General features: G+C 34.9%; 3 protein-coding genes across 4 annotated transcripts; 2 read left to right on the forward strand and 1 right to left on the reverse strand.

Annotated features, from left to right (window-relative positions):
• Positions 1-14,077: 14,077 nt before the first annotated feature.
• Positions 14,078-20,656, forward strand: LOC110709284 (carbonyl reductase [NADPH] 1). Its single transcript, XM_021887500.1, has 4 exons — positions 14,078-14,172; positions 17,115-17,373; positions 18,744-18,938; positions 20,164-20,656. Exons 1-4 carry the CDS (start codon positions 14,078-14,080, stop codon positions 20,557-20,559), a joined length of 945 nt encoding a protein of 314 aa, XP_021743192.1. The 3' UTR covers positions 20,560-20,656.
• Positions 20,657-23,381: 2,725 nt separating this feature from the next.
• LOC110709272 (E3 ubiquitin-protein ligase UPL7-like) lies at positions 23,382-41,186 on the forward strand. 2 transcript variants are annotated; one of them, XR_002508896.1, is made up of 15 exons: positions 23,382-23,537; positions 23,725-23,847; positions 25,123-25,363; positions 27,288-27,877; positions 28,689-29,675; positions 30,013-30,344; positions 30,974-31,252; positions 31,342-31,594; positions 35,731-35,901; positions 36,004-36,096; positions 36,753-36,850; positions 38,614-38,730; positions 38,878-38,967; positions 39,114-39,226; positions 40,682-41,186. XR_002508896.1 is itself a non-coding variant. In XM_021887487.1 (15 exons), the coding sequence occupies exons 1-14, from the start codon at positions 23,514-23,516 to the stop codon at positions 39,195-39,197; spliced, it is 3,492 nt and encodes a 1,163-aa protein (XP_021743179.1). In that variant the 5' UTR covers positions 23,382-23,513; the 3' UTR covers positions 39,198-39,226; positions 40,682-41,186. The 2 variants fall into 2 exon arrangements, 1 of the variants encoding a protein (XP_021743179.1); XM_021887487.1 differs by having other exon boundaries at positions 36,743-36,850.
• Positions 39,603-42,647, reverse strand: LOC110709273 (GDSL esterase/lipase At5g03820-like). The gene is made up of 5 exons (XM_021887488.1): positions 42,003-42,647; positions 41,761-41,891; positions 41,340-41,573; positions 40,703-40,958; positions 39,603-40,050 (listed from the first exon to the last, which is right to left on the reverse strand). Exons 1-5 carry the CDS (start codon positions 42,250-42,252, stop codon positions 39,857-39,859), a joined length of 1,065 nt encoding a protein of 354 aa, XP_021743180.1. The 5' UTR covers positions 42,253-42,647; the 3' UTR covers positions 39,603-39,856.
• Positions 42,648-65,617: the final 22,970 nt, after the last annotated feature.

A 65,617-nucleotide genomic window follows, 5' to 3' on the forward strand; every position in this document is an offset into this window, starting at 1 on the left:
AAGAACGCTTAGGTGCAAGAATTGAATTCAAAACACCTACAATGCCTAGGAAGAAAAATACTACCAAAGACAAAGGAAAAAGGAAAGCTAACACCATAGACAAAAAAGCTTGGGTGGAAAAGAAGCATGGAGTGTTAGCTGAAGGGGAGACCATTGATATGTCTATTTTATATAGTGTTTTATCCCCGTCCCTTGATCGTTATTAGTAGTGTTTTTGGCTCTTTCGGGCCACTTTTATTACTAATTTGTGTGTTCTAGTGTTTTCGTAGTTTTGGTTGTATTTTACAGGAAATTGCACTCTTGGAGCATTTTCCCGGGCTTTATTGGATCGACTACGGAAGCTAGAAGGACACGACCACTTTTAGAGCCCAAGATTGGTGAGAGCCGGTGATTAAGGGCTTGGTAATTGGGATCACGAGGCATTTGGACCAAGTATTCGAGACCCGAGAGGAAATATGGATTGGGCCGAGAAATCTAGCCCAATCGAAGTTCAAGCCTCGAAGAAGAAGACCAGGCCCGATCGGGCAAGCATACGCCCGATCGGGCGGCTGCGCGCATAAGGGCCCTCAAGGAAGAGGCGCGCTCGATCGGGTGAGCTAAGCTCGATCGGGCGCGACACGTCAGTAGAGGCATTGTAAAAAAGGCGGGCCCGATCGGGCGGCCCTTCGCCCGATCGGGCTTGTGTTTTCCTAGAATCTGATTAGTTTAGTTTTAATTCTTGTTTTAGGAGAGGTTTAAATACGATTTGTACGGAATTATTAGTTACCTTCTTTTCTTAGACTTTCTCTCTCTACTTAGTATTTTTCTCTCCCTTAAATCCTCTCTAAACTTTTGTTCTTAATACTCCCTTTAATTCCAGATTATTTTTGGTACAATTTCTTCCCTTTTTAATTTCAGCTATTTTAATTGTTTTCTTGATTATGCTTTTAATTAATTACTTGATTGGCTTAGTTATGATGATTAGTGAGTAGTTCCATTCTAGGGTTTATGGGGATCCATAATTAATATGAAGGGATAGTTTGTTATTATTGATTTTTGATATTGCATGATAATTTCCTATTGAATTGCTTTAATTCTTTGCAATTAGATTATGAATCGAGCAGATGTAATTTGATTGTGAATGTTTAGCAATATTGAATTGATGAATAGAGCAGATGTTGATTTAATATTAAAGGCTATTTTTAATAGGATCTTAGTTCTAGTAAATTGCGAGAGCTTGTTAGATCTATGTTGATTAATAAATTGCGAGAGCCTATTAATCATGTTATCTGTGCATTGTTAATTATTAATTACTTCGTTCTATCCCGGAATATTAATTATTGGTGAACCTGTGACCCTAGGTTTCCTTATTATTGATTCTTTTCTCCCTAAACTTATTCTTCGTAGTATAGAATTCTTACCTAAAATTATTGGTTACTTAGATAATTTAGATTATAATAATTATTTAGAATAAAAAGACCTGTTTCCCTGTGGAGTTCGACTCTACTTCCCTATCTACTTTAGTTAGAGATTTAGGTAATTATTTTAGATTAGGGGATACGACTTTACCCTGTCAACCATCTACTCCAAAATTGAATGTAGGTACTTTAAAGGATGCCTACTAGCTAAAGTCATGGATGAAGAGGAAGAAGCAGACAAGAATTGGAAAAGAGCTAAAAAGGAAAAGAAAGATTAAGAGCATTGCTTAGCTTTAGATTTATTAGACTTAGATTGTTATTTTCATTTAAACTTAATTTATTTCAGCTTTTATTTAAATTCCATCAATAATGTAATTTTATTTTATTAATGAAATTTCATCTTTCAATTAAATTATTTACTTAAAATTTATTTTATTAAAGCAATGAAATCGAAAAATTAATTTTCTAGAAATTCTTCGAGTACGGAAGTCGAAAATTTTCCGAAAAACACCGAAATTCGCCCAGATTTTATTCCTAAATTGGCGCCAGTCATTGGCATTTGGCGCCAGCTACTGAAGTTTGGCGTCAGGCGCCAATTCCATCGGCTGGCGCTGATGACTTATGGCTGGCGCCAGGCTCTGTTCTGCGACGCCAACAATTCGCCGATTTTCTATTGAATTTTTAATTAATTCTGGAACGCGGAGATGTCGAAAAATAAAGTGGCCGCACCCGTAAAGGGTTGCCTACGTATCCTTTCTTAAGGAATCAGGCCGAACGTAGCTCTCTTGAGTATCCTACTCAAGCAATTATAGGTAGTATTTCTTAAGTTGGTCAAGATTTGTCATGTTTGAGAATTCATTGCCATCCATATCAGTTAGTTTTGCTGCACCTCCTGATAGGATTGTCTTGACAGTGTAGGGTCCAGACCAGTTAGGTCTAAATTTTCCCCTTGGGTCTAAAACATTTTTCCTTAATGCTTTTAATACCAAATCTCCTATTTTGATATTTCTTGTCTTGACCTTCTTATTAAAATGCCTAGCCGTACGAGTTTGGTAACACTGAGTATGATGTAAAGTCGTTTCTCGTCGAGTAGAATCAATTCTTCATATCTTGCCCTAGTCCATTCAACTTCATCGAGTTTACTCTCTAACGCAATGCGTAGAGATGGTATTTCTAGTTAAACAGGTTGTACGGCATCCATTCCATATACTAAGGAAAATGGCGTATTTCCTGTTGATGTACGGATTGACGTGCGATAACCCCACAATGCGAAGTGAAGCTTGTCAGGCCAATCTTTATAATTTTCAGTCATTTTCTCGATGATAGTCTTTAGATTTTTATTATCTGCCTCGACTGCTCCGTTTGCTTGAGGTCTATGAGGGGAATAATGATGGTGTTGAATGCCGTATTTTTGTAGCAATTCTTCACATTCGGCTTGAAAGTGAGTTCCATTGTCACTTATCATCTCATGTGGGACTCCATATCGACATATAACATTTCTTTCGATAAAGAGTGCTACATGTTTTGCAGTGAGTTTAGCGTATGATTGCGCTTCGACCCACTTTGTAAAGTAATCGATTGCTACTAGAATAAATTCGTGGCCTCCCGTTCCTGGGGGAGTGATTTTGCCAATTATGTCAATTCCCCATGTAGAGAATGGCCATGGCGATGTGTAGGTGTAGAGCAAAGATGGAGGGACATGTTGTAAGTTGGCGTAAATTTGGCACTTAGGGCATCTTTTTACGTATTGATGGCAATCCCTATTCATTGTAGTCCAATAATATCCTTCTCGCATTATTTTTTGGACTAACATTTTTCCATTTACATGAGTGCCACATATTCCTTCGTGAACTATTCTCATTACTCTTTGTGCATCCACCTTTCCTACACATAGGAGAGCTCGACCTTTAGGTACCCTTTTATGTAGCTCGTCGTCTATGAGTACATATTGAGAAGCCAAAAGTCTCAACGCTCGCTTTGCTCTTTTGTCAGCATGAGGAGGGTATTCTCCATTGGTGACATAATTGAGTATCTCCGTGTACCATGGTTCTTCTTCTTCTTCTTCTTCTTCTTCTTGGACTAAGTCGTCGTCTTCTATAGCTTGGATGTATGCTGGTTTGTGCCTTTTTTCGATAGTTAGAGGCATTTGCTCGATTTCCATGGGAATCCTAACCATTGAAGCTAATATTGCCAAGGCATCAGCAAATTGGTTTTCCTCTCTAGGTAGATATGTGTATTCTACCTTCTGCAACTGATCGGTAAGAGTTTCCAGATAGGATTGGTAAGGGGCCAAGCTTTCGCTCCTTACTTTCCACCTTTTAGATATCTGATTTATGATTAAAGAAGAGTCTCCGAATATCCTTAATTTCTTTACTCCCAATGCCAAAGCTGTTTCAAGGCCTACCACGCATGCTTCATATTCAACAGCATTGTTGGTAACGTCAAAATCAAGCTTTATTGAGATTGGAACGTGCTCTTCTTTAGGTGATACTAGTAGCACTCCGACGCCACATCCCTTTTGGTTTGAGGCTCCGTCGAAATACAAGGTCCAAGTATCATCTTCAGTGACCATTAGATCTTCATTTGGAAATTCATTGTCTTGTATTGGCGTCGAGTTTTCTATTGGAAAATCTGCTAGGAAGTCTGACACCACGGATCCTTTAATAGCGTTTTGTGGCATAAACCGTACATCAAACTGGGCTAGATTGACTATCCATCTTGATATGCGTCCGTTGAGTGTAGATTTCTCGAATAGATATTTGAGTGGATCTAATCGGGAGACTATGAAAACGGTATGCACCAACATGTAATGTGTTAACTTAGTTGTGGCCCACACCAAGGCGAGGCACAATTTCTCGAGCGGTGTATAGTGTGTTTCGTATTCGAGCATCTTTTTACTTAGGTAATAGATTGCGTTCTCTTTGCCTTCTATTTCTTGTGCTAGCATGGCTCCCATTGTCTCTTTGGTAACCGTCAAATATAACCTAAGAGGTATTCCGGGAAGTGCTGGTGCTAATACGGGAGGATTTGCGAGATAGGCTTCGATCTTTTCAAAGGCTTTTTGACACTCGTCATCCCATATTACTGGTACATTCTTCTTGAGCTTCTTGAAGATTGGTTCACATATCGTCGTCAGTTTTGATATGAACCTACTTATGTATTGCAACCGGCCAATAAATCCTCGAATCTGTTTCTCAGTCTTGGGCGGTGGCATTGACATGATTGCTTTAATCTTGGTTGGATCTACCTCTATTCCTCTAGTGCTTATGACGTATCCCAAGAGCTTGCCTAAGGTGACTCCAAAAGCACATTTTGATGGGTTCAACCTCATGTTATACTTTCTTAGCCTTTGGAAAAATTTCCTTAAGGCTACTTGATGGCCTGGACGGTCTTTTTATTTTACAATCATGTCGTCGACATATACTTCGACTTCTTTATGCATCATGTCATGGAGTAAGGCAGTTGTTGCACGTTGGTAAGTAGCACCCGCGTTTTTTAACCCGAATGGCATTACTGTGTAGCAGTAAGTGCCCCATGGTGTTATAAAGGTTTTTTTCTCCATGTCTTCTTCTGCCATGAGAATCTAGTTGTAACCTGCGTACCCATCCATGAACGAGAGAAGCGCGTGATTTGCCGTGTTATCTACCATAATATCGATGTGCGGCAAAGGGAAGTCGTCCTTTGGACTTGCCTTATTTAGATCTCGATAGTCGACACACATCCTTACCCTTCCGTCTTTCTTCGGAACTGGGACGACGTAGGCAACCCATTCGGGGTATTTGGATACCTTGATGAAACCTGCAGTTATTTGTTTTTGACCTTCTTCTTTTATTTTAAGTGCTACGTCGGGTTTCATTCGACGCAATTTTGTTTTACAGGTTTCATTCCTGGAATAAGTGGTATAGTGTGTTGAGCTATTTCCCTATTAATGCCTGGCATATCTTCATATGACCAGGCGAATACATCGATGAATTCTTTAAGTAAGTTAATTAAATCGGTTCTTTCTTGCTTATTCAATGTTAATCCGATTTTAACTTCTCTTTTATGGGTTGAATCATTCGAGATATCAACCGTTTCAGCTTCTTCAATTACCGGTGTTTTCTTTTCGAGTATTTCCATTGCTTTAATAATTTCTTTGTGTTTTTCATCGTTAGCTAAGCAATGCTCGTCATCTTGGGTTAGGGAGGAACACAAGAAGTAAGGAGAATGAGAAATATTATTATACTCTGAGATTATTACATCAAAGAGTGATATGTCCTCATGGAATGGATCCCTAACTATCCTAGGAGAAGAAGCAGGAGGAGGAGGTGCTACTACTAAAGACATAGTAGACTCTAAAGGGAAAGACTCTGACTCAGACTCAGACTCTGACTCAGACGACTCTTCAAACATCGGTCCTTTCCCTGTCGTGATTGATATCTTCCTTCCGCTTGGAGTAGTCACTTTAATAGTCTTGCGCCATCCATGTAGTGATCCTTTTGCTGGAGTAATTAGCTTCGAGGGGTCGAAGCTTTCACTTTGTAGGACCGTTTGAATGAGCGAGGAGTTATCTTCTTCATAAGTTGGCTCATTCTTTTCTCGCCCAAACAGTAATCCCATGACGTTAAAGTCAAAGCATGGGGGTGCTTTCTCCTTATGGACGGGAGTTGGGATTTCATCAGTGAAGTAGAAATCCAAGAAAATCTCAAATCCCGGTTGTCTTATGCCGTTTACAACAAATGGTTCGGGAAATTCATGGCATGGATAGTCCTCTCCTTCTTTTATGAACTGACCATTAAGTGTAAGAGGGTACTGATCCATTGGAATTGCTTTCCTTTGAATGCAAGCGTCCCTACGCGCCTTCAACTTTTCTTGGGCTCGCTTGAGGTCTTTCCGAGTCGGTTCGAAACCAAGTCCGAAAGTATCTAACTTAGGGAGGCCAGGTAACTCCAGTGATCTTGCTATCCCTTTCTTCTTTCCTAGGGTCATCCCAGGGAAGTGCCCTTGTTTCTTCAACATGGTGTTGACAATCATGTTGGAATGGGGGTCATAGCAAAGAGATGTCCTTTCATCCTCCTAGATTAAGGAGACTTCTTCGTTAAAGCCCCATAGGTCTTCATCATCCTCGTCGTGCTCCACATTAATAATTGGATTTTCTATGGATTTGATTCTCATTGGCGAAGCATCGATAGTGATTGGAATTCCCCCAACTATGGCTTTTACTTGTTGGTGGAGAGATGAAGGGACGACCTTTAGGTCATGAAGCCAAGGGCGTCCCAACAATAAGTTGAATGAAGCTTTGATGTCCACTACTTGGAAATTAGTAGCATGTTCTATTTCTCCTGCCGTTACATTTAGAGTAATTTTATCGAGAGCTTGACAACGAGTATTATCGTAAGCTCTTATTCCTTGTGTGGACGGATTTAAGTCTTCATCCTTGATGCCAAGCATCCTCGCAGTTCTAAGTGGACAGACATTGATAGCCGATCCGTTGTCTACAAGAGTTATAGGAACATTCATCCTTTTGCAGACTATCGTGAGGTTTAATGCCTTGTAATGTTTGTCGCCTTCTGGGGGTAAATCTTTGTCAGAAAAGGTGATTAAATTAATCGGACTAGGAAGGTCACTTGTGAGGAAGTTGGCTAGTCCCTCAGGAGTAGTGTCAGAATCTATCCCGATTTTGTCCAAGGCATTCATTACATCCAACCTACGCTCTCGAGATGTTGCCAGAAGTTTCCACACATTCATCTCAACTTTTGTCTTCTTAAACTGTTTAACAATGTCATTGTCTTCGATGATAGTTATGGGAACTTGATGCATGGTGGGCATAGGTTGTGTTGAAACGGGAGGTTGCATTCTCCCGGATCTTGTGAGGACATCTATTGATGAATCTTCTTCAGCCCAAATGTCATCTGTGGTGTATGACACAGAAGGTGAAGTTCCTACTATGTCCTTTAGATAGACATCTTCTTCATCACTGTCCCAAACTCCATTAATGGATATATCCTCTTCTTGTTGAACTTGGACCAGTTTCTTTTCATCAATCATTTTCTGTACCAAATCCTTGAATTTGAAACAGTTTTCTATAGTGTGACCCCCTGATTGATGATACTGACAGTAATACCTATCTGTCCTTTTTAATGACTCGAATGGTCTCGGTTCGAGAGGTTTGACCTCGCCACTCTCGGAGAGCATTTCGAACATTTGCGCATATGGGATCCCAATTGGAGTGTAGATTCTATTGCTCTTCTTGGGTTTATCAGTGACTTGTAAGGGAAAGTGCTTTGCCTCATAAGTCGTTCTCATTGGCGTGAATTCTCTTTTAGGTTCTTCTTTTGGAAGTGGAAGCTCATCATATTTCTTGTGGAGTTCGGTCATAACTTTGAGAGCTTCACGTAGTAATTGCGATGCCTCCTTCATAGACAGTGTGAGCATTGTATATCTTCTTTATTTGCTGGTTCTGGAAGACTATCCTTGACATCGAAAAAGATCTCCTCTTCTTTTTCTATGGCATTGATTTCTTTGACAGGTTTAATGAGAGAGGAGGGGTCAACCTCGTTTTCCTCATCGGAGATAGCTAGAGTATGAGCTAGTGGTGCATTGTCGATGCTTGGCTTCTTACTGGCAGGGGGCAATGGCAATTTGTTATTGTCGATTAGGTCTTGGATATCCTCTTTAAGCTTCCAACAGCTTTCAGTGGAAGGCCCCTACCTTGGTGATACTTGCAGTGTGCATTGGGGTTCCAGTTAACCGACCTCTTCTCAACTAGTGGGTTTCCAAATGGTCCAATGGGAGTTATAAGACCTTTTACATTTAATCGATCAAATGCGGTGTCATAACTCATGCCAATAGGAGTGAAGTTCCTCCTAAATGGTTTCTTCTGTCCTTGGTTGTTCATGGCAAGAACTTCTCCTAAATTAAAGGTGCTAACATTATTTGAGTGGGCGGTTTTGGAAGAAGAAGGATTGTCGTTCTTCTTTCCTTTCCAGCCACTGTTGGAGTTATTGTTGGCAACTTTTGACTTAGCCAAGTCATCTTCAATATTGATCCCAATGTCATAAACGGCCTTGAAAGTATGGTGATTATTTTGATATTTGAGATGCTTGGAATATTTTTCTTGGAGATTCTTGATAAACAGTCTCACAGACTCTTTTTCACTTGGCACCTTAATCATCTTAGCTGAGGTTTCTCTCCACTTGTTAAAGAAAGAGGTGAAGCCTTCATTCTCTTTCTGCTTGAGGATTTTAATTTCTCTATGGTTAGTCTCGACTTGAATGTTGCATTTGTACCTATCTACAAAAGTGTTTGCTATAGACTCCCAGGTAGAGGTCTTTTCTTTCTCGAGAGAAAAGAACCATTGTTGGCAAACGGTCTCGAGATATAGTGAGAAAAGAGAAGGAAAGACCTTCTTATCAATACCCTTGATACTCATTATTGTTTCAAATTCTCTTAAGTGGAAGTAAGGGTTGTTAATTGCTATGAATTTTGGGATGTCGTTGGCGTTGAATTTCTGCGGAAGAAGATCCTTGTCCAGCGATACCCCTTGTGATGTAAGCTCTTGAAACTTGTAGTCGATGGAAAACTTTCTTAGGCTCTCTTGCATGAGGTCCATTTGTTGTTGCTTCACGAGATCGTCGATCCTAAGTGCGAGAAGCTTCAGTGTCTCAGTCACAGTAGCCAGTTGGTTCTTAAGATCATTGACTTCTTCTTGAGTTGCCATTATAACCCTAGCTTTTCTCTTGCGAGCTATAGGTTTGTCGAAAAGTTGGACTTGTACGAAGAGGTTATCTTTGATTAATCGTCCTTCCTTTCTTGACCACGCGCTGTAAATTAAACCATTTTGCGTTTTAATTACTTGACTCGAATCATCTTGACTTTATGGTTTATTTTAAGGGAAAAAAGAAAAAGAAAAAGGGGCAAAAATAATGTACATATTTTTAGGGAATTAAGTATTATTATTTTTATTGGAGGATTAATATCTGACTTACCCCCCTAAAAAAATGACGGAAAAACGCGCACACAAGACTCTCTTAATCATGGTCAAAGTATGTGTATTGGTGTGTGCATTGAGTGTAAGTGACATGTTTGGACTCTTGTGTAAGATCATGGGACTTAGTGCCTAAACTCGATCATTGATTCAATTAAATATTATTGACAGCAAAATTAACCGAATTAAAAAGAAAACTGATTAATTAGACCTTAGGTGATGACTCGACAAATAATCCGAACTGTCGGCCAAGCGACAGGATTGGCGTCACACTGTGGAGCTTGGCGCCAGACAACATAGCTGTCGTCAGGCGCTACACTCCATAGTGTGCGCTACAGCTCAAACCTTGGCGCCAATATTGGAGCTTCGGTCTGGGACTGTTTTCGGTGTTATTAGTCAACTGGGGTATGCCTAAAGTCGTACTGGGTCAATTCCGATTAAAATATTAGACTTTATTGACTCAAATTAAATAATTAATTAATTAATTAGGCAAAGTTCTTTAAGTCATTAATTTATTTAGTCTCAACACAAGTCAACAAACGGTTAAGAGAAAATCACATAGAGTATGCACAACAAAAAATGCACAATTAGTCAAGTAGGCACAATATGATGCAATGAGTTCGCAACCTAACCATGGCTCTAGTTCTCTAAAGTTCGGGATATGGTTTAGTCAAAGAGGGTCCATGGTTAATTGTCCGGATGCACCGCGCGGAAGCCTAACCGTGAAGGGTTGGCGCGAGTGGATGGGACACCGCAGGCTTTAGAAAAAACTCGCTTCCATGGTTTGGTGAATTCAACATCTCGGATGTACCCTTTGTTGCACGGAGCGTTCAATCAAGTAGATGGAGCATGAATTCCCAGAGGGTTATGTCCATATGTAGAACACATATGGGTTTCAGAAAAGTGAGAAAAAATTCAATCAGGAAGTAGGATCGAGCAAACAATACGAAAAACCGGTCGAAATTAGAACTCATATTTCTAGCTCGATATTGGGGGAAATTGGCGCCAGCAATCAGAGACTGGCGCCAGTTTTTAACTGTAGCGCCTGGCGCCAAAACTGGCGTCTGGCGCTACGGCTAAAAGTCTGGCGTCAAGCTCTGGCCCCTGACGCTACTTCCCACATGCCTCAGCAGCTTTCTGTGCTCGATAAAATTTTCCAATTTCGTGCGGTGTTATTTCAGTCCTAGTTGTGAAAGACGTTACTCAAATTTCCTACGTGTAAAATCCTATGTTTTTAACTCATTACAGATGGTCTTTCCAATGAGATCTTTTTTATGCATATGACAATAATGTTAATCAAAATTACGCACATGAAATACTTAGAACTTTTCGAGTCTCATCCACTCATTCTAAATCATTGCCGAAACAAATTCAGGAATTAAAATAGAAATCCTCCCCAGTGGAGTCGCCAAAAACTGTAGGGAATAAATTTCAAGCCTTAAAAATCCCATTAGCTTGAACCCCACTGTGATCATACACTAAAGTACGGTGGCGTCCTAAAGGGAAGAAGATAGAGCAAAAGTGTCGCCAACAAGTTTTTTAGGAACTTGTAAACCGTTCACGAGGTGAAGGTTACACCCCTTAACGATCCAAGAGATCGTCAACTCCATAAGGTCTAGAACCAAATAAGGGTTCGGGGATGAAGGTACAAATCCAACCTAAAAGAGATTGAACGTGCCCTAATAATAGGCCTCTACTTTATTCTGATCGTATTCATGTGCGCTTTCTGATTAACATGCAATCAATAGGATTAACCCTAAACCTGTTTATCTATATTGGTTGAATATTAATGCACAAATAAACTATTATTGGCGATCACTTGAATTATAATCACAATTAACCCTAAACAAGATTATTAAATATCTTATTAAGCGTGATTACAAGTACAAATTCCCTTTAAACATGCATAAAAGGTGTGATCAAGCAATAACAATAAATCAAGCAACATAATAAATAATCATGAACAAAATAATAATAATAATCATCATAATTATAACAATTATAATAATAATCATGTTCATGTTAATATTAAAGCATAATAATAATAGCAAGATCCTAGGCATGATACTAACAAGATTAATAACAAACCCTAGCATGTCACTAAGCAATAAAAATCAAATCTTTAGCCCTAACATGATACTAACAATCATAAATATTAGGAAGAACATAGGAAGCATCGTAACAATCATATTTAATATTAAAATTACCCTAGACATGATACTAGGAATATCATAATAACAATATAAACATGATTTCTATATCATATTATCAATTAAAACCATTAAAGTACTTACTTTAATGCCTCGTACCTCTTTCTAATAACAAAATACACACGTTAGTAACTTCAAGGAAAATAATAAACAACAATTAAATTAAATAATTGAAAGAGAGATTTGGGACCAAACCCTCAAAAATTAAAACCTTTCACGTCTAGGGCGAAGGCAACTTCGAATATGGCTAGGTGTTTCTAGATCTAATGAATGCAGAATTTTGTATGAAAAGCAAAGGAATAAAGAATTGAGATGAATGATTTAGAGAATGCTAAAGAATAATGATTGTTGATGAATGATGGATGTAGATGATTAATGGTTCATGAATGTAGATGATGATAATTGGTGAGAATAGGTGAGAATTCGTGAATGAAAACGAAGTTTTTAATACGATATTTATAGAGAAAATCAGCCAAAAAAGATAAATTAACAAAACAGAGTCTGACGCTCAGGAAACAGAGCTGGCGCCAACCCTGGCTAGCTGGCGCCAGGCACCAGCCTTAGCGCCAGGCGCCAATGGCTAGCGCTAGGCGCCAGGCCTGGTTCCAGGCACCAAGGCCTGGGGTTAGGCGCCAAGCCTGATACCAACGCGTTTTCTAAAATCCAATAAGTTTACCGTACTGGAGGATAAAATAATATAATTTCCTCGAAAATGCTATTTGATTTTGATTAAAACTCTGAAAAGTCAACAAAAGTCAATTTATCAATGCTAATTGAATTAGGAATGAAAAGAACCTTCTAGAAGAATCTAGAAGACTAAAACCATTCCTAATTGCATTAGGAATGATAAATCATATTAGGCCCTCCCCAAGATCATTGGGCCGTACATAAAGCTCCAACCGGGCCCAGTTTAGTAAATTGGCCATAACTTCCTCAATATTCATCGGAATTGGGCTTATAATATATCGTTGGAAAGTTCTTTGAAAGCCTCATCCAACTACACTACTATTGAACCCATATCATGGACCAACCAAACTGGATTGGATATTTTCTTAAAATAAGTTTTCAGAAATAGAGAGAAGAGAAAAGAAATTAAAACTTTCCGCAACACTAGACCTTTCCACACTTTCGTTTCATTCGATTATGATTCGACTGAAAGGTACTCATCACCGGGTTTGGTTTGGGGAGACACAAATGGATGTCTACAGGTGTCAACTAAAAAAAAAACAAAGGAAGTATTTGTTTTCAATTTGAAGAATATCGCCTTAAGTTTTTATTATATAATTCCTCAAATACCTTCAATGACTCATGGTTGCCGTTAGCTCAATTAGTCATTAATCCCTAACTAACCTATTAACCCTTAATTAAACAATGAAAAGTAACTCACTTTACATGTTATAGTTTCTGAGACGCGAAAAGCCAAAAACTGCTAGGTTAAGTTTTAGGGGTTATTTGGGTTCTTAAGAGACAAATTTAAGATCAAAATTGGCAAAAAAAAATAAAAGATTATATATGCCTCGTTCTTCATGCAAGGAAATGCGTTGTTTTACTTGCTCATCACTTTTCGAGAAATTAAAAATTGCTCAAATAAAAGTTTTAATAGTCATTTTGGTTCCTTAGAGCCAAATATGAGATCGAAATTGACTAAAAAGTACCAAACATGCCTCGTTTTGTGTGCAAGAACCCTTAAATCCTCAATTGAGTAATTTTTCCAACACACAAACCAAAACATTTTTGGTCTTTTTTTTATTTTTATTTTTTTACCGATTTTGACCTCAAATTTTAATCTTGAGAGCCAAAATGACTGCTAAAACCTTAACACAATAAGCGGCTTAGAAAGTAGAGCACGTGAAATGATGCATTTTCTTGCACGCAAAATCAGGCATTTCTAGTCTTTTTTTGTCAACTTTAACCTTAAATTTGACCCTAAAGAGCTAAAGTGACCCCTAAAACCTTGACGGAAGAATTCTCGTCGCTCGAAAAATAGTGCATGCATGCAAACCGACGCATTTTCCTCTTTAATTATGGATTAATGGGTTAGCTAGGGATTAATGACTAACGCAGCTAACGTTCGAGGGTATTGGATGATCATGTTAAAACAATAAGAGCTAATATTTGATGAATTTGTCAAAAACTCAAGGGTAATGGGTCAATAAAATTATTAAAATTAGACATTCATGACTTTTGTACAATAGCTAATACCTATTATACATGAATTTATTTTAAGATTAAATAAAATTATTTAAACACTAGCTATTAATAAAGTTAAATATTTTAGAAGAATAATGAAAAATAAAAAATATAATAAATTGACACCTTAAATAATGGAATTATCGCTAATATTTTAAAGAGGAACATAAGATCCTACAACCTCGCACATACACTCGTCTTATTATTTATCTTGTCAATTTGTCTTTTTTCCTTATTTTTACCTTTTATCTCCCTTCTAGTTTCCTCAATTTCTAATAAACATAATCTTAAATTATTAAGAAGAAAAAATATTAATGCGGGGAGGGAAAGAACGATCAAAAGAGCGTCGTGAAAAGAGGCTCCAAGAAATTTCGTTGCTTCGTACCATTCCCTATTCAGATCATCGACGGTATTTATCAGTGTTTGACACCCTTTTTTTAATATATAAATGTAACGAACATGAATATATGAAATAAATTTATATAATTTTTTCATATTATGTATAATTACCAACTATTGTGGATTAGGAGTAAGATCTTCCCCTTCCTCTTCCATGGGATATAGATGGTTTGATATTGTGATAAATGTTAATTTTGGTGGAGGTGAAGATGTTATTGTTGCGTATGTGCTTAAATAGGTATACAACCACCTAACTCTAACAAATAAATAAATAAAAAATTTATTAAAAAAAGGGAAGGTATATATGAAATTATGCTACATTTATCTTTTTCCTGACAAATGATCATGCATGTCTCCCTTTTCTTAAGATGATGACCAAATTCCATTCATCAAATTTAATTAAAAAAAAATAAAAAATTAGTACCTTGATATTATTGGTATAAGTATTGTATTAAAATCTAAAGGAAATATTTTTATTTTCATAAAATATACATATTCATCATTATGTTATAATTTTTTTATTTTAGAGGATCAACTATTTTGTGGCTTTCACATTTTTCTCAACAGGGTCCAAATCTTCTATCCCACTATTGTGTCTCATTCCATGTCCCATTCAATTTAATTGGTCCACGTCATTTTAAATATCAAAATTCTTTATTTAATTTTCAATATCAAATTAGATTAAATAATTTTTTTTTACATAATTTATATTCTAGTCCTTATCTAATTTTTTTTTCTCCTTTATACAATTACGTTTAATTTTTTTTCTCTTTATACTACCTCCATAGTTGTACTCATCTTCTTCAAAGTTATTTTTAGAGTTATTGACCACATCATTATTATCATTCAATTGCTCATGCTCCTCAAAAGAGTTTGCAACTAGTTTGTAATGATCCATTTTCTTTATCAAAATAATAATTCTGTACCACCAAAAAATCACATATAAAAATCAATAAAAATACATTTATCCAAAACCTAAGCAACTATGTAGGATCATTTTGACAATGTTATAGCTTATAATAAAAGTAATTGTCAATATATACTCTAATACCTTCCCTAATGACCAGAAACAAAACATATGCATAAAATATTTTTTTTTTGAATGATAGCACATATAGTATAGTATTTCATAGATAGGTGATTCAATAAGAATTAAACTCAACCCCAATAAAATTCATACCTGGTATGGTAAATTGTTGAAATTGCTCATCAATACTTCTCGTGGAGTATCCATTATAGTGAATTGTAATGCTTTCATATTTATGAATAGATGTAATTGGAGAAAGAATAAATTGAGGTAACTTAAAAAAAATTAGGGTTCTTCATACAGTTATAAAGGTAGTATAGAAAAAAAAATGAGATTGAATTAAACGAAATTGAATAAAGGAGAAAAAAAATTAGATAAGGACTAGAATATAAATTAGGTAAAAATTTATTTAATTTAATTTGCTATTGAAAATTAAATAAAGAATATTGATATTTAAAATGATGCATGTGGATCAATCAAATTAAATGGGACATGGAATGAGACACAATAGTGGGATAGAGATTCGGACCCGTCTCGTTGATAGCAAAATCGGTCTTAGATTACAAAATATATTATTCTACTACGCGATGATGTAAGAAACTTTGTCAATCACCTAATGAAATTTTTAAATAAATTGTGTATTTTTATTTTATTTATAGATTTTTAGTAATTCTGATTTTATGGATCAATTATAATTTTTTTTTATCATAAGGGATTAACTTTTTGTGGTAAATTAGCCATAGATTTTAAAATTGTATTGTTTTAATTAATATCATAACAAAAAAAATTTGTATTATTTTAAGAAGTATCACATTTTCCCTCTTCAATTGATTTATTTCTCTTTTTTTCCTTAAATTGAATAGACCTACTCATTTTATAGCATTTCATTCACATCACTTTAGACCTATTATTCACTATCTATAATAAAAATAAAAAATAAAAACCTTCTATCCATTTCTACGATAAATAAATAAATAGATAGATAAAAATCCAACTACCCATTAATTTAAAGGAAAAAAAAACCTAATATCAATTATCACACAATTAAACAAGAAGTCAATTAAATTTGATTAAAAATATATGTATCAAAGTGTGTCGACTAAACAGTTAGAGATTGAAAGAGTATATATGTTACCATGTAAACGAAAACAAAATATTGAAAATACTTAAACTCATAGCTTGAGTTTTCAAATCAAAGAATAAAAATCATCATTCATCTTATTCAATATTTATAATTTTGTAACTCAGCAATATTTATTGAATTTAATTAAATGCATCATTGTATATTTTGATAGATTGAAATTAAATAATATATATCGAACATTGAAAATATTTTTAGTGAGAAAATAAGGAAATCAAATAAGGAGAGATATTGAAATTTTTTTTATAAAAGGGTATTGGAAGTTTATTTTTATCAATGAAAAAATATAAGTTATTGTGAATTTTGGGATGTCAACCAATTGAATTTTTTTCTTGTTATTTAGCACCTTCTTCATCATTTGTTTATTGAGTTATTTACTTTCCATATATAAAGGGAGGGAGGCAAACTCAATTTGTATGTAAAGAGGAGACATGTGCTATCTATTTTGGTTGTTATTTTTTATCAAGCGTATAATAGTCACCAGAAAACTAGGTAATATTTTATTTTTTTTGACAGAAACTAGGGAAATTATCTGGTAAATAATAACCCATGCTAATGTAGAAGTACACCCTAAGCCCTTAATAAATGAATATTTATGTAATATTATTTGATTATTAACTCTCATGTTTCTTAGTAATTTTTTAGAATAATTAATAATGAATTCATTGATTGTGAAAATTGTGTAGATTCGACCCACTCATTAATCTAATTTAGTTTTTACGATAAAAATTAAATATTATTGTAGAGAATCTAATATTAATTTTGTCTTTAAACATTATCATAGATGGTGGACCGCTGAAACTATTGCAGTAGTAACGGGAGGTAATAGAGGTATTGGTTTTGAGATTACTAGACAACTTGCCGGTCACGGGTTGACAGTCGTACTTACCTCAAGAGATACTGAAGTTGGTATTGAGGCTGTGAAAGTATTGCAAGAAGCTGGATTGTTAGTAGAGTTCCACCAATTAGATATTGTTGATCCTCAATCCATTAAGGATTTTGCTGAATGGATCCAAGAAACTCATGGTGGCCTAGATATATTGGTAATTCACTTCTTCATCTAACTTATTTTTTAATACGATAAATTGAAGATAAGTTTCTCTTTCCATTAATACTATTTGGCTATAGAAATTAATTTGCCTTTGATTTCATTTGGTGTGCACAAAACCTTTTAACATTTATTGCATTTTAATAGTTTTTAACAAACAAAATAAATATTCGTATTGTTACAAAAGAAAGGAGCAATTTTTCTTTTGTGATTTTAAATGTAGAAAATGAAGTAAAATTGCCTCATAAAAATATAATATTAAAAATGATACATATATCTTATCCACAAATGTATAACGAATTTCCAATAATATCATTAAGGAAAAATCTCAACAATAAGATGAATTAATTTGCAAAATATATTTACATAAGATACTTTTCATTCTATCTTGTATATACAATTGTAATACATATAATTAAAGTAAAAAAATAATCTTCTTAATGTTGATTTTTTTTTTTTATATTCGATTCTATTACTTTGGCGACATAAAGTTGAAAAGTTCATTTAAGAATACTTAGGGTTACCAAAAATTATTCTCTAGTTGAATGTTAAGTTGAACAACACAAATACACAATAAAAATACTCTATATATGCTACTTGTATTAAAATAAAATGTAATTTAACATATGGTATAAGCCATCCCAAAATTTATATTGTAATTACAAACTAAATATAAATTTTATTATGTTAATTAACTGGGAAGTTATGTATATACTTTTTAAAATTTTATTATTTTGCTTATATCATTCTATAAAGATGCTCGCTCATAGGTCCTTTTTATTCCTTTAAGCTATGACATTAAAAAAAAAAAAAAAAAAAAAAAAAACCCTCTCATTCACCCTCCATTATAGCAATACTCCATTAAATGGGTCAACTTTTTATTCCTGATCACTTTTTTCTTTTCTATGAGAAGTCAAAAAAGAGGAATATTTATATTTGTTTACGGAAGTATAAGCTTTAAAAGAAAAGGGTGGGAAAGAGTGTTTTATTAGTCAATTATCTCTCAACCTTTCGCCATCTTAATTTGCATGTGTTTCTATTTTAAGTGTGTTAATTAATAAGTAATAGAGGAAGTGTGCGTATGCACGCATGCATGTGTATGCTAAATGTTTGTTTAGATAAAAGCATAAAGAGTTTGTATGATTGTTATAAGTACAATGATGAACTCATTTGGATCTAATATATACTTCCTTCGTTTTATTTTAATCTAAACTTGTATATAAGATTTTTTATTTTTTATTTTTTTATTGTAGTGTATGTAGGATTTTGATGATAAAAATAAGACATGTAAATAAATTTATATAGGTATAATCGTATCGTTACTTGATAATTGTGTTCTCAAATTAAATTTGGTGTATAATACAGGTAAACAATGCAGGCATCAATTTCAATGTTGGATCAGAGAACTCTGTTGAACATGCAGAGCAAGTTATTAGAACAAATTATTATGGAACTAAAAATGTTATTAATGCTATGATACCCTTGATGAGGCCTTCTTCTTCCGGTGCTCGCATTGTGAATATTAGCTCAAGGCTAGGAAGATTGAATGGCAAAAAAAATGTAAGTTAAAACCTAATTCTATTTTATATATATATATATATATATTCCTTCTTTCTCAAAAGACAATTGTCTTGATATATGATTTATTTTAAAATTAATGTCAACTTTCTACTATTTTATAAATAGTTAGAGAAATTAATTTCAAAGTTCTACATTGACCAATTTAAGAATAAAACTTAGTGAATAATATAAAACCAGGGTATTATAAAAAACAAAAAAAAAAAAAACCCAAGGAAAATACAGATGTGAGCTAATGGAAATAAAATATATGTTGTTTAGAGGCATATATATTACTCTCGTCCTATATCTTAATAAGTGCATCATTTTAATTAGCACGCATGTTAATGCAAAACTTTAATCACTAATATTTTTTTTTTAATTTTTTATACTTTAAATTATAAACATATGATGTTATGAAAATACACGACTAAAAGGTTACATAATAATAACATTTAATTTTTGTATATTTGTAAAAACTCAAGTTAACGTTAGTATGTAAATAGTGCAAAAGTCAAAGTGATGCACTTATTTAGATATAAGGGAGTACTAAGAGCTACTGAACTGAGCTGAACTGAACTAAACTGAAATGAATATTTTATAAGAGAAGGAAATTAGGAGTTGAATTGAACTGAAATGAATTGAAATGATTGGAGCTGAACTGAACTGAATTGATTGGAGCTGAACTGAACCAAACTGAACTGAATTGAAATTAAGCTGAAGTGAACATGCCCTAAATAGTGTATAATTGGACTCATATATATAGTGAGTGTCAAAAGTCTAAAATTTTCATTGCCAAAATAAGTATGAACTAAGGGTGTGTTCTATTCACCTGATATTCATTGATCTGAACTTATCTTAACTTATCCGAACTTATTACCTGATCTTACCTAAACTTACGTGAACTTATTAGACATTATTAGAATTTATTTTAGTTGTAATTTGTACTTGGGTAACCCTTATCAAAACTAATCAGACCGGATCTAGACTTATATGAACTTAGCTGAACTTATCTGAACTTATTACACTTGAAATAAGTGAAAATAAGGTGAATAGAACATACCCTAAATGTATAGGAAATAAAAAACAAGAAGACTATTGACATATAGGAAACTAAAGATATGATCAATAAATTGCTAAGATAAATAAGTCAAATTTTTTTCTTATCTTATATTTTCTCAAAACTTAGAAAGTATTGTATTCCTAATTGCTCTACATTTTTTTCTAGAGGATTGAGGATGATACATTGAGAGAACAACTATCTAATGAAGAATTATTGTCGGAGGAATTAATTGATGATACTTTGAATAAATTTCTAGAACAAACGAAAGACGGTAGCTGGATCACCGGAGGGTGGCCTCAAACATTTACCGATTACTCAATATCAAAACTCGCTACCAATTGTTATACAAGATATTTGGCAAGAAAGCTATGTGATAAACCTGAAGGTGAAAAAATATGTGTTAACTGCTTTTGTCCTGGTTGGGTTAAAACAGCATTAACAGGGTGGAATGGAAATATATGTGTTGAAGATGCAGCTGATACTGGTGTGTGGCTTGCGTTACTTCCTGGACAACCAACTAGTGGGAAATTTTATGCTGAAAGACGTGAAATCAATTTCTAAAAACATTAATTAATTAACGTCACCAATCCTATGTTGGTCTTTTGTTAATATTAGATATAATGATGAGCTTATCGGATCACATTACTAAAATATTTGATGTTTAAGCTTTGTAATTGTATCGAGAAGTACTTGTAGTTTGTTTAAAAAAAAAAGTACTTGTAGCTCATTCCGCTGATAAATTTGTTAGTTAAATGTATAAAGATAATTTGAGTAGCTCTACCAAAAACATCATTTACCACTCACAATTATTAGAAGTCTCTTCACTTTTTTATATGTAGAAGATTAGTGGTTCATTTACACTGTATCAAAAAATACTCCCATTGTTTTCTTATAATTTACTTGCTTTTTTTTTTTGGATTTTTTTTAAGATGACTTACAACTTACTATATTCCACCACTTATATGTAGAATTAAAAGTAATTGTATACAAGAAAAAAAAAAAAAGAGAAAGAGAGATAAGGACTAGAATTTTAATTATGTAAATTCTATTTAATTTTATGTGCCATATATTAACATAAAATTTGAATCAAGAAAATAGATGGTTAAAATGATGTGGACCAATAAAATTGAATGGTACATGGAATGGGACACAAAAATGGGGGGATTCGGACCTAGAACAATTTTTATTGTTTTATTTATTTGTATTTTTCCCGAAAAATTGACAATTTCGTGCAACATGACTGATATTGGAATTGCCATTTCATACAATTTGAAGAAAATAGTTTGCACAATTTTCATAAAACTAATTAAACAAAATAGAATTCATTGATTCACACAGATTATATGTAATAATGCACACTATATCATCCCAATTATATGAAACCGTATGATTAAATAAATCGATTCCTAATTTTTGTGCAATTTTTTCCCTATATATTATATTCTGTAAATTTAATTTTATTGATGTTTGATTAAAATATATAAATCGATCAATCTAATATATAATTGTAGAGTCATTTTTGCAACACTTAATCACATCACTCCAAAACCCCAATCCTACAATTTGGTGCAATCTTCTTCTTCTTTTTTTTTTTTTTTTTTTTTTTTTTGTCAATAACTTCCACTTCTCTAAATTTTAGATAAAAAAAAAAATCACTTTCACTTTTACTATAATACAATACAATATATATCTCCATATATAATTGCATATTTTTTTAACAACATTCAACTACAAGCATATTTATTATTTTTTTTCATCGTATACAAAAGTTAATATATAAACTACCCACTTTACTATTTAATTTTTGGGAAAAATCCCACTTTACTTAGTATTACAAATATACAAACTAATTTTTTATAACACAATATTGGAAGAAATTTATATTATAATTACATGTTTCATTTTTTAATTTTGTATTATCCCAACTCTTGAAAACTTCAATCTTAAAATTATAGGCATTTTTATTTATTTTTGAAAATAATATAGCCCCCCATAAGTTCACTAACTTTTAGCTGACCACTTTATGAAATTACTCGGTTAGTGTTATAATGGTTAACCTGTTACGGATATAGAGCTTACTTAGTTAATAATATAGGGGTTATGCTGTCAGCGTTTTAGGAGTTACTTTGTTATTTCAGGGTTACTCAAAAGTATAATAAGGATTTACTATTTCAATATAATACAAGTTAATCCATTTTTTCTACCAGTAGCCCTACGGTGTTGCAGCGCACACAAAACAGACTAACATAAGTTCCACAATTTTCCTTTTAAAAAAACCTTATACATTGTATTTATTTAATATCTTACTATGTGATATATATCCCGTGTATTTTGCACGGGTACACTCTACTTAATAACAATGAAAGAGAGAAACATGAAAAGGGAAAGGGAAACAAAAAAAATAAGGGGTAAAATTGGATTTTCAAGAGGGTATATTAAGCGAAGAGAGGTACGTTCAGCAAGTGGATTGCTAAATACCGCCTACATTTTTTATCAAACCGCCAACAAAAGTGATGAAGAGACAAAACTACCCTTACTCATCCATACTTTGCTTTCTCTCTCCTAAGTCCATTAAGTCTCAACCGCAATCGTCAACCACCACAGACACCACCACCACCCACTGCACCACCACTGCCACAACCACCACCACTCACTAATGCACCATCACCGCCCATAACCACCACCACCCACGTCACTGCATCATCGCTGCCCACAACAACCAAAAGGACTAGAGGTACCAATTTTTTTTTTAAGTTACAATTTATATTTCCGGCAACCACAACAGCGAGTCAGTTAATCACCATCGGAATAATGACGGCCCACCACCTTCCTTGTCGTGCGGGAAGGTGGTTTTTTAAACCCTGGCGACCAGCACAACCGGCAACCCACTACTGCAATCGGTTTCAAGTGTCGGTTGACTACGGTAATCGACATCCAAAACCGGTTACCGTACCGGGTTATCGGTTTTTCATGCCGATTGACCGGCATCCAAAACCAATTAGCGTGGTGTTTAATTAGTTTTGCATGCCGATTGTGAGCGCATAAAGATTAAAAAAATCAGAGGTACTGCCCTTTCACCTCCGATCGCTCCCCCTGCGCTAGCTCCACCTCCGATGTACTTCCGTCGGACCACTGCTTCCCTTCATCTGTTGTTGTTGCGGTTGATGGTGGTTGGGGAGTGGTGGTTATGGTGGTTACCGGTGATGAGAGAGAAAAAAAAAAAAAGAAAAAAGGAAGATGTGTGGAGGTATAGTAAGGGTATTGGTGTCCATTTATCTTAAATGTCGGCGATTTTGATAAAATTTGTTGGCGGTATTTAACACCCCTTTAGCAATCATGTTTAAAACTGTTGTTATTATTGTAGAGTAGACTAGTAGAGTAGAGAGACTAGAGATAGACCGAGTTAAAAGGAAAGTACTCCGTAACTTAGTTTTGGTGAGTTTGGTGCTCCTTTGGCAAATCAATCAAAAGTTCAAAACAGAAGCGTTTGAACGCAAGATGATCGCATAATTTTCATGGATGATCTCAACAAACATCTGGTAAATTAATATTTTCTTCTTTCTCTCTCCTATCTCCTGCTGAAATTCTTCTCAATTTTGAACATTATTTGCCTCTAATTTCCATAATTTCCCCCATTTTTTCACAAATATGCTTTCAAAATCAAATTCTGTAAATTTTGGTCAAAATTTGATCTCAAATTTGTTAAATTTGGACGCAATTTCTTAGGTTTCACTACGAGGAGCAAGTTCGAAGGAAATTACAAGGGTTGCCCTTCTTGAGAAGGTTTCCCATGAAAGAGAGCTCCGGAATTATGCTCGGCGAGCTAGTTCCGCTGCTCTATTTATCCAGGTACTCCATTTTTCGTTGTTTACGCTTTATTCGTATTTGTCGGTCGGATTGATCTAAGTAATCTGCTATTTTGATTATCAATGTCACATAGTTTGCAATCTGAATGTCAAATTTGATTGTACTAGTAGGCAAAATGTTGTGCTTATGATTATAGATTGGAAAAATGGAAAGTAGCAATTCCTTTTTAGTTTTTTTTAGAAGGTTTGTTATGTTTTCGACACGATTATTGCCGCCTGTATGATTGTGTTTACAGCGCGAACAATTTGTTAGTGCTAAATGTTGGTAACTATGGCTAGTAGTTTAAGGTCGGCTAGAGTTCTTAAACAACTTGGCACTGCATTATTTGCCTTGTAACGAGCTCGCTTGTATGGTATATTCCTAGTCTATGATGACATTGATCTTCGTATTTATGTAAGTTCCGGAGTTAGCTATTCTTACATGTCATCTTTTTGAGGTCCTTCAGAGAGTAATGCAAGCTTTATAGCCCTTTTGACCATAGAAAATAATAAGTGTCAAGATGTGATGTAAGAGTTTCGTAAGATACTTGACAAATTCTATTTAGTTTTTCTACATCTCATCTGGTACTTGGGCATTAAAGGTTACTGCCGCTCAAGGTCACTAGATTAATACCTTGGAATGTAGTGGGTCAAACCGTAACTTTTGGAATTGTCCCTTTTCATTTAGTATTTTCAGGAGTTTCAGCACCTTGTGATCCAAGATTTATGGTCTATAATTATAATCTTAGCTTAGATCTGTTTCTTAAATTGAGTTTTGCACCTTAACTAGCTAATACTAGCACAAACTCTCCTTGGAGACCCTTGACCATTATTGACGAGGGGAGGCATTTCGTGATATTACATGCATATTGGCTACATGATAATCAAGAAAAAGCATTATGGTGGAAAATATTGTTTAAGAATGATTTAGGATATAGTGATAGTTGCTTTTGCAATGCATGGCCTACCGTTTTGCAGGAAAAACTTATTGCAGTGCAGTCCCAAACATGTAAATAACAAGATTGTTGCTGAGGAAGATTTATATTCTAAATCGATTGAATCTACCCTCATGGTTTTAAAAATTGATTCATACACGACATGTTGGTTAATTGGTTGGTATGCAAATCTTTCTTGTATTTGTTATTGAATTGCCGCCTTGTTTTTCATATGCTGTTGTACTGTATCTGCTTGTGTGTCTGGTGAAAGGTCACTACAAGGAGCATTTAAGAGTTTTCCAGGTTCCTTTTAATTGAGCTAACTTTCTTGTAAATGTTATCAGAGGGTTTGGCGGCGCTACAGTGTGACAATGAGAGTGGCATTAGAGTTTCAAAAAGAATGGGATCTCTCCATACGTGATGCTTCTAGGCCAATGAGTAAAACATGGATTTCTTGCTATTTATTGAGGCCCTTCCTATATTTTATCACCCATTTATCTCTCAGACGGCGCACTGTCCAAAGCCAGGCTGTGAACTCTATGCGTAGTTGTTTTGTGATATTATTGGAAAATTTAAATTCGACAGGTAACTTTATTTGTTTGTGTACTTATTTTGATTGGCTAGATGTTGTTAATTCTTATTTTAATTTTGATTTGGTGTGCTAGAGTTCTTTATTATTTGAACTTTCTTGGTTATGATAATATGTGTCTGAATTTGACATTGCTATATTTTATCTTAGTGAGATGACAGTCTGATACTTTGCCATCATAGTGAACTGCCTTATCTGAGTTTTTGCTCTTTACTTGAGTGTTATACGAGATCTGCATCATGTGAGAAACTTTTTGAAAGGAAAAATTTATAAACTTTGACATACGGATATCTTTCTTCCATGAATAAACATGGGAGTTAAAGAGTACTTCCTGGAATGATTATAAAAAAAAAAAAAAAAAAGATTCAAAGTTCCCATCGTTCCACAATTGTCCAAACTATGCATCTTTGCAGCTCCTGTGCATCCAATTTGACTTGGATACCAAGTCTTTGACGAATTGTGTAATTCTTTTCTTTTCTGAATCACACCTATGACATATCTTCTAGCATGAAATTTTCTCTATCTTGCTTCTCCTCCCTCTCATATCCAGTTTCCCTAACATATAGTTCTTGGTCAATCTTCTCTCTACTGCATCCCTACATCCAAATCTGGGTATTAACCTGCATTGATTTTTAAACTTCCCAAACCCTTTACCACATCTTGCAAATTTGTTGTTATGAAAGGCCTTCACGTATGCAAATTATCTGGCCCAAACTACTTTTCAATTTTAATCCATTTGATTAAATACCCTCAATCTGTAGCAGATTGAGAAAATCCTTGAAATTGATGAAGTTTACTTGCACTTAGTGCAGTTTGGGGCACCCTTATATAAAACCATTAAGATGTAGTATTAGTAATTTATGTTGTGCGTGCGTGTGTGCATGCACACATTGATACAAACATGTGTATTTGATACATTGTGATACTTCTAACCCATCTTCTTACCTGAAATTATATGGTGCTTGAGAAGAGTCCACATTGACTCCATTCTCTTTATTCCAAAGAAACCTGTCATATTGTGGAAACTCGAATCTTGCGACCTCTATGTTTATGCTTTTGTATTAGGAAATGAAGCTTTGTTAAATAAAAAAAAAAAAAAAAAAAATAAAAAAAAAAAAAAAAAAAAAAAAAAAAAAAAAAAAAAAAAGTCAAGAGCAGATTTGCCCTTAGTTGTTACCCAAATTCCCATTTGCATCCCCATGCCTATTTGAAAAGGTGTTTTGAATAAGGGCCAAAAAATTGAGGTGAAGTGAAACACTTTGTATCATGGTGATATAGCATGTAGTTCAAGGAGTTAATAGAAATGAAATAATGGGTTCTTGTTTGTCAAGAAAACAAATATTAGAAGTGTAGTTATATGATTACCATTTGTAACTATTTAATAGGACATCGTATGTTGGAAATCATTGGGCATTGTTAGTGAAAGTGGAATAAGCTCTTAAACAAAATATCTCAAGAACGTAGCATTCATTAAGGGTTGTACGAATAATTAATCTAAATTTGAATTCTTAGATTGCAGTATATGGGGATACTTGCGACTTTGAATTTTCTAATTTTTGCCAAAATATGTCAATGCTTTTCCCAAAGCTCTGATGATGGCCTTCTACCTAGGGTGTATAACATGAATGCTAATGTGCCTCTACTTCCTGTGGAGGTTCATGTTTTGATGTGCCAAGAATCTTCTTGATCACTTTTCTGAAATTTAGTTGCCTATAACTACCTCTTTTCTTTTTAGGATGAACAAGAAAAAGGAAAAAAAAAAAAAAGATTGAATTTAAAATTCATCTTTTCTGGTTATAGAAGTATTGTACAGTGGACAACCTCTATGATAAATAACTTATTTATCCTCTGTAGTTTTTATCATGTACATATAACAAGTTATTACTGTATTTGTCTTCTTATCAATTTTTCTTTTGGTAGACTTAAATATAAATTTCTGCGCTTTGGCAATTGGTACAAATGAGGAGCAACACATGTGGAATTATCAAGGAAAGAAGCTAGTCTCTTTGTGCTCATTCATACTTGTGGATTATGATAATTACTCACTAGGGAGTAGTGAAGTTGTTGCTGTTACAGCATTATTGATGCGTTTGGTTATCACCCTTGCTGATTCAAGGGGCTGGAAGTGCATATCTGATGAAAAACATGAGGATGCAGACAGTGCAGTAAAGGGTTTGGTTAGATTTATTGGCAGTGACAAAAGTGGCCTGTATAGATCTGTTGGGAGGTACTTGACTAAGTTGAGTGCTTCTTCTAATTCTTCACAAAGTGTTGTTAAGAAGGATGATAAGTTCTTGATCACTGCCAGTGCAATAACTTTAGTATTGCGACCATTTCTGGTATTCAACACCGATGAAAAGGATTTTTTACCAGTAGATGTGCAATGTGCTGCAGAACAGTATTGTTTATTCATACTTACAGTACCCTGGCTGGTTCAATGTATCCCAGCTGTGATTCTTCGTGCTTTGAGTCATAAATCTACTTTACTGCCCTGCTTTCAGACTCTCCTGGTGAGTAATAAGGCCTGCTAATAATATTACTTTGATGTTGTTGAATTGTTATTCATCAATACTAGTGGTGGACTGGTGGATCATTCTGAATAATTTAACTCCCACCATTTTGTTTGTTTGTTTTGTTCTACACTATTATTGGTGGCTCTTTATTCCAAAAATGTTAGTAAAAGATGAGTGGGTGTAAAAAAAAGGTGGATTTAGTAAGATAGATGGAGTAATAATGTTGATGGATGTAAGAAAGAGGTGGAGAATGGTGGGGAAGATTATAAATGGTGCTTGCAATATAAAAAAAAAGTATAAAATGAATAAGGTGGGTAGAACACACACACACACACACACAGAGTAGAGAGAGTTTGATAAAGAAGGTTACAATTGATAGTGGTGTAGAGGGGGGTTTAAAGTATGATAAAGATGTTCTTTTTTATTTCAGTCTCTTTCCTTTTTCTCTTTGGCAGTAGAGATGCAAGTGAGGAAGGTATTTACACATGGCACAAAGGGACTTTTTCTTTCAAACCATAGAAAGAGAGAATCTCTTTGTTTCTGGAGTCTTCTTCAGAATTCTTATTGGATTATGTTTATCTTCTCTGGGCTCATGCTCATGGGATCTTACTTAGTGTGTTTTCTTTCTGATGGTGTGTGTGATTGAAATTTTTAAAATTGTTTTCTTGAATTTATCTGCTCATTGTAATGCTTCTCTGCTCAATGGAATTTCTGTTGTTGTGATAAGAGGTTTTACTGAAATAACTATGTAAGGACCTTGCAGTATAAAACTTCAGAGGGCTGATCATTTTATGGCAGGTGATGGCAGATCTTAAATAAAAAAATCTTGATGGAATATTCAAGGATGGATCTCTCTGGAGCTTTGCATCCCAATGATATACCCTGTGTTGGTTGGGCTCTTTCAAACATTATAAGCCTGGTAACAGGGAGAGAAAATGGCTCCTCTGAATCAAGCAGCTTTACTGATGGTGTAGACATTGCAGGATATGTTCAAGTTCTCAATATCCTTGCTGAAAGATTCCTTACCGAGATTGAGAAAAATCGATTTGCAGAAAAGGAAAGGCAAGAACTGTTGGAGGATGGAAATTCTTCTAGGATGTATAAATATATGGCGGAAATGACCTTTGGATCCTTAAATTACATGGACCTTTTGAGACCTGTTTGTCAGCAGTGGCATCTTTCAAAGCTCATGGTCGCAGCAAAGAGCAGTGCTTTCACAAATGAAAATGACTCCCTTACTTCAAAGTCAGATCTAAAACAGATTAAAGTTTTGGATCTGCTTGATATTGCTCATTATTACTCTTACATGATCAGAATATATTCAGCCTTGAATTTGATGCTCGGCCCATTACCAGTTCTTAATATGCTATCTTTTACTCCTGGATTTTTGGTCAGCATCTGGGGAGCAATGGAGCATGCTCTATTTCCTAAAGCCATTCAAGCTTCTGGAGATGACTTGTACCATGCTACTGAAATGGATGGGAACAAGTCTGCTGGGAATTCAAAGAGAAAACAAAAACAGCCTAGTAAAGATGGAGCTGCTAAATGGGTTAATGTATTTTATAAAATTAGTGGAAAATCCCAGACAGATGCAGATAATAGCTCTGTTGGGATTGACAGTCAAACTGAAGACAGCCAGATAAAGACCAATCTGGATGATATGTGGGATGTAGAATCTTTAAAATGCGGTCTTGAAAGCATTTCAAAGGAAAAACTATGTCTAATTCATCTGTTTTGTGCCACATATGCACACCTGCTCTTGGTTCTTGATGATATTGAATTTTATGAGAAACAGGTATCTGCTGCTCCCTCCATTCCTTTGTATTCTTTACACTTTGATTTTCATGGTCTCCAATGCACACCTTTGACCACGTATATATTCTATATGATATGAATAAACAATCTAAAAATTGATATATTCAAGCTGGATTTAACAAGATCCCACATGATATGGTTTTGATGTTTACAATAATACAAATTTAAAGTCAAAAATTTAAAAAGTTGACCATAAAAGTCATGATGTAAAGAATAAAAAGAGACGAAGGGAGTATTATTTATTGGTTGTAGATCTTACAATCTATTGTTTGATTTGTTTCTATTACTAATATTGGGCATCTTGTTGTGTAACATAGGTTCCTTTCTCCTTGGAGCAGCAGCGCAAGATTGCATCAATGCTAAATACACTTGTTTATAATGGCTTGCTTCATAATACAGATCGGCAAAATAAACCAATTATGGATGCAGCATCTAGATGCCTACAAATGCTATACGAAAGGGACTGCAGACATTGTTTTTGCCCTCCATCTTTGTGGCTTTCACCAGCTCGCAAGAGTAGGCCTCCTATTGCTATGGCTGCCAGGACCCATGAAGTTCAGTCAGAAGTCAGATCAGATGACAATTTGACCTTTCCAAGCATGGGTTCTTTTATAACTGTGACTCCTCATGTATATCCTTTTGAAGAAAGGTGGGCATAGATTTCTAAGTTCTCACACTATGAGCAAGAATTTAGAATGAAATTAAGACCGGTAATATGATTGCAGATCTTTGTGTTTACATGTGAATTTGGCACTTGTCCTCTCCTTGAAATTAGAGTTTTATGACCAATTATGACACGAAGCATGAGGTGTACGAAATATCTTCATAGATGTCCCCTAATCGTTATTACACCTGTAATTCACATATTATCAATATCATCAGCATTTTTCTTCCCTAATTTCTGCCATAGTTAGAGCTGTAATCATGTCAGAATCCATGCTAATTCCTAGCAAAATCCATACTAATTCCTAGCATAAACCTGTATGAGATCCTCTGTAGCTGTGCTGATCCTCTTCTTATAATTTCTATTAATGGGATCATCTCATCCATTACTACGGACATGTGGTCTCCTTTTGTACTTGCCCTACCTATATAATTTGTTAGTAAAGAAGGGGGGGGGGGGATGATAGGTTTAGGTTTGAGGCTCAAAAGGCAGTTGAAACTCTTGAAAATTTTTGGTATAGTCTGAGATTTACATGATATCTGCCTAAGATTTTGTGTCTTTCTACTCCAAAGTCTAAACTAGTCATAATATTTACTTGTTTACCTCATTGGCAGGGTTCAGATGTTTAGAGAGCTCATCAAAATGGACAAGACTTCTCGCAGGATGGCCGGGGAACTCAATGCCCCTGGTGAGCGATCCGTTGCGATTGTAGTTCGTAGGGGTCATTTAATTGAAGATGGATTTCAGCAATTGAATTCTCTGGGAACAAGATTAAAATCATCTATACATGTTTCATTTGTTAGTGAATGTGGTCTTCCTGAGGCTGGCCTGGATTACGGTGGTTTGTCTAAGGAGTTCTTAACTGACATTGCAAAGGCAGCGTTTGACCCACAGTATGTTGTCTGCATGCTTATCTTATAATCAAAGTAATTGATTTCTTTTCATGTAAGTAAAGCCTGCGTTTTGGATTCTTGATCCTAAGGTATGGACTGTTCTGTCAGACCTCAACTTCTGAGAGACTGTTAATCCCCAATACTGCTGCAAGATTTCAAGAAAATGGTGTCCAGATGATTGAATTCGTTGGAAGAATTGTTGGAAAAGCTCTGTATGAAGAAATCTTACTGGATTATTCATTTTCACATGTTTTTGTCCAAAAGCTTTTGGGCCGCTATTGCTTTCTTGATGAACTCTCTACCCTTGACCCAGAGCTGTATCGAAATCTGATGTATGTCAAGGTAAGATTGATTTTTTTTTTTCTTTTAGTATCATTCATTGTAAAGCCTTTTTCTGCCTATTTGTGAGTAAAAAAACCTGTGGAGTGTATGATGTGTAAGTAGCAGAACTGTGAATAGATGTGGAGAAAAAGCAACATAAAATTGGTGTCTTTTTGCCGGACATGTAGCCATTTGACAATTCTAAGATATAAAAGCAACAATAAAATATTGCATGGCATTTGACCTGATTAAGGTAGTGTTTAGCCAAGCTTCTAGGAGAGTTTCTAGGGATCAGTAGCTGAAACTAAGCCAAACACTACATATTTGGAAGTAGTTAGTAAACTTAAAATGACTTCTAGGAGGGCTAGAAGTAGATGCTTTAAATTGGAGCTTCTCAAATCATTTTCTCGGGGAGCTGTTAAGATCTTTTAATGAAAATTTTCCAAGTCCAAAACACCCTCCACAATTCATGAATTCCCTCCTTGCCCTTGTGAAAAATAACTTCATGCTCCATTGTCATCCTTTCTTCTACTCTAATGGCAACAACCTTTAAAACTTTCCACCACACCCACAAATCTTTACCTCTAAAACTCTTTTTCTTTTATTATTTTTTCAAATTGAAGAAAGAAGCACAGGTGCATCTCCTCATTTCTTCTTGTGTTTACCCGAGGGAGAGAAAAAAGCGCATGGGGTGTGGAAAGATAGATATGATAGGTAGTTGGGTTGCAATGGTTATTGTGTGGCAGTTTTCTGGAGGTGACAATGATGGTTTGATGGTGGTTGGCTGCCTGTGGACTTGACCACTTAGACTTTAGAGAGGATGGATTATGGAATAGAGATGGAGTATGGGCCTATTTTGTTTAGAAATGGATCAATTTGGATTCATTTTCTCCATTTTCCAAGAAGCTGGAAGTATATAATGGTCCAAACAACATCAAAAAGTTTATTTTTCTGAAAATTACATCTATAATAATGTGGCCAAACATCTCAAAATTTCTCGAGATATAGTTTCTGGAAAGTGCTTCTCAAGAGCAGAATATGTTTTTTTTTTTTTAAAAAAAAAACTTAACAAAGCTTAATAAAATTATCTTTTGAAGTCCATTTTTCTTTAATCAACTTAATATTGGATTAATCTGTTTTTGAAAATCTTCACTTTGATTTCTTTATGTTGTCAAGTTCAATGTATAAAAAAGCTCAAGGCGCACTAAGGCGATAAGGGATTTGCAGCGCCTAGGTGCGCCTCAGTGCAAAGAGGCGCACTGTATAAAAAGTTAAAAAAATTGGCAGAAAATTGCTTCAAAAGCGCCTCAAGTGCGCCTCAGGTGCGCCTCATGCGCTTTTGGTGCGCCTCGGGCGCCTCAGGTGCACCTAATTGAAAACGCCTCGCCCAGACCCAAAAAAGCTCTTACCCCCTATCGCCTTGCGCCTAAGCGCCTTAGGCGCACTTTTTCAAACACTGGTCAAGTTGTTGACTATATGTTTATCACATGGAATTTACATTGTAAGAGACTATTTATTTTATTGCTTTATGTTGAAATGGGAAGGAAATACAACTCTTAGGTTTTGCGTACTCTCTAGATGCATATCTTAGTCGAGATAATCTTGCAAGTAAAAGAAACCTTGTTTGTGATATATCCTACATCACTAAAAAAAAACTTTATTTATTTGAGCCTCATGAAAAACTGTTGAAAGAATTTGCTGTAATTGGGAGACAAAATTTAAATATAATCCCTTTGTTTAACAAAATTCCTTCCCATTGATAGATCCAATAAGTACAGAAAATAGGGAAAAATTTTAAGGAATGGCTCCAAATGGAAAGTGGGAGGAATTTTATGCAACAGAGGGAAAGGAAACAGTACTTTCAATAACTCTTTCTTTGGTTTACTTTACACAACATCTGTAATTTCTTTTTGGTTGATGCTAGTTTGCCTCAATTATCTTCCATACCCTTAACTTGTGACACAATAGGCATCATAGGTTGAGCCATGAAGTTCCAAAAAAATTAAAAAAATATTAAAGATATGGGCCACAAATGAAAGATCAATTTATAACTGAAGACTGTCTTATAGACTTTCTAATGCTTATGTTTATAAGTTGAGGGTAATTGAGGCAAAGTTGAAAAGCTTTATTTTCTATGTACCTTTTATTTTCTATTATAAGATCGAACTTAATATCATTACCCACATGTCTCTAGCAAAGTTGAAGGTGAGTGGGTAAAGGTTTTTAGATGTACACGTGTATGTTACCCATATATAAAAAAGAGGCTGTTTTCTTCAAGACTCCTAATCAAAAAGGCAGATGAATGACCTACAATACAATAATCACAATTTTTAAAAGTCAATTGATTTCAAAAAGTCAATTACTACAACAACGACTTCTACTACTAGTAGTAGGCTGGTTTTGTATTAAGTCATTGTAATCCAAAATTGGATAATACAACATTACAAGTCTCTACTACTAGTAGGCTGGTTTTGTATTAAGTGATTTAAGTCATTGTAATCCAAAATTGGATAATACAACATTACAAGTCTCTAGATGATTATTTTGTTAAAATAAAAACTGGTTAGATGAGAAAAACTTGGTTTAATATTTCTCAGGCCACATTGAAAGTTGACGTGCTTTATAGGATGATTTTTATGGAAGGTGAGTAAAAAAAAAAAAGTTAACAGTGTGTAATATGATGTTTTCATGTCAATTGCAATTTGCAACTATAGTTGAAAGGAAATATGGGCATTTTTTTTTATGATTTTGTGGCAATTATAGTATGGATAGACTAGAGTCTATGGAGCAATTATCATTAGACCTAGCAATCTACCCAAATGACCTGACCTGTGACCCAAAAACGACCTGAAATTAACCCAAAAACCGAAATCTACTCGACTGGTACCCGATCCATCTTGACCCGATACCTTAAATGACCTGACTTTATTGTACCCGAGTAACCCGACCCGAAGTTGAACCGACACCTAAAAATTACCCGACTCGAAGTTGACCCAAATTACTTGACCCGATACCCTAAATGTTCCGAATTAAAATTACCTAATAAGTAAAATAAAACATAAAAGCGTCTAGTGCCATAAATGACTCAAACTGTTTCATCCCCAACCGTAACTTAACTCACAAACCGAATTAAATCATCGATTTGAGCTTGATCCACATTATCAACACAAAATGAACAACCCGAAAATACTCGGCCCGAGATTAACCCGACCATAAACCTGAATTGACCCGACCTGACCCAAATGTTAGCTGACCCGAAATGACTCGACCTGTACTCGACCCGAATGACCCGTTTGCCAGGTCTTGTTCTCATGAGTGTCATTGCTTGAATTTCTTTCTACTTTTTCTCATTGCACTTTATCCCATTTGTAGATTGTCATACTTGCTTTAATTTCTTACGCTACTGATGAAAGCGTCTTATTAGGAGAGTAGAGGATGTTAAGTCAAACATACAAGTATGATTTATGTTTCACAGCAAATGTGTTGTGGACCTGTGGAACTTGGGAAGGCAGCCTAAGTTATTACAGTAAAAGGCTGGGAACTCTTTATATGTCCTGGTATATATTGTGCTCGTATAGTTAAGTAGAGCACTAGAGCTGTAATGCCATCACTTCAGGGAAGTGCAAATATTTTATGTCCCCATGTTTATCAGATTGCAAGGTTTTAAGCTGCTTTCAGATCTCACAGAACTTAATGAGGTTGGTCATTGTATACTTATGGTATGGTTTGGGACTTTGGTTAATTAATGCATCAGTTGGTCTTCCTAGCTTTTCTACGGGCTTCTGTGACCAGCTTCCAGAGACAACCCAATTTCCAATTTCATGAGGACTTAAAGTTAAAGTGCAAGTCATAATGTAATTGTTTTTCTGTCCTGGCTGATGAAAGATTGTCTACTTCTTAGGGACTAATGGACTATATACCCGTGCCTTGTAACCATTTTTTTGAAATCAAATATGTTCAGATTGTAATGGTCGCAGCTTACATGTTCCATGTTTAGCATTGGAATATAGTCGCAGAAAAACACAAAATATAATGCTGTTGATTATCGCTTATCATTTGATCATGTGGATGGATGGTAGATTATTCCACTTAATATGTCTTAACTCCGAGGCTTAGTCTTAGGTTTGTGTGACTTTTGATTGTACCCTTGTTTGCAGAATTATGAAGGTGATGTTAAGGAACTTTCACTTGATTTTACTGTCACTGAGGAATTATTGGGAAAAATGCACATCATTGAGCTTAGACCTGGCGGCAAAGACACCATTGTGACAAATGAAAATAAGTTGCAATACATTCATGCTATGGCAGATTATAAACTTAATCGGCAGGTACTTAGGATTGTCTACAGTGAACTGATTGTATTTTCAAGGGCCTGAAGGCTGTTGAACATGGTTTCATGCAACTTACTGAGATGTGATGTAAAATTGCAGATCTTGCCACTATCAAATGCATTCTATAGGGGATTAACGGATCTCATTTCACCATCATGGTTGAAGTTGTTTAATGCCAGTGAATTTAATCAGGTATTATATTTCATCCTGTGCTTCTTGATGCTGGAATATATATGAGGTACTCTTGAAATATAGCAAAGATATGTAATCATCATTACACACCCTATGATTTGCAAATACTCTTGAACTGTAACCATGGCACCTCTCTTAAAGTGGCCCTGATGTTATCTATATACTTCTTATTAAAAGAGGTAGAGGTGGACAGCTGTAAATCTGGATTGACTTGGCTGTAACTTTTTCTATTTGCAAAAAGTGTCTCTGATGTTATCTTTAATTTTGAAGAGGACATCATTGTATCTGGATTTGGCTATAACCTTTTCAAACTGAGAACATATCTGTTGTGATAATAATTTGGTGATGCTGATTATCATTAATCATGAGGCATTTGCTTAGTTGACTCAAAATACTAAAACAAACTGCCTGGTGTCCTGGTCTGATGCATAATGTTGAAAACTACCCCTGCAACTTGAAATAACAAGAACTAGGGAATGAAAAGTAGCTGCCTTCCTGAAATTAAACACGCACATGCATCCTTGCTTGCTTGTTCCCACTAACAGACTCACATACACATATTAATGCCATTTGTAATTATTTGTTGTAGCTATAACTAATAATGATATCATATATTTGATTTGAACAATGAATTTATTCTCCACAGTTGCTTTCAGGTGGCAACCATGATATTGATGTTGATGATTTGCGGAAAAATACACGGTATACTGGTGGGTACTCTGAGGGAAGTCGAACAGTCAAACTCTTTTGGGAGGTACTTTCATCTTATTTAGATTTTCTGTGGTTGTGGTTTTATCAATTTGTTCCAGTAAAAGATAAAAGTAGTTTGCGCAAACACATTCTATCCATGTTGGTTATTCTTTTCCTTGGTTAAAGTAAGAAATGGGGTGGATGAACAACCATGTACTTGTTCCTCTTAACTTCTTATCCACATGCCAGCCTTGAACCAAAGAGACATTTTTTTATTTTGAAACTATGAATAAAAAAAATCTCCATGAGGTGCTTATCAACAAAAAAGACTAATGTAGGCAAGGGGGTCAACAAGGCTGACAGCTATATCAGGAACCATTATATTCGTGTGAGGTTTTGCTGCATCTTTAATGGCTCGCATTAATGCACAAGATCAGTGTATAAAAAGGCATGCCTAGGTGCTATGCGATTAGGGTTGAGCGCTTTTTTTGGCTTAAGGCAAGGCACACGTAAGCAAATTTCTTTAGCTGTTTTAAAATGTGCGCCTCACTTTAAAGAGGCGCACCAAAGCGCAGCAGGACCTTTATTGCCTCATTGGTCCTTGAGCTTTTTTATACATTGCACTAGATATAGAAAATCCTTTCTATTTAGTTTTTGTAATCCATACACTTGCTTAGCTAGTGGTATCTATATTGTTTTGTTAGTGTGAATCAATGTTATTCAAATTTAAACTGTTAAACCTCTAATCAAGTAAATCTTTTAACTTTGAAATCTTGGTGGTAAAGCATGCTATTCAACTGCATGTACATGGAATGTTAATATGATTTAAATAAAAAAATTGTAGAAATCTTGTAGTACCTGGCTGTCCGACATTGCTTTGGCAATCTGTGTGGTTGTTATTGCTTTACAAAATCTAATTATAGAGAATGAATCTAGTGCTGGGGAAGTGAAAATGTATGGTGATCTGCAAACATTGTTTGTTTAATCTTGATTTTGAAGCATCATTGAGTGAAAGAAATAAGGGTTGTATACTTTAGCGATCAGATGTTAAAAGATTACTCCAAGATTTAATATTCTTTCACATGGTTTGAAAACAGGGTTTTAGCCGAGAATTTGAGATTGCGGGAACGGTCACATTGTTGTGGTAACAGAATTGATGCATTGATTACAAACCATGTGGTGGTTGTCATGATGTGACTTTGATTTCCAAGTCTTTTAGGATTTTATCATATTTGTAAGCTATTAAAATAGTTAAGAGTAGACCATCAGAGGCTTAGAGCTTATTATTAGGGAGACATGGGGATTTTTTCACTATGTCTCATTATATAGCAAGTAACTTTTGAGTGAAACACGGGGTGTAGCATTCAATGCGGGGTAATTTGGGATGCAACTTTTGGAAAAGATCACGGGTTTTTGGAAAACACTGTTAAACCAGATGATTTCAGTTCGGTCAATTAAAAAATTATTTACAACATAGCTAAACTGATATGCACTCTGATATGCAATTGATTATTCTGTTCCAACGTTTTGAAATATTCAGTATCCTAAGTAGTTGGAAAATGATGCGTCTTTGGTAAAGAAGTTTCAATTTAATTGACATTAAATTCTATGTGTGATTCTTTCCTCATCACTTAGGTTTCTCTTTATATCTCTCTCATCATCATATGGATTCCTTAAAAAGGTGTTACAACCCCCCCCCCCTCTCTCTCCTCCCTGTGTTGCAAATTTGCAATTATAAAAGAACAGAGGAGGTGGTTCTAATGAATTGTAATTTAAGGCTGGATTCGACTTGCTTAGCTTACATATTTTCTGGATAAAATCTGATAGGTCTTGGCAGGATTTGAGCCGAAAGAACGGTGTATGCTTCTTAAGTTTGTTACAAGTTGCTCACGAGCTCCATTACTTGGCTTCAAACATTTGCAGCCAACTTTTACCATCCATAAGGTATTCCATGACTTTGGATTACCTAGCTAGCCTCATTTGTTCGGATAACTTCGCAATAAAATACATAATGATGATACTAGTGTTACAACTCTGTACTGGATACATGACCAAAATTATTGTGTTTTTTGCTACGTTATCCAATCTTAGGTTGCATGTGATGTACCTCTTTGGGCAGCATTTGGAGGACAGGATGTGGAGCGGTTACCCTCCGCTTCTACATGCTACAACACTCTAAAGGTATACTCAAGAACACCTATATATTGCTACGTAGTTGCCACTTTGCTGCGAACATACTCCGCTTCTACATGCTACAACACTCTTGTTGCTTAATTATATCTTGTTTACTCTTATTTTTTTACTCTAGCTCTCTTAATTTGTTATAGCTTCCTACCTATAAAAGAGCTAGTACATTGAGGGCGAAGCTTCAGTATGCAATCAACTCAAATGCAGGGTTTGAACTTTCTTGAGTGGTTTCGGTTGCTTACCAGTTCGTGAGGTATCAATTAGCTTTTATTTTTCTGTATATTGACCTTAAAGTTTCTGCCATCTGTAGTTGGTAAAATAAAAAAAATAAAAAAAATGTTATCCATCCAGCTCGGTTTCTTGTGATTATTTTCCCTCTAAGCATGGGCTGATATGTCACATAATTTGCTAATTGAAGTCCTGTCCAAGTAATTTTTGAAATATAGATGGAGACTCTCTTTCGTTAGAATGCTTATATACTTTCTCATGGTCATTAGCGATTGATGTGATGTTGGCTTTACTTACCCAGTCATCCTACCCATAACTCCAAGGGTAAAACGGGTGAAAAAGAGAAAAAGAACAATAAAACAATAAAGAGAAATTAGAAACAAGAAAAGATGCATTGTAACTGATGATAATCAAAGGGTGGAAAGCTAATATGAATTGTCCTGGATGTGATGACGGAACCTTCATATATACCTATATGATGGTGTTTCTTCAACAGCTAGTTCTGCTAAACTCTTACTTAACCCCGTGTTTTACAAGGAGCAAAATTAATTAGCTCTCAAATTACACTCCAAATATAGTATATCTGCCAGAGAAGCAGAGTGGCCCAAGCTCCATTCTGCATTTGTAAGGAAAACTAGAAGTGTTTCTTGATGATTTAACCTATCAGGGGAAATCCCTGTGCAAGGAGAGCACCGGCCAACACACTGTTTGCTGCTTCAGAGGGATGGAACCCATCCCAGAAAACATACTGGGTGGCATTGGAGCATGTCCCTACAGATCTTTCATTGCAAAGCAGGGATGTTTCTATTGTTCCTGTTCCACAGCAAGCTTTTCTTGACTCAAAGAAACCTGCACCAAGTAGATTGCTTCAAAACATGGGACTTGATATTCTAACTTAAGCTTTATCGCTTAGGATTGATCCTTTTATTTCGTTAACAAATTTATGTATTGGGTTGTCAATTTGTCATAAAATAGGTCACTTACTATAAGTTTTTTTATTTTTTATTTTTTTTTTATTTTTTAAGCTTACCCTTAATGATGCCCTTGATTAAAATTGGCAATGGAAGACTAATTAGATACAGTGTGGTGTAAAGGTATATTTATTTAAATAGTCTGGATTTAACGCAAATATCAAATCATTCAATTGTGGCTTATTTTTCAGGAATATTTAGAGATTAACTTAGTTTAAGGAGTCTCATTAGGTCTGCAACATTGGGATTCTTTTTTATTCTACCGCCTTTTGCTTATATCTAGTTGACACAGTTTGAGTGTTGTGCTTCCTCAATGCACCAACTTAACCAATAATTTCTTTAATTGCTTATAATTAAAAATTATATACTGATTGATTTTAAAAGCATACAGCAAGGTGAACATAACAAGATTATGCATCACTATGTTATTCTTATCAGACCTTTTTTTGATTTATTTTTTAGTTATATAACAGGAAATCTATTTATTGTATCTTTTTTTTGCATTCCAGATGTGGTGAAAAAGAGATTACCATTTTCCATGGGATGTGCTATAATGTCTAGGAGAGGCTGGTAGATGTCAAAGACCACCAATTTCAAATCCGAGTGTTTTGACTGCAAGTTCTGTGCCATGCCATTCAGTTTGCTGTTAAATGAAACGGCATCCTTGTTAAGCCTTGCTACGCATTGGTTGCTTCCTCCTCCAAAGAGGGTAATGGCTGCTGGCAAGCACCCCATTGGCGGTAAGCTCGTTACTCCTATCCTTCTTACTCCAAGTCCATACAACGTCTGTAAAAGTATATCAATATTGAGTTAGTATAGCTTTTGTTAGGCTAAAAGTGGAGTGAAAAAAGGAGTGTGTTTACCCTCAAAAGTGTTCATTTGCTTTGATGCTTTGAAACAACTTTTATTTTTTTATTCACCAACTAATCCAGTGTGTAAATTTTTGTGCATTGTTATTATATCTATTCCAAATTTAGTGCATATCTTAATGGAGTATTATATTTTTCAAAAATATGACCCATCTTAGAGTGAATATTGATTTATCAGCACAAAATATGTATGTTTCGTCCCCAAATACATAAAAAAAAACTGCACCTAAAAGTAGATCCAAAATTCATTGTCTAAATGTCTAATTTCAAAATAAACGAGATAAGGAGAGACAGAGACCTGGACAAAGTTAGCGAAGGAGGTCATGAGAATATCAGCAAACTGATCAGGTGTATACTGTCGGTAGATGTAAGGGTTGATGTAGTAATTTTGTAGATAATCACTGTTTCCTGCACTCAGAATATGAATTCCTCCTGAAAACATCCCTTTTGCTTTCTCACTCCCCACCATTTTTGTCACCTTACTCTGGTAATCCTTGTAGTACCCCAACTGTTGTGTCAATGATATCGCCCGCTATAAATACATACCCCCACAAAATTAGTCATAAATAAGAAAAAAAAGTCTTCAATATAATTTTTTTTTTCTTCTGAAATAATTACCGTCAAAGTAAGAACATTTAGAAACGGAGACAAGTTTTTTGCATGGGTGCATGCAAAGATTATTTTTCACCCTTTTAATGCAGTGGGATGATGAAACTTACATATAAGGTGGCTGTTCTCTCAGCATAACCGGAACCAGCAGACGCAAAGTTAGCACCTATAAGTAGGTTCTTTCCTCTTGCTGCTTGGCTGAGATAAGATGGTGGATACGCAGTAAACCCCAGATTCTCAGCTGCCAAAACCACAAAACATAAAACCCATTAGGTTTTTTACACTTTACACGCGCGCGCACGCACACACACTCACACAAAAAGAACAGAGAAATATGATTAAGTTGACTCACCAGTGAAATCAGTAGCAAGTTTCCCATTGCAGAACCTTCCAGTAGCCTGATGGGTGACAAAGTCTCTTCCATACGGAGGGAAGTTAGCTCTGATGAGAGTGTAGAGGCCATTGTTGTTGCCTGAATCAACAACAGAGTCCCCAAATATGCAAAGTATGGGTACCAGAGGTTCCCCATAACATCGTCGAAACACCGAAACAGAGAGTAAAAAAGTAAAAACCAGTACATGTTTTGTAAACCCCATTTTCATTGTTTACTTTGACAATGAAAATGGAAGAGAGGAAAGGAGGGTAAGTATAGGGTTGAAATATTGAGGGTAATGGGGCGAGGACAGTTGAGGATGTAATAAAGGAGTCTGGGCTGTAAATCTGTCAAATTGGAGTAAATATTTTTGCAGTAAAGCTGCTCATTGTTTACTGGAGTAGTATTACTACTCTGTATTTACTTCCTGTTTTGGGGTGGATGGTCTTGCTTCTTTGGTGCCCAAAACTCGAGTCATGTTCGACAAAACTAGTTATAATTGTTAACTATTAGGCTTTAATTTGTTGTTAGTTGTCGACTAATAGTTGTTAGAGGTTAGTTTCAAAGTAACTACTCGTAGTATTTAAGGTTTGTGGATTGTGACTGTGTTTGATGAAATAGCTTTCGGGTAATGACGCGTAAGTTTGCAATATTCATGCAGAAGAAAAGTCAACCTTTTTTCATTCTTTCTGGAGAAATAAATTAATTTTTTCTAGAATATAATTGTCACTAAATTTTCTCTACTAATTCAAGGGAGCGTTTGGTTCGGAAAATGAAAACGGAGTGGAAAGAAAACAAATAAGAGGGGGGAAATGAATCATTTTACCTTTTTATTTGTTCGGTTTAACTATAGAAAGGATATTTGTTAAGAGGAGGGTAAGGGTATTTACTGCTCTAAGTTTTTGAGAGGTAACAAATAAGGGGTAATGGTAATTGTTATCATGCCTTCGAACCAGACATATGGTAATAGTATCGGTTTAATCGAATCTGTTTCCAATCCCAAAAATACAATAACCAAACGCCCCCCAAGTATCAGTAATTATCAGCTTGATACCTTCACATTTGGGAAGCGGAATGAAAATAAAATAAACTGGTAAAAAAGAAGGGTTTGTATTACTTGCAACAGACCTACTTAGCATTGCATTATATGAAGTGATTAAAGAAAATGAGCAAATTAATTTTAGATCGTCTCAATCTAATCCTTCTCTCTTATCGGTGGTAACTTAAACGAAGTACTAGTATAAATTTTTAATGTGTACCTCGTCTAAAATCTTCCTTAAACTACATATCGACTTCTTAATATAATGTTGCATATTCTTATCGGTGAATTTTTTTTTAATTTATCATTTTGTCAAGTGACCCTAGATGTATGTATAAATGTGTCTTATTTTATAGTACCAAAATATTAAAAATCTAATATCATATAACTAATATATAAAGCTAAACTTTTAGCCAGGTCACGAGGCAACGACAATTGGCGTTTTAACTTTTCGCCAAGTGTCGAGTCACGTTGGATAAATTAAATAAACTTCATAAGATAAAAATTGTCAAAGTGTTGCGCCACCTTGTATAGATTTAGATAGACTTTATAAGATAAAAACGTTAGTTAAAAATTCCATTTTCAATCAAATTAGGATAGAATTTTAGAATAAGATTGTTGATTAGAGTTTTATTTTCGATAAAATACCAAATAATAAACTTATAATTAGGCCACAAGACAACATCATTTAGCATTTTAACTTTTCGCCAAGTGTTGTACCACGTTGGATAAATATAGATGGACTTTGTAGCAAAAAAAGTTAATTTAGAATTCTATTTTCAATCAAAATTGAATATAAAATAATTTTTTCTTAAAAGTCCATAAACAACCCGGGCATCGCACGAGATACAAACTAGTATATATATAAAGGGGAGTTTTTTCTCGAGTTTTTAGAGAGCCACATAGGATTTAATTTTCTTAGCACACCACGTAAGACTATAAATTTTAGTTGTAGCCAATCAAATAAGAGATTATTATTTTCTTTTAGAATTAAATAATTCAAATGCCATGTAAGCAAAATTGGCGAATGCGATTTTTTAATTTAAACTAATTAAATATAAAATATTATCTTTTGATATTAGGAATTTTATTTAAATATGTAACAAATTTTAGCACACAAAATAAAAGAAAAAATGTTTTAAAAAATTCAAATAAACCGTACATCGCACGGGCTTCATCTAGTATATTTCTTTTTAAGTATATGTATCACGTGTTATCCCCTCTCAACACCTGAGGGTCTGAGACATGACAATTCCTTATCCAATACGGAGTAATATGTATTACACGTGAGTACGCGACAAAAAATAATTACATTTGAAGATGAAGATGGTTTTCGATTGTTAGAATGGTGAATGGTGATAAACAAGATTTTATTTGTGAAACAAAGGGGGTGTTTGGGAGTTAAAGGTTTAAGGGAAAAAGAGAAGTTTGAGAGGAAAGAGAGGTTTGACCAACTCAAAAAGCTATTTGGGGTGTTTGGTAGTTAGAGGTTTGGAAAAGAGTTTTGAGATAAAAAAGCTCTTTTTCAAAAACCTCATATTCATGGACGGACCTACGAAGGAATAAGGGGGGGGGGGGACCATTGTCCTCCCACTTTCGGAAAAAAAAAATAGAGGAAAAAAAACTAGGAAAATAGTTATACTCGTATAAAGTTGAGCGTAAGAAATAAACAAGAAGTTTGCCTTAACTAAGTTGGTAGTGGGCTAGAAACAATATGTTAAAGGGCCCAATTTCAAGTCCCTTGTAACATCATTCCTTTTTTTGGGGTGTTTTATTTCAACCAAACTACTCGACTACTCCTTAATTCCGCCATTGCTCATATTAGGAGCTTTTTGGAAGAGCTTATAGCTTTTTGGTTATTTTATCTCTGAAACAGCTAATTGCTAACCGTTACTTACCAAACACTTTTACACAAACAACTTATATAATCAGTTAGTCAAATCAGTTAACTCAATCAACTTGTAAAATCAACTAACTCAATAAGCTAATCTCTAACAATTAATAGCTAACTCCCAAACAAGGCCAAAAGACCATTTACTCAAATTCCATTTGAACATAGATTTGATAGGGTGTTAGAGAAGAGAGAAAGTGAAGGTGATAGATTTAGATACATTTGCATTATAATTGGTATTGTATAGTTCTATATAATAATAGTATTATTATTTTTGGTTTATTTTGGTTTCTTCAGAGGGTTTTTTTTTGAAAGAAAGAGATTATATTGTGATGTTATTGAAATTATTCTTTTTTATTCAAATTAATTAAACTACTCCGTACTAACTACTCCTTCCGTGTTTAAATAAATGAAATATTTGCTTTGTGCATGTATGTCAGTGCAATACTTAGACCGATAATATCTTCAATAATCAATAAGTAAAACTTATAACAATTGAATATTAATAAATAATGATTTCAACAAGTATCAATAAGATTATACATAGTATTTATTTAAAGACTATATTTATTTAATGACAGAGGAAATCCTAAAACTATATATTGCTCAAGAAAAGTTAAATTGAGGGAGTATGTCGTTGCTATTATTCAATATTTGGTAAGTAAATAAGTAATGTGCTTGAAAGTTGAAACATTTAATTCTTTTGATGTTCACATGCTCAAGTGCTCAACATCGGTTGACAGAGAAGTCCCACATATATGGCCAGGGTTTATGGTGGTAACCCAAAAAACCACAAAAGTGGAATTAATAAAGAGAGAGATCTATTTAAGTCGAAAGAGTTTAAGTGAAGTGTAGTGCATGAAATGTGAATGGACCTCATTTTCTGCTAATCTGAACTTGCATTTAAACCAATTTGCATTTGCTAATCTCATTTATTTTCCTTCGCAGGCTTTTCTGCCAAGCAATTTGTGCCCTTTCACTTGCTTTACCAGAACCATATTTATTTTTCATACAAGTAGGGTACTTGCTTGACCATAAGAGGACTCAGATGGTAATTTCTCGGATTTTAAAGGAAACAATAAATATAGTCATAATATGTTGGGTGTGGCCCAAATTTTAATAGGCCCATTATTTTGATAGAGTATTTATGCATATTTTAAAAGTTTTAAGGAAAATCAAACAAGGTTAGTTCTTGGTCATATTTTCTTTAGAATTATCTACTTTAACATTCTAGAGAATTATTGATATTGAAAACAACATGAATACTTGGCTTGTGAACGTTCTATAATATTATGAATACAGAAATGATATAGGAATTTTTGAAATCTTCCACCCATTTTTTCCAAACTCTATCTTCAATTGTAAATATACGTCATAGGCATTCAATCAACCTAGATATACACAAGAAGTCATACCATACAGATAAGTATTTCACCTCCTTATTATTCTTTTATACTATTCCTTTGAGAGTTCCTATAATGAGAGTTCCCTTGTAGTACTTTCCACGTTAAATATTTGCTTTGTGCTAATTATTTTAGGATCTTGCTAACGAACCCCCGGAGCGTTGGATAAACAATTAAAATATACTTAAAATGGTATTCCCTCCGTCCCTTAATACAATGCCTTTTTCTCTTTATTATGTGAGGAATAAATGCTCAAAAGAGGCATTGTATTAAAGGACGGAGGGAATATTAATTTGGAAAACATGACAAAATTACACGTCGATCGGTGTAATTAATGTTAATTTAATTTAATCTTTATACTTTTAGCTACCTTATCCAACGCCCTCGGGACGTTTATTAGCTTTTGCCATTTTTTTTTTATCAATCACTAAATCTTTAATTTACTTCTGTTGTCTACTCACCGATCCTTAACATAATAGAATATCCAATGGCTAATCATGACCTTTGTGGTTATCACTTATTATGAATTATTTGTCTATCTAACCATCATTTATAACTACTCTTATCACAATTTTAATACTAATGTATCCCAATTAACGCCTACAAATTTTTGGTTATTTATTCTCTCTCTTACTTATAATTGAAAGATAATGTAAATGTTAAAAATCAGTCAAAATAAATATACATTAACATTAGATACAATGACTTCTTAACAATAGCACGGTTAAATATTTTTTAATAAATTAATCTTGTAAAGATGGTGTGTTGGCCTAAAATAGCCCGTGTTTTCCCAACATCAAAATTACTAATGATATGAAACTGGCCTTCCGTAAGCATGTCAGAACTGTATCTTGAATTCCACCACCCTATATATGCAAACAAAAAAATGGAGTAATATTATTATTGTATACTCCGTATTGTTTACATGATACACTCCGTATCATATATGACTTACGGAGTATTTAGTATTAGATACTCCAATTTGCTTACCTTTTCTTATTGAGTCATTGGTGTTATTTCTTTTACGAAATTGTATAAATCTACCATTTTATTACGGAGTACTTGATTGTTAAATCAAGTGTATCTATTTAATTATAGTATACATTAATTAATTAAAATTTTAAATTAAGATCGGGATAGTACAATAAGTACAATGTGGACTATTTGATTGTTAACGTGGACTATTTGATTGTTAAATCAAGTGTATCTATTTATAGTATACATTAATTAATTAAAATTTTAAATTATGATTGGGATAGTACAATAAGTACAACGTGGACTGCATGAATGATGCATTAGAAAAGGATAAGTAGATTCCTAAAAAAAAAGGTAGATTAACAAATATTTGGTACTACATAAACATCCCTTATTAGTAATTAGTATTCCTACTTTTTAGGAAAATAATACTCCTATAGTCCTATCATTTTTAAATACTATTTCCGATTCATAAAATCTGCAACAATTTCACAAAATGGAAGCTACACATTATGTGCAACAAACCAAAAGTTTCCTCTTTTAGTAATTTTTTGTATTAAATTACCACCATACCCTTACTAAATTTTACTTAAGTTCAATAAAAAAACATATTAACTCGTGAACCCAAATTAATTTATCCATAATTAAAACCTTAACCCACATTCGTTCTCCTCCCTCACAACCATATCCACCACCAACATCACCAATTTTTCTCTCTCCTCCCTCTCAACCACCAACGGCACCAACCCTATTCTCTCTTTTCTCTTCTCTCACAACCACCACACCACCATCACCTACCACCACTCAGATCCACCGCACTATCGACCATCCCACCGCACAACCACTGCACAACCACCACCACTTAGATCCACCGCACCATCTCTTCTCTCACATCCACCTCCTCTTTTCCCCTTTTCAAAGTCGCCGCTGCCGCCTCTTTTCAAAATTGAAATTGGATGTTTATTTTAACCAATACGAGGTGAGGTCTTGGTGGTGCTGCGTTTTGGATCTTGGGTGTTATAAAGTGCGGTTTCAGATATTTGTGGTGGTGAGGTGGGACATCGATTTGTTTCCTTGGTGGTGGTAAGTTGGGGTTTCAGATTTAAATTAGTGGTGGTTTGTTGGGGTTTCAGTTTTTTGGAGGTGGTAAGGTGGTTGTTTCGGTGCGTTGGTGGTTGGTTGCTGGTGGTCGTGTGAGTTGGTTCATTGGTTGTCGGATGGTCGATGGTGGATGTACGAGTTAGTTGGGGTTTCGGTTTGCTGGAGGTGGTAAGGTGGTCGGTTGGTCGCTGGTGGTCGTGCGAGGTTTATGGGTGGGTTTTTTGGTGGTCGTTGGTGATGACATGGGGCTTTAATTGGTGGTGCGAGTTGGTTGGGTGGATTTTGGATGGTTGTGTTGGGGTTTCAAATATTAATGGTGGTGAGATGGTGATTACAAGGTGGGTGCCAGTGGTGTTTATTTTCTCTCTCATCTAATTAATCACTTGCCCTTTTTTTTTTACTAATCTTTACTTAAGAAATTTTGTCTTAGGGAATGTGCAACAAAGTTTGTTGCAAATTTTATGAAATGGTGGTAGTACTTGTTTTACTTTTCGTTTCCGATCGTTTTTAAATACTTGCTTTATTTTCTTATTTGAAAAATATTTACATTATTTAATTCATTTTTCTCAACTCATGAGACACAATATAATTATGCATGGTTATTATGAAATAATGTAAAGTACAAGTATATTGGAATATTTCAATGATTGAATGTACAATTTTATTGAAAAAAAATGTTATGCATGTAGGGTGAACAAAGTAGAGGAGAGAGAAAGTAATACTACCTCTGTTTCATATTTTTTTTGCAGCTTTTGCAAGAAATGAATGCTCACATTATTTGCAACTATTGTTTTCTTTCTTTTTTAGTTTGTCATTTCTCTCTATCTCTCTCCTCATCACATGCATTCCTATTTTTATCTCTTTATCTTACACTCGGTAAAGGCTTATGTGGGCCATGTATAAACTCTGACATGACATTGCTTGATTGGTATTGATATTGGGCCCAAAGATATTATATTTTAATAATTCATTCAAAATTCAAACCAAATTTTTAAATCAAAATTCAAATCTGATTTGTATTTTCTATACATAATTAATGCATCCACTTCCCAACTATCTCATTCAATCTCGTCTCATTTTTTAGGTTGATTTTATTTTATCTAATTTTCCTCTCTTCTCTCTCTCTCTCTCTCTTCTAATATTCTTCTTGTACTTCAATTTAATTTTTTTCCCCATATTTTTTTTATATAATGTTTATCATGTTTTACGACTAATTCTCCACTAATCATTTTTGGCTAAAATTTTTTTGAGGTTTGAATATCGCTTTTGCTAAATTCTTTCTCTACTTATATTCTTCATATTCTTGTAGATTTTCTGTAAAAAAAAAAAAAATATGTTTTTTGTTGATTAAAAATTTATTTGTTTTTATAGAAAGTCATACAATGTTTTTTATACAATAATGACAAACTAGAGAGAACAGAGTTTTTTCTGTGTCTTGTATTATGATATGTACGGTATATATATACAACTTAGAGATAGAGATTAGGGCTTATACAGTGGCCCAATAGCTATATACAATATATCGCTCAACACCCCCCCTCAAGTTGGAGCATGCAAATCACAAATGCCCAACTTGCCAAGTAAATACATGAACTGACTTTTACTCAAAGCCTTGGTGAATATATCTGCTAATTGGTCCGTTGTCTTCACATAAGACGGACTAATAATAGCATCCTGAATCACATCACAAAGATAATAACAATCCACTTCAATATGCTTGGTACGCTCATGGAAAAGCGGATTCTTCGCAATATACAAAGCAGATTGATTATCACAAAACAAACTCATAGCACGGGGATGCGAGACACCCAAACTTAAAAGAAGGGCCTTTAACCATTTCAACTCATCAGTGGTTTTAGACATCGAGCGGAATTCGGCCTCTGAAGAAGACTTGGCCACAGTGTCCTGTTTCTTAGTCTTCCAAGATATAAGAGAAGCACCAAGAAACACAATCAGCCAGATATAGAATGGCGCAATAAGGGACAACCTGCCCAATCTGAATCACACCACCCTGTAATATGTAAATCACAATCTGAACTCAAAATAATTCTCTGACCCGGACATCCTTTTAAGTACCGCACCGTACGAAGAGCCGCTTCCCAATGGTCTTGGCGCGGGTGTTGCATAAATTGGGACAAAATATGCACCGCGTATGCCAAATCTGGTCTAGTAAAAGACAAATAAATCAGATGACCCACAAGCCGTCGATACTGCTCAGGATCAGACAAGAAAGAGGATTCTGAATTCGCCAGAGTATGATTCTGCTCCATAGGAGTACCTGCCGGACGAGCACCTAGCAAACCAGACTCTGCAATAATATCAAGTGTATATTTCCGTTGACATAAAAATATGCCTTCCGGACTACGAGCAACCTCAACACCAAGAAAATACTTCAAAACACCCAAATCTTTCATATGAAAATAGTCACTCAAGTATGACTTGAATGTAGAAATTGCAGAAGAGTCATTACCAGAAATTATCAAATCATCAACATACACCAGAACACCAAGTTGAATAGACCCAGATTGCAGAGTAAAAAAGAGAATAGTCAGAGTACGATTGCACAAACCCGTACCTTTTCAGAGAGGCGGCCAATTTAGAATACCAACACCGAGGTGCTTGTCGAAGACCATACAATGACTTCAACAGATGACACACCATACCAGGTTGAGAGCCATGGAACCCAGGGGGAAGCTTCATATAAACTTCCTCATCAAGATCACCATGAAGAAATGCATTGTGGACATCCATCTGATGCAATTCCCAGTTCTTTGCAGCAGCGATAGCAAGAAAAGCACGAACAGTGACCATTTTAGCAACAGGAGCAAACGTCTCGTTATAATCGATACCTTCAACTTGATGATTACCAAAAATAACGAGACGAGCCTTCAATCGCTCTAGAGTGCCGTCAGTGTTAAGCTTGACCTTTTAAACCCATCGACACCCAAGAGCTTTCTTGCCCGGAGGCAATTTTTCCATCACCCATGTGCCATTATTTTCCAATGCATCAATTTCTTTTTGCATCGCCTCTCTCCACCCTTCATCCTGCATTGCCTCCTTGAAATTACGAGGCTCAACCGCCATATCTACAGCTGCAATAAATACACGGTGTCGCATAGAAAAATTGTCATAATTCACAAAATGTGCTAAAGGATAAGGAGTACCTGAGGAGCTCGGAGGAGACGGTGAACTATGAGAATTAGATGGACTTAGGAGAGAAATAGTATGTGCGACATAATCACGGTGCCAACCCGGTGGATGTCGTTGTCGTTGTCCACGACCCATGTCAACATTAGAGGAAGATTGAGAGCTCAAAATGCCTTGGGAAGGGTTGTCCAAGCCGCTGTCGGTGGCAGCAGCAGTGGGGTCTCAGGGGGGCTGCGGGCAGCACTAGAAACCGCAGGGGAGGCGCGGTCTAGGCTGCCAGCAGTAGTAGCAGCATGCGGCACATGGGTAGCAGTGGCAAGGGATGCGGGGAAGCTGCCTGCAGCGTTGCTGTCCGTGTGCTCGGGCTCAAGAGAGCTTTCACTCGCCTCAAGAACACTCTCCAAATCGTCCAAAAAATCACTGTCAATGTCCCTAGTGTACGTCGTGTGGTACTTCCATAGTACCCACATGAGCATCACTCGCTTTAGCAAACGGAAATTCAAGTTCATAAAATTTCACATCACGTGAAACAAAAATTTCTCCCGCCTCCAAGTCATACAATTTCCACCCTTTCTTTCCATGTGGATAACCCACAAACACACACTTCCTACTTCTAGGAGCAAACTTGTCACCCTTAGCCTTTTGATTATGAGCAAAGCAATTACACCCAAACACTCTTAATTCATCAAAATTAGGTTCCTTGCCAAAAAGTATTTCAAAAGGTGTTTTATTATCTAGTAATCGAGAGGGAGTACGATTAATTAAATAAACCACACCAAGAACACATTCACCCCCAAAAACAATCGGCAAATCACCTTGAAACATTAATGCACGACTCACATTCAAAATATGTTGGTGTTTGCGCTCTACTCTACCATTTTGTTGTGGGGTACCAACGCAAGAGGTTTGAAATAAAATGCCATTTTCATTAAAATACGGAATCATAGGTTTGAATTCCGTACCATTATCACTCTGCACACATTTAACATGAACATCCAATTGGCATTTAACCATAGCAAAGAAAGAGCAAAATGAAGAGTGAACCTCAGTTTTATCATTTAACAAATAAACCCAAACACCTCTAGAAAAATCGTCAACAATAGTCAAAAAATAATGAGCACCACAAGTAGAAGATGTCTTATATGGCCCCCATAAATCACAATGAATCATTTCGAAAATTCGGCTAGCCCGACTATCACTATCCGGGAAACTATCCCGTGATTGTTTAGCTTGTGGACAAATTTCACATGCTTTATTCAAGACTTTGCTACTAGAACTAGTACTAACAGCAGGTACTAACTTGACGATTTGATCCGATGGATGCCCCATACGACGATGCCATAGCTCGAATGTAGAAACCGCCGGAGTTGTCACCGCACATACTGTTGGAATCCGCCGGAAATAGTAGAGTCCATCAATTCGTTCACAACCTCCAATCAGGCTCCCCGAGTGTTGGTCCTGTATAGCACATAAAGAGTCAGTGAATCGGACATAACAATTTGAATCATCAATCATTTCTGACACCGATATTAAATTGCAATTTAATTGAGGAACAAATAAAACATTCTCAAGAGTGAGGCCGTCAGCCAAATACACTCGCCCCTCTTTCGTAGCAAGAGCTTGTGTACCATCCGGAAGACCAACAGGGCACAATAAAATAGAGTGTACATCCAATAAGTAAGATGCGTCACAGGTAACATGATGAGAGGCACCGGTGTCGATGATCTAAGATAAGGAAAAAGACTCACCAATCATTTTATCAGGTTTATTAGTAACCATATTCAACAAGAGACGAACATGCTCGGGTGTGAACTCGGATAGAGCCGAAAGAGTGTCCGATGATGGAGCATCACCAAGTGGGCTGCCCACAGCATTAGCACGTGCCGTGGGCTTGCTGTGAGCAGTAGCAGGCGCGGCAGCAGCAAAGGACGGCAGAGCAGCCCTGCTGCCAGACGCAGGGGACGAGCTGCTCGTCTGCCCAAAAGACGTAGCATGCCCTTTCTTCCCATATTTCTCGACCCACCATTCGGGATAGCCGTGCAGCATGAAGCAACCGGAGCTCTCGTGGACATGGCGCTTGCAATGAGTGCAGTACATTTTAGACTTATCAACCCGATTTGGTGGCTGGGAAGTTCTGCCGCGATCAGAGGAAAGGGCAAAAATATGCGCATCATCCCTCTCCTTGGTAGCCTTGGACTAAGCTATGCCACGGGACCTTTCTTCTTGAAGAAAGGCATGATACGCACGATCAAGCGTCGGCGGTGGCTGTTGAGACAAGAGATTGGTCCTCACAGCCGCATACTTCTCATCATCAATACCAATCAAAAATTAGTGTAATTTTTCCTTTTCTCTGTCAAGTTCGTACTTCGCTGCCACATTGCAAGTGCAATTCCCACATTCACATCCATGGGGAGGCTTGAGGCTAATCAAATCATCAAAGAAACCCATCAAAGTGTTATAATAATCCTCAACAGTCATTGATTTCGATTGTTTGCAATTAGTGATGGAAGAACGCAATTGTTGAAGCCGAATCCCACTGGCCTCGCAGAAGTGCTTCTCCAAATAATCCCACAACTTTTGTGCTTCCTCAAAGTATGGAATAAAATCCGCAAGTTTCGGGTCAATGGCTCGCAAAATCCAGGATACAAGCATAGAATTGACAGTGTCCCAATCAAGCATCTTCTTCTTCTCCGTTGGTTTGGAGATGTTACCATCAACAAACCCATATTTCCTTCGAGATTTCAGAGATAGGGTGATAGCCCTAGACCACGCAAGATAATTCTCACCCTTTAACACCACATGTGTGATCAAATTGCCGGGCTGATCTCCTGCGCCAAGATAGAAAGGGGATGAAGGATCAATTTTTCCGTCTTCACCCATTGATGACTAAACAGTAATAGAGATTAGAGTAGAGATTAGAGAATAGAATATAGAGTAGAAAGAAAAATCGAAAAGATTAGGGTATAGAGTATAGAAGCTCTGATACCATGTTAAACTAGAGAGAATAGAGTTTTTTCTGTGTCTTGTATTACGATATGTACGGTATATATATACAATTTAGAGATAGAGATTAGGGCTTATACAGTGGCCCAATAGCTATATACAATATATCGCTCAACAAATAATTTTCAATAATTTGTTATTTATCTTTTTTTTTTGGAAACAAAACATTCATACAAAATCTGGATCTTTTTTCTTGTTTAGTTAGCTTTATGGTATTGGTTTTTCAAATTATTAAATTGGTTTGAAGACAAATAATGTTATATTTTCACCCCAACAATCATGTAGTTGTGTCAACCGAATCGTATTATATTATGTGAATTGAAATCCGTTATTTTCAATGTTCTTCAAATTTTTCTGATTTTTTTGAAGTATAATTTTCAAGTTAGATTATTAAGCAGTAACAGATGTTAGGCATTGGATTATTCACAATGAATTAAACTCCTTGAATTATCACGATAATATGTTAATAAGAATTTAATAGTCATTTTTTAGCACCAAACATCAATCTTTCCTATTCATGAAATGCTTGGAGTCAATAAATTGATAATTAAAATAAAGAAAAAAAAACCCTGATATCTTAAAAATAAAACGGATTGTAATGATTGTAAGTTTTTAATTTTTTTAGTAACAATATTTATTCAAATAGTATTCATTAATTATATTACAGTAACAGTAATTATTTAATTATTATTTAAAACTTATATTATAGTTTTCAAACAATGGCAGTGTATACTATACATACAGAAATATAAATTATAAAGGTGTTAACATGGTGAATATTTTGCATGTTGGGTTATTGATGCAATTAATAATTATAAGTTTTAAAACATGATTGTAGTAGTATAAATATTAAAGAGCAAAATTTCAGCTTTTAAAAAATAACAATTGATCAAGATGTGTTATTTGTCTTTATAATAATAATAATAATCAAATATAACTATTATGGAGCATAATTTTATTTTTTTGATAAATACATGTTATTGAGATTTAGTTGTAAAGTATCTCAATATTAAGGAGCATAATTACCCTTTAAAAAACAAGAATTGATCGAGTTTTTCTATTTTATTTTTTATTAAAAGATTAATGAATGGTGTGCTTTATAATAATTAGTTATCTAATAATAATATAAATTTTAAACAATGAAAACATAGGTAGTTGAAAATGTCTTTACCAGATGTAAACAAAGTTTCGGAAATTTAAAGTATTATTATTAATATGCTTTAAAACTTTTACTTATTTTACATATTAAAACCCTTTTTCACTAAATTAGATATATTTTAGTAATCGATAACTATTATTTGTATTCCAAATTTATTTTATTATAACCCTCAACCATTTTATTTTAACCCTTCACTATTACATTTTGTAAATGATTACGCTATTTTCTTAAACTATGTATGGAATGTTAGTATTTGTACATTACAATATGAATTATCATTAATTAAGCATTTTAATAATCAATTATTATCCAATTTTAATATAAAGCAGTGTAATTCACTCTTTGGTAACACAATTATTGATCGGGATTTAGTAGTTCGTTGTATTATTATAAAGGAGTATCATTTCATTTTAAAAATAATAGTGATCGAGAGTTAGTATGTGTACACTACAAGTTTAATAATTTTTGTGACTTGGAGTAACCGATCGATTATCTAATATTAAGGAATAAGATCATATTAGTATTGAAAACAATATTAAGTCAATTTTTTTTTAATTTTTTTTAATATGGTAACTAATCTTAGTATAAAGTGATGATTACTGTATAATAAAACGTAGATTAGTTATAGATCTTTTTACATGATAAAAGGATAATAATTAAATGTAGATTAGTTGTTGTAACTTTGGGGTATCATTGGTGAGAAATTAATAGTTCCAAAGTTGCAACTAATATGTAAAGAATGAAGTATAAATATGTTATTTGAAACTTTTGTTTCACATAACGCTATATATATTATTAAGTGATAACTACTTTATGTATTCCACATGTTATTTATTTCAACCTTCCACTATTTGATTTTAACCTTTCACTAATTCATTTAATCCCTCCAATCTAATTTAAATTGGGTAGTTGTAGAAAAATTGAGATTTTTATTTTTGCATAATATATATAATATATCTATAAAATAATTTATTAAGATTCAAGACTACTCCCAACCAAGCACGCTTAACTCAGAAGTATCTTTAATTAGCATAATATGAGTTCCCTAAAAGAAAGATACATCTTGTTTGTATCTGATAGGGTAAAGTCATATCCCCTAATCAAAAATTATTCCTAAGTCCTCTAACTAAAGCAGATAGGGAAGTAGGGTCGATCTCCACAAGAAAACAAGTCTTTATATTCCTAATTAACTAAAATAATCTAGATTATGAAGTAACCAATATCTATATTTGAATAAGAAACTAAACTACTAAGATTGAGAATAGGAAGAAAACAATATATAAAAGGCTCTAGGGCATAGGTTCACCAATAAATAAAACTCCAGGGTAAACATAGTAATCAATCATTGACATTGTATAAATAACATAATTAACAGGCTCTCGCAATTTATTAATCAACATAGATCTAACAGGCTCTCACAATTTACTAGATCTAAGTTCTTATTGAAAATAGCCTTTAATATCAAATTAACATCTACTCGATTCATCAATCCAATATTGCTATACTTTTACAAGCCGCAATTGTAAAACGTTAAAACAATTCAATAAGAAATTATCATGCAATATTAATAATCAATAATAGTCAATCATCAATGCATCAATTAACCAGATTGTAAAGGGCTTTCGCTACGTATTACAATCACATAATTAATTTACCGGTATTAAATCTCATCTCTCGAATCTCGACTTAACCATTTATAAATTAACCTGCCTATTAAAGCTAGACCTAAACATCAATTCTCATCTGTCGAATCTCGAATCAATATTGTTAAATTCATGCATAAAATATCTGCGCAAATCTAGTCACAGAGCATTAAATCAATCAATAGGAAATTAATCTAGCGTTGACAATCAACAACAATAAATTACCCCTTCATATTATTTATGGATCCCCATAACCTTAGAAAGAAAACTACTCACACATAGTAAAAACTAAACTAATCAAAGCAATAAAACAAGTCATGATGGAAGGAGTAAAATAAGTAACTAAGATTAAGAGAAGAGAAATCGTTACCAAACTAATCTGTATTAATGGAAATAATCAAGAACAAGGTTTGAGAGAAAAGTTAAGAGAGAGAAAAATCCTAAGTAGAGCGAGAAATTCTAAGAAAGAAGATAATCTAAAATCCGTACAAAAATCATACTTAAACGTTTTTCTAAAACAAAAATTAAGGCTAACTAATCAGTTCCTATAAAAGACGCGCGCCCGATCGGGCCCGCCTTTTTTTCTTCGCGTTCCTTCCCATCAGCGTCGCCCGATCGTGCTAGAGGCTCGCACGATCGGGCGCGCTATAAACCACGCACATCACTAGAGCGCCGCGCCCGATCGTGCTAGAGGTTTCCGGATCGGGCCCTTGCTTCACCTTGATGCTCGGACTTCGATTGGGCTTGATTTCTCAGCCCAATCCGGATTTCCTCTTCGGGTCTTGAAAACTCGGTCCAAAGCCTCGGGATCCCAATTACCGAGCCCTTAATCACCTGCTCTCACCGATCCTGGGCTTCAAAAGTGGTCGTGTCCTTCTAGCTTCCGTAGTTGATCCATAAAGCCCGGGAAAATGCTCCAAGAGTGCAATTTCCTGTAAAATACAACTAAAACTACGAAAACACTAGAAAACACAAATTAGTAATAAAAGTGGCTCGAAAGAGCCAAAAACACTACTAATTTTGACTAAGGGACGGGGGTAAAACACTATATAAAATAGACATATCAAACTCCCCCAAGCCAAACCTTTGCTTGTCCCTAAGCAAAGAGCTCATCAATGAACATATAAAACATACTTCACCCCAATAATCAAATCAAGCACCAACGATTCAAGGCAAATCTAATGAACATGCTTCAACATTAATCAATCTCATTCATCTAATCACCCTCCCCAACAATTGTCAAGTAGAGCAAACCACAAGAGCATATAGAATTCAAGACTAGTGCTCACACACTCAACTCTCATTTATGTGGCGAGTAAAAGATGTACTCGATCGCTCTCCAACCAACCCTTTTAATGTGAACAATGCCCTCCCAACTCACACTCTCGTGTGTATAAAAACAATGAACGTTCATCCTACTAGTCGACTCGAAATATGCCAAGTCATAACTTGCATTGATAAACAACACTTTCACATTTACATAACTTCTATGCACAAGGTCGGAAGGTCTTTAAAGCTTGTAATGTAAGGCTAGGGTAAAGGTAGGATAAATTTGGGATTATGTGAGAGAAAAGCTATGCATTAAGGGAGCCAAATCCTAATAAACCCATGATAAAAAAAAATGATGATCATACATCTCCATCAACATAACTAACTTCAACAAAAACCACCAAATACAACTCTAATCATCATAAACAATCCCAACACTTACAATAATCACTCATAAAAATATGATAATGTAGAACTTTGAGTGAAAAACAAACTTTGAACTCATTCTTTTTTTTCTACTTGAATTTTTTTCTTCTTTTTCTCTTGAACAGCCTTCAAATAGAACATTTGAGCATTAAAATTTTTCTTTTGCTCTTTTTTTTTCTTTTTAACTCATATTGGAAATTTCAACTTTGAAACACAATATCAATATTTTCCAATCAAAAATCAAAGAACAATAACTCTTCTTTTATTCCCACATTGTGCAAATAATATGCAATCACAACTCCCTCACCTCACCAACTAATAGCTCCCCCAAGCCAAGCTTGAGACTAATAATCAATGGGGCTCATATAGGCTTGTAATGTGGCTAAATAAACAATAAAAGGGCACAAGCAACAACATGGGTAACAAGAAGGGAACAAATGTATCTAATACTCTGAAGGCTACCTAAAAGAATGAACGCCTTCGTCCTCCTCATGTGCATAATAATAAGTCATGAAACACTACTCATAGTTGCAAATCAATACTCAAATTCATTGACATACCAGGAATTATGGAACTATCACACATTTCCTAACCAAATCAACTAGTCAAGCACTATATTCACAAATAGTTGGAAAAATTGACTCATGTTTAGGAATCCAAGCAATTTAAACTTCAAATCATGACCAACAAATCCACAATGCTCATTATCAATAACCAAGAATCAAAACAAATTTTCTCAAGTATGGGGCACAGGGAAGTATGATTCATAATTCATTGGAACGTATTTTTGAATTTTTTTATTTTTGAATTTTTTTGTATTTTTCATATATAAGAAAGCAATAAAAACTACACTAGGAAAGCAATAAAAACTATACTATAAAGCAAATAAAAAGAGAAAGGAAGAGAATTACCAAGCGAAAGAACACCCCCTAAGCCAAATCAAGCAATGCCCTCATTGACTTGGGAGTGGAGCCTACTCCTCATCCTCATCCATCCTCGAATAACCCCCTCCGTGGCTAGAACCGGCTCCTCCATGGCTAGAGCCACCACCTCCATAACCCGAACCACCTGCAAAGTAGTTAGGGTCCACATTCCCCCCAAGCCCACCAAAAGGTACATCGGTCCAATAACCATGGACCGATGAGTAGTCGACGTAGGTACCAAAGGCACTTGGGTTCGTATATCCACCTTGCGGATATTGGAACCAATCGGGGGGAATAGCCCCCCGACGGGCGTAGTCATCATACATGGGGTATAAACCCCTCCCTAGGTTCCTCTCCACATACCCTACCTTTCTATCTAGAGATCCTACTCTATCGTCCAAATCCCTAACCAAACCCTCAACTCTCCCTTGCCCCATCTCAATCCTATCTAATTGGCTCCTAAAAGCCGAGAAGTCATAAGGGGCGTTGGGGTCTATGTTGTAGTTGGTAGAGGAAGTGGGAATATCGTATGTAAAGGGTGGAGGTGGTGGATAATGTGGTGAATGGTGATGAGGTGAGTGGTCTACGGGAGATTGGTGGGGTTGAGGTGAAGGGTGAGGTGGTTGAACCTCACCTTGACCGTTAAGCTCGAAAGTGTAAGAAGGCTTCCCCTTCTCAAATTTGGTCAAGGTGGGGTTGGGTAAAGTGAAAGCATTATCCCTCCTACCCGATTCCCGTTGAATCACCCACCAAGTCTCCCCTCCCATGACATTAATCCAATTAATTCCACCTAAATAGGGTAGGTCCATAATAGTTGGGCCGACTACCTTACCGTCATCGTTAGGGACAAAGCTAAGGTGTTTGACCGCTATGTGTGTAACTAGGCCACCAAAGTAAATGGGTACCCTAGACCTACCCGCCTAGGCCGCATTGGCCACCCATTGGAAGTGGTTGGCCATTTTGTGGACTATATTGAGCTTTTCACTCCTAGGGATCATGTATGACCCTAGCAATTCAAGCTCATCCCGCCTAACATTGGCGGGTTCATGCCTTCTAAAAATGGTAAGGCCAACAAACCGTTGCCAAATCTTTGGCATGGGATGTTGTATCCAATTGCCCTTGGCATGTTGGAGGTTCAAATTAGGATCCCCCGTAAGGGATTGATAGACAACGACAATGTTGTCTTGGGGCGGTTCAAAGGGCCTATCCGATTTCAACTCAAAAGGTTTACCAAATTCTTTCATTGTCAATCTAACATCATTATTAAATAATCGAAATTAAACATGAGAAATCAAAGCATTTGATTTTATGACGTTAAATCTAGAAACGAAATCATCAATAAGAAATTATCATGCAATATTAATAATCATTATTAAAACAATTCAATAAGAAATTATCATGCAATATTAATAATCAATAATAGTCAATCATCAATGCATCAATTAACCAGATTGTAAAGGGCTTTCGCTACGTATTACAATCATATAATTAATTTACCGATATTAAATCTCATCTCTCGAATCTCGATTTAACCATTTATAAATTAACCTGCCTATTGAAGCTAGACCTAAATATCAATTCTCATCTGTCGAATCTCGAATCAATATTGTTAAACTCATGCGTAAAAGATCTGCGCAAATCTAGTCACAGAGCATTAAATCAATCAATAGGAAATTAATCTAGCATTGACAATCAACAACAATAAATTACACCTTCATATTATTTATGGATCCCCATAACCCTAGAAAGAAAACTACTCACACATAGTAAAAACTAAACTAATCAAAGCATAACACAAGTCATGATGGAAGGAGTAAAATAAGTAACTAAGATTAAGAGAAGAGAAATCGTTACCAAACTAATATGTATTAATGAAAATAATCAAGAACAAGGTTTGAGAGAAAAGTTAAGAGAGAGAAAAATCCTAAGTAGAGAGAGAAAGTCTAAGAAAGAAGATAATCTAAAATCCGTACAAAAATCATACTTAAACGTTTTTCTAAAACAAAAATTAAGGCTAACTAATCAAGTCCTATAAAAAACGCGCGCCCGATCGGGCCCGCCTTTTTTTCTTCGCGTTCCTTCCCATCAGCGTCGCCTGATCGTGCTATAGGCTCGCACGATCGGGCGCGCTATAAGCCATGCACAACACTAGAGCGCTGCGCCCGATTGTGCTAGAGGTTGCCCGATCAGGCCCTTGCTTCACCTTGATGCTCGGACTTCGATTGGGCTTGATTTCTCGGCGTAATCCGGATTTCCTCTTCGGGTCTTGAAAACTCGGTCCAAAGCCTCGAGATCCCAATTACCGAGCCCTTAATCACCGGCTCTCACCGATCCTGGGCTTCAAAAGTGATCGTGTCCTTCTAGCTTTCGTAGTTGATCCATAAAGCCCGGGAAAATGCTCCAAGAGTGCAATTTCCTGTAACATACAACTAAAACTACGAAAACACAAGAAAACACAAATTATTAATAAAAGTGGCTCGAAAGAGCCAAAAACACTACTAATAATGACCAAGGGACGAGGGTAAAACACTATATAAAATAGACATATCGGTATCAGTAGTATATTAAATAATTTCAAATCAATCATGAGGGCTATTACAATTACTAAGAAGCATAATTTCAGTTTTATAAAAAATTCACAATTCATAATGAGTTAATATTATATATCCTCTGTTTAAAAATAATTTTCTCATGTGAAATCTTGTGTTTAAATCAATACTACCTACCTTTCATATTTTTTGCAACGATTAGATGTTTTTCCTCTCTACTCTATGTCAAATCATCTCAAAAAATGAAACGGGGCTAGTATTAAAGAATCGACAATACTATTAATGCTAATGAACATGTAGAAAAAAAAATATTTAATAAAACAATGAGTAGTTAGAAATATACTTACAAGATATAAACAAAGATTCCAAAAGTTTAAGTTTTATTATTAGTATATTTGAAAAAAATTATTTAATTTTTATATATAACTACTTGTTGTATTGCAAATGATTTTTTTTAACCCCTCCACTATTTGATTCTGAACATTCACTACTTTAGCCGTTTTTTATTTCAACTCAAGTCTTGGCATTAATATTGGACATTTGAAGCAAACATTTAACATTTGAAGAGTTATTCTTATTTTTGTAAAAATAGTTAAAAACAACTTTAGGTTTGAATTTACTTTGCTAACAACTTAAATTTAAAAAGTATTCAAAGCCTAAATTATAGTTTGTAAATATCGTTCGTTGTTATTCCCATGTTGTATGTTGTGTACAAGCTACTTCCTCTGTTCTTTTTTACTTGACCTGTTTCTTTTATCACGCTTGCCAATGCAAAACTTTAATGATCAATAACTTAAATTCTCCATAAGAGTAAAAATTATAAAAGTTATATATTATGATAGTACTTATTGAGACAAATCCAAAAAGATCATACATGAATATATTTTTCTTTACATATTATTCAAAAAAGATGGTCAAAGAAGGGGTGGTGAATAGTGTAAAAGTCAAAGCAGGTCAAGTAATAAAGAACGGAGGAAGTAGTAAATTTTTACCTCTTGGTGATTCCTTTACATATGATATTCAATAAAACATTTTCTAGAAACAAATAAAAAAAAAATTGATATTGGGGATATATGCTTTTGTAACATATATTGTACTCAAATAAATTATAAAATCTACTAACAAATGAATTATATAAAAAAGTTGGTGGGATTATGCGCATTAAATTGGATTTGGCACTAAGAATTTTCTCCCACCCAACAATGACTTTAGGCGCCTAAAGCCAAATGTCCCCCCCCCCCAACCAATTTTACCCCTCTTTATTTTGGCTTGCAGTGATATGGCCTTTTTTTATTGAGAGTTTATGTCTACCCCATATTAACCTGGTTTATGTGTAGCATCTCTTACTCACAAATAAATTTTTCCTAAGAGCCCATGCACCTTCAAAGTTGTAAAAAATGTGAAACAGAGGTAGTAATAAGTATTTAAAAACCATTAACATAGTATAAAAAGTACAATAGCACATGGCCATGGGAAAGTAAGGACTTTTGAGTGTTAAAATTGTAAAACAATGGTAATTTTGTCCAAAATTTATGACTTACAAGGAAAAGATACTAAATGTAAAGAATAAAAAGGAACACCTTAATAAAAAACGTTAAACAAAAAATGTGAATGGAGGGAATACCTTTAGATTCTTTCTCTGCCAATTTAGCTTCAACTAAGCCCACTACATCCATTTTTATTATTTTTTTCCAATTTCTCCTAAAACTCCGCACATGGAACATTAGAGCAAGTATTTTAAAATAATTTATAATATTTATAATAAGTTGACACGTGTACATGCTTGGGGGGAAAGATGTTGTCACCGGTTGCTACTGTAGTGACAAATTAGGGTGAAAAAGATAGTTTTTTATTGCGTGTTTTTTATTCATCAATTGGTTGAGTATTTAAACAAAACCTACGCTCATAAGATAGGAAAAAAATATTCCTAAAAGATACGAAGTATACCATATATCTTAAGAGCAACTCCAATGGTAGTAGCTAGGTACTTGCTTGCAATATTAAATAATCCCTAACTACTAGCTTGACTATATATTAAAGCGAGAAAATGCAATTAGATTGCATTGGTAGCTTTGATTGGGAAAAAGTTACTAAAATAAAACAAATTAGGATAAATTAAATAAAATGAAATTTAAAAACGTAAATTAAGGAAGGGTGATTAATTTAAATAGCAAGCTAATAGCTAGCCATTGGAGCTTAAATTAGCTAAAATGACAATTAGCTTAAAAGCTTAAGTGGCATTGTAAGCTAATTTGACAATTAGCTTGCCATTAGAGTTGCTCTAACAATATATTCACTAAATATTATCTTAACATAAATAAACCTAAATATATTATTCTCTTAATGATATTACGGAAAATATATTCATATATATTTTTTGTTATCTTATATATCTTACACCCTCCCGCAATCGTAACAGCAGTAACACGAACATTTCAATTGGAAATTCTTCACTTTGTTGAAGTCGATCGAGTTGCACTACTCTGTTGATGTCGCTTTTTTTTTTCAAGCAAACTTTTGCAGCCACATCCCTTTGTTGGTGTTAGTGGTCTTCTGCCACGTCCCCTTTGCTGGTGTATGTGGTCTTCCGGCTTCCGCCACGTGCCTTTGCTGGTGTTCGTGGTCTTCCGCCACGTCCCTTTGCTAGTGTCCGGTGGTCTTCCGCCACGTCCCTTTGCTGGTATCAATGGTCATTCTATCTTTACATGCTTGCCCTGTTGTTTCAAGGGATAATGTCCTGTCATCTAAAAAATTATATGCTTGTCTTGTCGTTTTAAGGTACAAAATCTTATCATTTCAAGGTACAAGGATACCAATCCCTATCTCACGGCACAAAGAGAACCATCTTATTGACCTTGTCTCACGGCATAAGGAGACCCAATATATCTTGTCTCACGACAAAAGAGAGCCGATTTTTTAAAAAAAATTACACCAAACGTGGCTTTTCTTCATCTCCACAGAGACGTAATACTAGAGGAAGCCTTCTCAGCCACTCCAACAATTTTTTTTTTTAAAAAAAAAACAAAATTTATAATTTTGGCTAATGATTTTATCCCACCGGTGGCA

The sequence above is a fragment of the Chenopodium quinoa genome, unplaced genomic scaffold (assembly GCF_001683475.1).
Source record: "Chenopodium quinoa cultivar QQ74 unplaced genomic scaffold, ASM168347v1, whole genome shotgun sequence".
NCBI lineage: Eukaryota > Viridiplantae > Streptophyta > Magnoliopsida > Caryophyllales > Amaranthaceae > Chenopodium > Chenopodium quinoa.

Coding starts and splice junctions, on each gene's coding strand:
- LOC110709284 (XM_021887500.1), top strand. CDS start 14,078: ATGCGGGGAGGGAAAGAACGATCAAAAGAGCGTCGTGAAAAGAGGCTC. Junction 14,173..17,114: donor CCCTATTCAGATCATCGACG/GTATTTATCAGT, acceptor ACATTATCATAG/ATGGTGGACCGCTGAAACTA. Junction 17,374..18,743: donor ATGGTGGCCTAGATATATTG/GTAATTCACTTC, acceptor TGTATAATACAG/GTAAACAATGCAGGCATCAA.
- LOC110709272 (XM_021887487.1), top strand. CDS start 23,514: ATGGATGATCTCAACAAACATCTG. Junction 38,731..38,877: donor CAACTTTTACCATCCATAAG/GTATTCCATGAC, acceptor ATCCAATCTTAG/GTTGCATGTGATGTACCTCT. Junction 38,968..39,113: donor CATGCTACAACACTCTAAAG/GTATACTCAAGA, acceptor AATTTGTTATAG/CTTCCTACCTATAAAAGAGC.
- LOC110709273 (XM_021887488.1), bottom strand. CDS start 42,252: ATGAAAATGGGGTTTACAAAACATGTACTGGTTTTTACTTTTTTACTC. Junction 41,574..41,760: donor AGAGAACAGCCACCTTATAT/GTAAGTTTCATC, acceptor ATGTATTTATAG/CGGGCGATATCATTGACACA. Junction 40,959..41,339: donor CCTTCGCTAACTTTGTCCAG/GTCTCTGTCTCT, acceptor ATACTTTTACAG/ACGTTGTATGGACTTGGAGT.